Consider the following 71,224-nt stretch of genomic DNA (forward strand, 5'->3'; position numbering starts at 1 on the left):
GCTGAATTCTTGTTTATAAATGTTTGTAACTAATTTTTTTAAAAAAAATTATCAGAAACTCTAATTATTATATATAAATTCTTGGGACGACCACCACAGAAACAGAACAAGATAAGGCATCGATTTGAAAAGGAGAAAAATGGATTTAGAGCCTTAGTCTAATCATGATCTAATGGTTTATAAACATAGATATATTATTTTTAAAAAAAGTTAACACTTACACATTCATTTAACTACACATGACAATTCAATCCACATTCTTAAGGCCTGCACCAAAAGCAAGCAGGTATATGTTATGACAATAAAAGAAAGGTAGGATTGAGAAGAAGAACAAAGTAGAATTGAAGGGAAAGAAAGGAGAGTTCAGGAGGGAGTCGAGAGAATTCAAAGGGAATCAGAGAAAATAATTAAAATGTAATATGAAGAGAACATTATATTGACATCATCAAACCAGTTACAATTGAAAGGAATCCTAATATTTATAGGATTTAGGTAAAACATACTTAGAATAGGCAGAACAATCATTTAAAAATAAGCAATTGACTTGACTACCCCTTAATAACCACTAACCACTGAAATAATATGAATTTTTATTATTTTCATATCAATATCCTCCCTTTAACAACCCTTGTCCTTAAGGGTTTGGAAATTGAAAATTTGAAAGTTGAACAAAGATATCCAACTTGCTTCCTCGTTCAGTTTGCCCTTCCACTATACTAAAAATCTTAGTAACAACCCTTCCTTTATGCCTTCCCACTCTCTTATTTAAGATTGCTTCAATAAGAGTAGTTAGAAACTCTAGCCAATTTTTTGGAGGATGCCTTTGCTTGACTGAGGGTTCTAGGCACAATTTTAACAGTGAAACATAGAAAGTTGAGTGAATTCTAGACAAAGGGGGAAGTTCTAACTTGTAGGCAACCTTTCCTATCCTTTCTATCACCTTATATGGCCCAAAATACCTTGATGCCAATTTTCAGTACTTATAGATGCAATTGAAATCTACTTGTAAGGCTATAGCTTTAAAAACACCCATTGACCAACCTCAAATTCATAATCAAACTTTCTTAGATAGCTTTTTGCTTCATGTGGCTGGCTATCTTGTTGAGATAATGCTTTAAAACATTTATTATGTGTTCTCTTGCTGTAAAACTCCTATCCATAGCTTCAACCATAGCTTCTTTAGGTAGATACAGAGCATGTATAGGTGGTTCTACCCACAAAGTAACTCATAAGGTGCTACCTTAGTTGAAGTGTGAAAAGTTGTATTATACCAGCATTTTATCAAGGGAAACCACTTGTTCCATTCTTTAGGAGTTTTCCAACACATACATCCAATGCATGTTTCCAAACAATAATTCAATACTTCATATTGTCCATCACTTTATGGATGGTAGGAAGAAGTGAGATTATGCTTAACCTCAATCACTTTCAAAAATATCTTCAAGAAATTACTAATAAAAATCGGATCCCTATCACTAATGATCTTATTAGGAGTCCCATGTAATTTGTAAACATGGTCTATAAAATATTAACTGAATGTAGCTGTTGGAAAGGATGAGAAAGAGCCAAAAAGTGAGCATAACACTTACCTATATTAGTTCTTTACCTCCATCTATATTTAGGCAATCCTTATATAAAATCAATTACTATGCTCTCCTATACCCTCTTAGGAATGGGTACTAGTTACAATAAACTTGGGCAGCTGCTATCTCATACTTACAATAGGCACATGTCACAACCTCTTACCAAGTCTTGTATATCTTTATGCATCCCCTTCCACCAAAACAACCTTCTAACTTTTTGATGAGTAGCATGCACCCCAAAGTGGCCTCCTTGTGGATTAGCATGTAACCATTCAAGGATTTGTTACAATAGCTTCAACATCACTAATCACCAGCTTTCCTTTTCTTTTGAAAAGCCATCCATCCTATACATATTTGCCAATATTTTCTCTTATCTGTAGTTCAACAATTATGGCCTTTAAATTTGCATCTACATCGAACTCTCCTTAATTTTATGAAATAACTCATGAGAAGTGGTGCCAAGTGCTTTTTGTAACAACTAATGTAACATCCTGATCTTTAAATGAAAAAAAAAATTGTAGAATTTAGTTCTCATTGAGAAATTAAAAATAAAAAAATATATTACTTTGAGGTTTAAATTAGAGAATGAATTTGTATTGGAGGTTATTTTGATTAATAATATAGTTAGGCATTTAGTTATGAATTAAATTTAAGTTTGATGTCTTATAAGATATGTTTATTAGCTTAACATAGAATATAAATTAAAGATATAATAATAATAATAATAATAATAATAATAATTAAAATAAAAAGAGAGAGAAGAAGAAGTGGAGAGAATAGATAGAGAGTATTAAAAAAAAAAAATAGGAGAAGGCGAAGCGCCAGATTTGCGTGCTTGCAAATATATGTGTATATATATATTTTCAATATATTATACAAGAGAGAGAATGGAGAGGAAATATGTGGTGGGTCCCACAGGATTATTAAATGTACACAGCTCCATTTGTGTTTCAAACTCCTTCCGCGTCGTCTTCTTTCCTCTTCTCTTCAGTCCGCGTTCGTCCGCCACTTTCAGGTAAGTTTGAGCATTTTTAGCTCATGTAGATGTATAAAATGACTCCCATTTCTCAAATCTTTTCTATAAATATTTTCTAGTCATCAAAAGCTGTCTAACCGTCGCATTATTTTGAGGAAATGAGCAAATTTTCTGATTAGAGTGTTTCTACTGGATAGTTAATGTAAAGTAATGATGATTTAAAATGAATGTTGAGATTGTTAGATGTGTAATAATGCTGTAGAATATTTATGTAAGATTAGGATTCAGATTTGAGAATTTTTGAGTTAAACTTTAAAGTTATATGATTGAGTTTATGTTGAATTTGTAATGTGAAGATGAATTTTTGATTATTAAATATTCATTTGAATGTAAATAAATATTTTTAAGGTTGTGAAATGGTGATTTGATGTATGAGAATAATTTTTGAATTTTTAATTTATTTTTGAATGAATTTTTAAATATGAATTGATGAATTTGTGAGATTAGAAGTGATTTAAGGCTTAAATATAGTTTATCAAGGCATGAGAATTTAGGAAGGGATTTTGCAAAATTAAATGAGGTATTGTCTTTAAATTATTATTAATATGGGTCTTAGGCTTAAAATTTTTTATTAATTTCAAGTTGAATTTCACATTGAAATTAATATATAGTGCTATATAATAATTATGTAGATTGTATTGGTAAAAAGAGTGATAAAAGAGGAGTTGTGAAGGAAAACTTATTGTTTAAGATACAAGATAATCACTATTAATGTGTTATAATGGGTGTGTGTGTGATTGGTTATGTATTGTTTGTTATTTGAAAAATTATAATTTATTTAGAAATAAATACTTGTATATATATGTTTGGAATTATTATCAAGTGGGTTAAAAATTTATATATGTGTATTATAATTATATTATTATTTGGTTATATTTTTGTTTGGTTGTTTATATTATGTATGACTTGTCAGGGTATTTTAATATATGTTGTTGGGAATTTTCATCTAGTTAATTATTATCACATGGTAAACTTTCATTAGACCCAATGAGTGACATGTAGCTTGGTCCAACTCACCTTTGGTCAGGTGATTTAGCGTTCAGTTATGGCTAAAGGAGGATATAAGGTGTAATCATATAATTAAATATTTATTCAGTTTATTTATAAATTTTGTTTAGTTCAATGTTTTTGTATGCCTACTTAACAATTGCATAATTAATTACATCCGCATGGATCATTATATATTAATTTTGATTACTAGGACTTTTAAGTCTCATTTTCTATGATTAATATTTTTATAGAAGTGAGTTCGGCCAAGGAAATACTAGAGGTGTAAATTTTAGTGTATGGACACCACTTTCTTATTGCCTCTTATTTTGATTTATGTAATGTATATTGTGCTAACTTAGGGCATATATTATTTTGTAGGGTATATAGTCTATAATTTTCAATTTGACACATCTGCATGGTCAAGAGGATTCTATCTGTCCTTCTTAATTCTTGATTTAATTTGAAGGTTATGTTATGAGGAATTTGTATGTCCCCTAAAGCCTTAAATGCAAAATATTATGCTTGATTATGAGGATCTTATATGTCCCTTATGGTCCTAATTACTTTTTACGGTATTATTGACATAACTAAATTCACTTATAGGTGTTGATTAGTTAGTAAATGTGTGTTTATGCTGTGAACAAGTGCACATCCTCTAGCTATTTTTAATGATAAACAAGTGTTGAATTATAGTGAATTTTGTGTGGATCCACTTTGGATATTACTAAGTATGTTATTGCTTAAAAGATATTACAAAAATTATAAAAAATATATGATAACTTTGTAAACCACCTTGTAGTACTTAATTCATTAAATAAGTCCTCCAAAAGAGGGATAAGGTATTGATTTTTTATTGTTCTTTTGTTTAGCTCCTTGGTAATCAATATACATTCTCCATATTTTTCTTTACTAGCACAATTGGACTAAAAAAGGAGAAGAACTCTCTTGAATAATTTCAAATTGCAAAAGTTCTCCTACAAGCTTCTCAATCACATCCTTGTGAGTAGAAGGATAGCAACAAGGCTTTAAACTAATAGAGTTATTTCCTTTTAAAGAACTATGGCATGGTTATAGCATTTTCGTAGGGGGCAACCCCTTTAGCTCTTCAAAAATATTAGAAAAAGCCCTAGAACTTGTTGAATTTATGTGGTGACTTTCTCCAATACCTTAAAATAGCAAAACAATTGGCCTCTTCTTTTCTAGATTTCAACAATTGTAATAAAATCTTGTTCATCCCTTTCCCTTTTATCTCAATTCTCTTGGGCTGCACCATTATCTATGAGCTAGGTGGTGTGGCTTATAGTTTGCATGATTGGTGTGTGTTTGGTTTTTAGTTTGTCAAAAGTCAATTTGATGAAAGTTTATTTGACAAAAGTCAATTTGATAAAACTCAATTGTTGTAACAAAATTTGTGTTTGCATATATCTTTTTAAAAGTCAGTTTGACAAACTAAAAGTTATTTGGATTAATAAAAATTTATACTTTTAAAATGTACTTTTGAACATACAATAATCAAAAGGATATTGATTTATGATAGTTTATAATTGGATGCATTTTATTGAAATTAAATATTTTTAATTTGAAAATTTAATATCTTGACACATTTTATTACTTGGATAATTTTTATTCTCATTTTTAAGACGTTAGTTTATTCAATTAGATTAATTTAGCTTTTTGTGTTTTTAAGAAATTAAAGGGCCAATTTTGTAATTTATTCATTTTATTTTAAATCAAATTTTTGACTTTTCAAAAGAGATGAGTGACAGAACACCAGATGAGAGCAGAGCACAGAGAAGAGAGAACGAAAGGTGTGTTCTGAAGAACGAAATGCGGACCAGTTTGGGCAGGAGGAAAAGACAAACATGAAGCCAGGGGTATCATGATCATTTTAAATAATAGATTCGCATCTTTCTCAACTGACTTTTTAAAAGTTACAGATATTAGCTTTCAAATTTTGCCGTTCAGCCAAGTCCGAAAAGCACATTCAAAAAGTTAGTTTTACACCATAAATAATACCCAAACACTATTTAACTTTCTCAAATAAAAAACAATTTTTTAAATGTGAAAAGCAGTTTTCCCAAATGCACCCTTGGTCTCCTTGTCAAAAATACACTGTGAGGGTTTCATAATTTCAAAAGGCATTTTTAATGCTTTTTAACTAGTTTAGACCCTAAAACCATGCCATAAGTTTTGGGATTAAGAATTTTGAAATCAAAATTGAACTCCAACCCTTGCATTCCCTACTTAAAATTTTTCACATGTCACGAACTTGTAACTTTTTTCCCTCCAGCCACTTCTTCCCACTATACTTTTGAGCAATCAAATTGCCAACCTCGCTTCTTAGCCAATTCTAGATCCAAGAAATCATGTGTACTTCCAATCGTCCTTATCTATCAAAATTTGGATTTGTCTCTTGCCACAGTACCTTGCAACTCTCATGGAAGATGCTCCTTCAACCACTTCAATTGCATACAAAGAGATTAGTGGAGTTTCATCGTCCCTGCACTCTGTTTGTTCTGTTTTTCTTGTCACCTTCCGCGCACGCGCACACACAATTAGCCGCAATCTCACCGATGATAGAGAAGACAAGGCAATATTACATACATCTGATAAATCGGTTCGTTCGAATTCATTATAATCGAATGCAAGTCCGACTGTATTAGAATGTTGTTGGCAAAAAAAAAAAAAAAAGGTCAGAATGTTGACCAAACCAAGCCCTAGTTCTGATGTCTCGGCAGTAAAAAACTAAAAACATTTTACTCTTTCAATTTACAGGCTCAATGCCTCAATGTAGTAATCTGGGCTAGGCTCATCAACATACATGTCACCGTGGTAATCTGGGCTACGCTGTTTGTGCCCTATCTTAGCCCAGCCTACTAAACGCGCATTGCCAGCAAGAGATTTTTTTTTTTTAATTATTTGAAAACCGCGCCAAAGCGGCTTCCCTCTTCTGGAGGCAAAAGGCCGCCATTTTCAGGTCAGTGAGGCGAGAAGTGGAGACTACGGCGCTTTCCTGACTCTCGCCACGGCATGGAGAAAGATTCTGCCATGGACATCGATCTTCAACCGGAAGAAGAAGGCAAAGAGAAAAGGGAGGAGGAAGATTATTTCCTGAGATTTATCGACTATGCGAGGTCCCAGCTTCTGGAAGACGAAGGAGATCCCGATCCAAATGGTGATGGTGCGCTTGTTGATCAGCCTGGCTGGAGCTGGATCGTATCTCGCATTCTCAAGACTTGCATTTCTTATTCTAGCGGTGTCACGCCTGCCATACTGCTGTCTGAACTCTCTTTGGTACCACATCTTCGTCTATTGGTTTTTCCTTGTAAGGAGAAGGAAATGGACACATTATAGTATTCTGAAACCAATTCACCAGTGCGCTGGTTTTGATGTTCTCGTTCTTTGCCATATGGCTACCGTCTGATCATTGGTTTTATCCCGTAGGCTTGGGGTGAGCAACGCAGAGTCGGGGCTCCGACGAAGAGGCTAGAATTTATCCAGCACTTAAAGACGAATCACCGGAGAACGAAACTGCCAAACACCGTCACCATTGATTCAATATATGAGAAAAATTTCTTGTCATTGAACAGTGTTTTGGAAGCGGTTATAGTTGATGCATTTGTTCTTCCAGGTACTTTGGAATGAAGCATTTTCTTGGTTATTTGAGCCGCCTTCACTGGCCATCCTTATTGGACTGTCCACGAATGTGATCTTTTTAGAAAAAGGAGCATTAATTGGGATACGCAACTAGTTTGCGGGGAAAAAAAAAACTAGATATTTATTACATAATTATCTGACATAAAATTCAAATTAAACAAGCAAACGAGTGACAAACACTCATTGTTCTAGTGGCCCCTTGTCTCGGAATCAAGCAAGCTGTACTGGATTCAAACCTGAGTTGCTACTTTTAGCGCTAATCTTCATTAGAGAGAATGAGTTACGATCTAGGAGAAGTAACAGAGGGCAACAAAGTTATGTAATTATGAGTTGGGTTTTTAGGACAATCAAACGCCTGTCCTAAAATTATTGTGTACCGCCGTTCATCTGCTTTGATTTCCCATTTAATTACATCCTTTGTATGCAGATTGTTTGACTATATTTTGAAAATTTTATTTACAAATTGAATGATGTCTGTTTCGATATGAAAATTTTCGCTGCATATTATATGCGACAACCAAAATATTTCCTGTCATTTTTTGTTTGCGGTAAGATACTTATCAATGCAAAACTACCTTTCTTCAGGCACAAACATCCACATGCTAACGTTAGGAGACTATTGGAGTTCCAATCTCGTAGATCTCTATCTCCACCGCAGGTAATTATAGGTGTTATTGGGCCTATCATGGTCATAACTAATTCCCGTTTTCCGATTATTTGAGCAATAATTGATGATTGGTTTGCTCTCCTCACACTGACAACTTACTTTTGGTTTAGTTCACATTCCATAGTAATTGGGTTTACTTCTATTATAAACTGTTACAATTCATAAACATAATTCTTCAAAGTTTAGATACTTTAAATTCATATGTAGAAGCTTTCTTTATTCGAGGGAATCAGAATAGTGCCGCTTGCTGGTTCTCTAGCAAGGAGACCAGAAGGAAATTAGAGTTAGAGATTATAATTACATCCACAGAAGCTTGTGTCCTAAGTTTATCAGTGCTTTTCATTTCCTTTGATGATCATGATATAATATTTCAAAAGCTCCTAACAAGTCTCGTGGTCTTGTAAATATCTGGTGAAGTACGTGACTGATGGCAATGGGCGGGGTAATTGAAAATTTGATATGCATGGTTGAGCATTCTTGCAGTAATTTCTTTTTTTAAAATTCAACGTTGCAACTGTTTGTGGCTTCGTGCATTTAAATTTTGTCGCCCTGCTTAAAACTGGGCATACTCTTTATCTATTAGTTCATTTGGGACTAAACATAACACTCTTGCAGATTCTATAACTTGGTGGGTATGGAGAATGGAATTCTGAAGAAAGGGAGGGAGGTTTTCCTCACTGGTTGCTATCTTCGAACTGCCTCTGCGGGTGTTAGTCATCCACGCCTTTTGCCAACAGAGTATTTTGTGATACTATTGGATGAGGTAATTGTGAAATATTTTTTCTATATGTTTCTTATCTTTACTCCTGATGAATGGAATTTTATATGGAAACTAGTCTGGGCCTTATTCACCGAATGAAAAAAAAATTTTGGGTCTTATGCTTTGCATGGAGTTTGACTGTACTATTCATGACTTATAAATAGTGTGGTTTGTTAGATTTTTTTATATGGTATGTAGAAATTTTAAGTTCTGAACTAGGTCTCTGCTTCTGGAAACAATTGCTTCCTAGCTTAAATATAAGTTTCAGAATTAGTTTTTCCTGATGATAGATTTTATTTTATGGCAATCTGTAGAATCAAGATGATGATGCAATGCTACTAGCAGCTCAGTTTGCTTCAGATTCTTTCTCTTCAGTATCTCTCAGTGCAGCAAACGAAGGAGTTTCTTATTCACTTTATGCCAGGTAGAGTTCAAGTAGATGCAATGAAGTTCAGATCGTTTTCTAGCTCATTGTTTTTTATTTACGCGTGCATCATCAACATGGTCCATATTCCATACTCCAATATATCAATCTTTTTCCCCCTCAAAAAAAGGGCAGGGTCTTACTATTTTGTCATTTTTGTATAGGATTGAAAGCATTGGTTCAGTGGAAATTCAAGGCAAGTTTGGAAATTTGCAGAGAAAGCAGATTACTCTAGTAGATGGCAACGATGTGAAGCTACAATTTCTCTTATGGGGTGAGCAGACTGTCCTTTCCAATCTCTTCAGGTGATTTCTTGTACTGTTTCAGACCCCCAAAGTTTGAGTACCGTTGTCTTCAATAAGGTTCTATAAAGGATTTTTGGTTCCAGAGTTGGAAGTATGCTTGCACTGGACAAACCATATATTTCAAGTTCTACAGAGTGTGGAATTGAAACAAGTGAGGAATTTTGTCTTGAATATGGAACTGCAACACAATTATATCTGGTGCCTTACATTCAACACGAAGAACAGGTGAGTCATGGATTTGTGTCTCGTGGAATTTGCCATATTGCTTAACTGATGACTTTGTTGATCAGGTGCGCATTTCATTAACACCATGTGGTCATCAAAGTTCAAGGTCCTTGAGTTCATGTACTCCTAGTCAGAGTCCCAGATTTTCTCAAGTGAGCTTGCCCTGTGATTCTTTCGGAACCATTGATTACAGTAATTACCCTTTTCGGGTGAGTCTACTTTCCATCTCTCTCTACACAACAAACTTCAAGATATTCCTAGGCCCCCATCCCCCAAAACAATCATAGAAGCTATTTAGCATTTAATTTCTCTTGTTTTTATTAGAATCCAGTAGCTCGTGTTTTGTTTTATTTTCCAGAAATTTAACATACATTTGACTGGAGTACAATATCAAACGGCCGGAGGTAGTAATTTAGGTTAAGTTTGATGAACTAACCTGAATAAGCCCGAAAAATCTTTGGGTTGGGGTTGGAGGTTTAAAAGATTTTTTTACTCTGAACTTATTTGAGCCACCTGAATAAACTTGAAGAAATACAAGCCAAGCACAAACCAGAATTCTTTTTTTATTATTAATAAAATAATATAAAAATACTATAAAAATTGAAAATATTAATTTTTTTAAATAAAACGTGAAATTAGATAAAAAATAAAAATAAAATAATGTTTAATAATTTGGGTATTTTGGCCAGTTCAAATAAACTTGAAGGCTTGAGGATAGGGTCAAACTTGGTTATATGATTTTTCCTATATTATAGGATATTTTTAAACCCGATCCGATTAAGCCCAGTCAGAATTGAGCCCGATCCAGCTGAATTATCGGCTCTGCAAATAAGATGAATTGAAGGCGTAAATTGTTTTATGGTTAATTGCGCTCTTTAAAATTAATAAAATTTATACTGAAATATATGAAGAGCTTTTCATGTTGAGGTTCATCCTTCCAGTTTTACTTAGCTGTCTCCATTTGCAAATGTTGCCAATCCCAACACTCAAGAGTCGGACTGGATAATTGGTGGCAACTTTTCTCTGTTTCTGCATTTTCCTATTTTTCTTTCGGAGCTGATTGCAATGTGCATGTCAGCAATGCATTATTGCGTTTGAAGGTTAACAATAATTAATAAAACTCTAGTATTCTGAAGACCCTTATTTTATGTCTATATTTTTATATAGCTATTGCTAGGGAAATGGCCATCTTTGAAATCTTTCAAATCATCTTTCATACACTGTATTCAGAAGGTATTTATCTTCCGCATCTCATGGTTTATTTGTTAGCATTTTTATCTGGGCGAAGTTTTGCAGTCGTTTGTGGCTGACCTTCAGGACAAAATGACTGGCGTCAGCCTCTATGGTGTTGCTACAGATATTATCAAAGATATAAGCTCAGAAACTACCTTCTCTATAAGAATTGCAGATGCTAGCGGATCAATTTGGGCAAAGCTTCATTTTACGGCATCTTGGTAATTACTGCAAAGTTTCCTTTTTCTCCTGCTTAGGTAGTTTTGGGTAGACATTTCAGGGATGGGTCTGTCTAAGCCTGAACATTTCGAGAGAACATAAATGAAGGAGAGAGAAGAGGGGAGGGCAAGAAAAAAGGGAAAGAAAACGAACGAATAGCATCATGATTTTATCCCCCATTTTGCTCTTCTGACCAATCTTCTAAGTATTTCCCCATTCTCCAATATTTCAGGTCACTGGGAAGATTAGGTCTCGGTCACGCTGTTTTTATATCTGGCTTGACTTGCTCCAAGTCGAAACAAAAGCGGTGAGCACGTCCGACTTGATCGTTAAAAACACAGCACCTTATCTATGACCACTTTTTTCGATTTGTGGAAGTATATTAGAGTACAGCTTGGGTCGATTTCATTCTTTAAAAGCTGTTGTCTAGCTACCTTTCAGGCACTCATTTACTCAGGTTAAAGCATTAAGATAATAATAATATGATCCGGTTGAATGTTTTTCATTGGCAGCCTGGAAGTATCGTGGTTTGAGAATGATGATGGGGCATCTTTCATCAATATCAGTTGCTTGCCAGCATTGATCAACTCATCTTGTCTTCATAAGCTATCACGCCTATCTGATACGACTAGCCAGACTGGCTATGCAAAAGTAAGTTAACTTTTTTTTTTTGGGGGATTAATTTAACAATTTTTATTCTGTTTTTTCGTTCCACTTGATTCAGTTACTGTGTATTGTGGTTGTTTATAGTTCATGGTGTCTTTTCATCCATCCTTCGGTCAAAAAAAAAAATGAAAGCCGTTGCAACATGTAAAAGACCTTCAACATTTATGTCATGCAGTTTAGACAAGATATCTAGCAATGAATTTGGGTTGCTGTTCCTTCTAGAGGCCCCTGCTTCGTTTCTGCTTGCACATACTCAAGCAGTGTATGAAGCACAGTTGAATATACAAAATCGTACTAAAGAAATCTCAGGCAGATAACTACTTCAAGATCACAATTTTACCACTCGACACCATCGTTGACATTACTTTACAATCCCAACCACCACCGTTGGCTAGCAACTGTTGGTTATGGCCAACCACTACCACAGGCCATTACCATTAATTGGGACCATTATTATCCGTTGATTTTTTTTGCTTTGTTTTGAAAAATAATTTTTAAAAAGTGGTTTACAAAATATTTTTTAAAAAAGAAAAATGGGAACAAAATCAAACAAACCCCAAATTTCCCTCTTCCTCCATTTTGAGAAAATGGAGCTAGGTCCTCATCTAGACCTCACGTAATCAGTCCACCAATTAACCTTTAAGCCGGTTCTTTTGGAGGTAGTTTAAGAAGGCGGCTTGGGCTAGGTCGTTGCGCTACTGCCATGTCCTGGCAAAGTGGGCTGATGGGTAAGACCTTTCCTGCTGCAGTGGTGCGGGGCGTCGGAGGCTGTTGCCTCTGAATGCTAGTCAATCTACATTTTGGCAAAAGAAACATATGAAATTTGCATAGGCCATTAAATTTTTGTGGCACGCTAGATCCAAAGGCGTGTTTTCTTTCTGTGATACAATTTTAATTGCCTGGCAATTAAAACGTTTTCCATTTTATAATTATCATCTTTATTTTTATATTTTCTTGTAGTGACATGTTTCCTTCCAAGTGTATTTTCTTATAATGAAGCAGCTCTCTCTCTCTCCCTCCCTCCCTCCCTCTCTCTATATATATAGATATATATCTAATTGCTATTAATCATCCAAAAATTAGATATCTTGCGGTGCTCGTGCTATGCATGGAAGAAATGATCTGAGACAGAGATATAATATGCAATAAAATGAAGTTTTTTTATCTGAACAAGAAAATGAAGTTGATGATTCAAATAAAAATAAATCTTGCAATAAGCAACTAGCATGTCACATAGACAATCATATGACATTGCATCAGCAACATAGAAATTTTGGAAAAATATAGAGAAGCTAATGAAAGAAGATTGAACAAAAATGAAAGAGAGCACATGAAACCCTATACCAAAAAGGCACTGTTCATAATTTGTAAGTAGAACGGCTTTCCATAGTTCTATAAGATGCATTGATATTCTGATTGTTTCATTCTAATAAATGTCGCAGATATGTCGAATCTGGCTTGAACCGATGGAACATTTTCATGTTAATACTAGATTTTCACATTCTCTATGTGCTCACTTCGTCAACAAGATGCCTAGTGGCCTCTTAGAATGCAGCTTCTGCCATCAAGTTTGTGATGCTGAAGTAGTGCGAACTTTCGACTTGAAAATTACCGTTGCAGACGAGAGTGCTAAAGTTTTGGCATGGTCTACTGGTCAAACGGCTATGGATTTACTGCAGATATCTCCTGAGGAGTTTCATGAACTTCCTGAGGTAACGTGTCTAATTCAGTATTTCTTGTTCGAAGACTTTATTGGCAGACTTAATTTCTTAAAAATCGTAGACATGGCCTAAAAAGTAACTACGAGAACGTGACCAACAATTCACACGGTAGCATCTCATTTATATGCTGAATTTATTGATCTCGTTGGTTAGAAAGAAAGTTGCACATGCACTAATGAAATTGTATGATATACAGCAGGGGTGCTAACATGACACCGTAGTTAGAAATTCTACTACTCAATATACATTTAGTCTTTCAGATTAATCTGTCGAAACTTGTTATATCTTTTCAGTCAATTATACACGTAGCCTTGCTCTGGGAAAAAAAGTAGTTGAACCATTGATGGAAGTAGCTCGGGAAGGTTGTTAATTATCAGCTCAAATGAGATTAGTTGTTTTCGAGTACACATTCGATTGTGTTAGCTATCAACTTATTTTCCTCGCCAACATATGGGGTAGAAATTTGAACTCTGCGCATAAAAACATCAATTTTTAGTTGATGTCATATAAGCAACAAAACAACTCGCTCGGCAAGTATCAACTATGAACTTACGTATCGTCCTTGTAACTTTGTCGATCATGTTAGTATACATGCTTCTCACATGCCGTCACATTATTTAATGATCAGGAAGAACAAGTAATGTACCCGTCGTCGTTAGAGAATGAGAGTTTCATGGTTGCACTGGTGAATTGTAAAATCGAGAGCTATGGATCGATACAAGGCCTTCCGTTGGCAATTCAACTGCCTGGGAAATCACTCGAGCATACAAGCTTGAATGATTGTTTCATGAAACACAACGTTGTCCGAACCAGGGAACGGGAAGCGTGCCAAAGGTAATCCTGTCCATTTTCTGTAGTGAGAAGGTATTTCCGCAAGCGTGTTGAGGAAGAAGATATCCGATGTCAGTGTCTGCACAGGACGATTCCGGAATTCAATTCCATTTTGGGATCCAGTTTCTTCCACGGCCTAACAAGATACAGGAAACGGAGGTCTTGATTCTCTACTACCATTTTCCCTGTTATATCTCTACATCTTTTCACAAACAACCAAAATCAAGGAATCTTTTTAATTTTTATTTTTACAAATTTTATGAAGTGTTGGTTGCGAGATGTAGAGAGGTAGTTGAAAAGTGGCGGTAGAGAATCAAGATTACAGGAAATACTGACGCTTCAAAGGTGCGTCTCTTGCGTAATTTAACGAGGAGCTGATCTAATTATGAATCGCATAAAATGGTTGCAGGAAGCCAGGAATTTGATAAAGGGGGTGGGATCCAAAAAAAAAAGGAAAATGCCTTGGGCGACATCGAGTCACTCTTACTCTACCTTCCCTTCTTTAGATAGACATGTATGAGAGAAGAAACAATTGTTTTGCCCCCAAAGCGGATGAGACACGGGTTATATTCAATATTTTGTTGCTAGGGATTCTATCTCTACTCTGCTGGCTCCTGTCAGCATTTAGTGCGAGAGACCATAAGGAAATAACCGTGGGAAAATTATAATTAGAGATCATTTAATTTTTCTGTGATCTTTTCGTTATTTCAATATACTAAATGGATAATTAATATATCACGTATTTAACCATAAAAAATATTTACCATTTTTAAATTTTCTGTTATTATTTCATTAAAAATTTAATTTGAAAATAGCATATCATGTTTTTTAAGAGAAAATGATAATTAAGTATCCCATAAAATTATAAATTAAATTAGAAATTTTAAATTATTAAAATTTTAATAATGAATCATGGTTCTTTTTTGAAATTAAAAATGAGTTTAAAATTAAGAAAATGTATTATTGAAATTACTATTAATTTTAGTTGAAAAAAGATTTATAATGGAGAATGAATTGACAATAGTTTTAACTTATAACATTGAGGGTTTTTATTCTTTTAAATTGATATTTATAATAGTTTCAACTTATAATAGTAATTTTAGTATTGTTTTTTTTTATTTTTTAAGTGGTTTGCTTATATATTAGTGAGTATAAAAATTCACAAATAATTGGTTTTATAATTAAAATGATTTTGATAAATTTCTAAATGATTATTTTATATTCGTTAGGTGTCTTTTAAAAGTTTATAAGTAAATTTTAATTTTATATTAGGAGATAACTCATTTTCAAGTGTAATTCCTAATTTTTCTAACTAAGATTAATAATAGTTTTAACTTCTAATAATAATTTCAAAAATGTCTTTTTTTAATTTTAAATTTATATGTTTTTAGTTTCAAGTAAAGATTATGGTCTGTTATTGAGATTTTAATAATTCAAAATTTTTAATTATAATTAATGATCTTATAGCATTTTTAATTGACATTTTCTCTTTCTTTTTTTTTACCCGAGTAGCATACCATGATTAAGTGTTAACAAAAATTGAGTTGGCAAAAAAATTTAAAAAGTGTTAACAAAATTTGGAAGAGATTAAATAATATACTTCTTTCATGAACATAAAATGATATACTTAGAATATAAAAAACGGGAAAACTTACATTATTTTTATCCTAATTCTTATTCTGATTCATGTAAGGGCTCTGATGGAATGATACAACTATTACTTCACGGTTAATAGATATATTTCGCCAACCATGGACTTCAAAAGGTTTGTTGTTTATTTGAGCACTTTGATTCTAGTAAACCATCTTTATGTGACCATTCTTAAAGCCAATTTCATATATTCAATTCATCTATTGGTTGAGATTCTGAATAAATCATGAACACCTGTGAGTTTGGCTAGAGAAAAAAAGAACATTTTTCGAACAATCAAGAGGGGGAAAAAAAAGTAACACCGTTAAGGGTTACATAAAATCTGGATTAATATGTGGCATTCCATGTGATTTTTTTTAACAACTATAGAACATACCCGATGTTATTGATTAATGTCTGGATTTAGATTAAGCTAAAAAGAATATAAGTACTAAATGAAATTTCCTCTTTGTTTGGCCCACAAAAAGAAGTAATAAATGTAATACTGGCTTTCCAGGCCTCTGGGCCATCATCGTCAGTGACTACCGTTTTATAAGAAGGTTTGCCGGTGTTTCAACACGAATATTATGAACAAAATCCCCATAACGTGCACCTTCCAATTTATGGATGGTATCTTCTATTAAACATTCTCTGACGGCAAGTTTCTTAAAAGATGACACACCCATATATAACTTGGCTTGCTATGCAGCACGGTGGATTAGGGGTTTCTAATGTGTCATTCTCTAATACCTTCATAATATCTTAATTTTTCAATTTCATTTTTTATTTTTTTTCTAGTTCATTGATTTCTATATAGAATAAAAGATATTGTGATATCTTGATGTCTCAAAATGGTGAAGATTTATATTTTTTATGATTTTTCAAAAATAAAAAAGTATATTTGTGATATTTTTCTTTAAAAAATTGTAAAAAATATAAATTTTTATCATTTTGAGATATTAAAATATTAAAATGTCTCTTCTTTTATATAAAAGTCAATAATTCAAAAAAAATAAAAAATAAAATTAAAAAGTTAGGATATTATAATGAGAATTAAAGAAGAACACATTAGGAATTCTTAGTACCATAGTGGAGGGCACACCATCATCAATTTAGTATGGAATTTTACATCTTTTACATATGGCCATGCAATTGCTTTTGTGGTTCATATTTCTTACACGACACGCACATTGAAATAGTAAACATGAAGTGACCAAGGATCGTTTTTGAAGAACCATGTCATATGTGACAGACAGACCATGTAGCGTTCCACGCAAGTGCAACAGGAATGCGACCCGAATCTTGAAATGTATCTGCTTTATAGCTTTTATATGATAGCTTTATAACCCATCCGTAACGGGAAAATTTACTTATTTTGGAAAAAGCTTGGCTGCTGAACTCGTCAAGTGTCTGGTTCAAGCGTTTTCCCTCTCCTACATATTTTATGGGGCAGACATTCAAAACGTGTTCCTCCTGTTTTGTACAAAGACCAAAAGAAATCTTTGCGAAAAGATCTCATGAGTCACGATCACGACCTGATATTGTGCAGCTGTCTCAGCTTCTTGAGCAAAATTTGTTGGAAGAATCCCATTCACCAAAGAAAAGAAGCAAAAACAGACTGGAAATAAGAGAAGAAAGAAGCGGGTGACTGTGGTCGGCAAATATTCTGAGTCGTACTAATTCTGCAAATAATTCTTGAATTTTCTGTCAAGTAATCATTCTTTTCTTTATTAAGAACCGGCTTTGCTTTCTCTCGGTCTTTCTTACCTGACCATTAGCTCATTCAGCTTCTGATGAAATGACATCTCTGTCACACACACTTTCTCTTTTCCTCACTCAGTGGTTTACCGCATCAGTTATTCTTACCATTCTCCCCAAGTTATCTTGGATTCCAGTGAACTTTCTTTCTTCAGTTATGGTGGTTCCTGTAGTTTTGGCAAGGTATATAAATTCTTCCATTGCTCAGGCGTCAATACAAAATATGTCATGGATGCAACAGTTCTGGCTGTAGTGCTGGCGCCAAAATAAAGAAGCAGGTTTGCGGCAGAAAGTCATTATTTGCGAACTTAAACAGCTCACATCCAGGTCTGTACTTTTCTTTTCTTTTCTTTTCTTTTCTTTTTCCCCCACTTGAGATTTCAGTAGTCAATCTTTGCATTCTGTCTGGAAACTGCGCTTTGCATGTTTTCTAATTAAGTAAGAAAGTAGAAAAAATGTTTTACTTCTCAGCATTGGGGTTCTAGCTATGAAATTGATATATAGAATGCAAGATCACTTCTTTACCTCAACAAATGTCATGTCTCAAGTCGGCAACAGATTAGGATGAAAGTGTGTGTAAAAGATATCACGTGATTTATTAGTACATTTACCTAAAGACCGAAGTTTAGCCACTAAATCATCCTGCTAGGCAATCTGGGTTCTCTCATGTGCTGGAGCATCCTGCTGGACTCGAGCACATTTTCATTTTATCTTAATTTCAAGAAATACAATATTATTATTATTATTTGAATAAAAAAAAGTAATGGTAACGGGCTGTCTCTTGTAATTACGGATTGGGTCCCAAATTTAAATCAAGACTTTGTCAGTCAGAAAAGCGACAAAGAAGGGGGAAAAAATAGAAAACAGAAAATCATAATTAAAATTAGCTTTATCCTTTGACCCATTTGAAAAAGTTCTCTCCTGGTTTGATTTGTTCTGCATGTCTGGCTTAATCAAAATAGACGGTTTGCTCCCTGCCTCTTCTCTAAGAAGTCTGTGGAAGTATTATCCAATTCAAACAATTTGATTCACAAAATAGCATGACTTCATGCCTTAGCATTTTCACTGACGACTTAGCCTGCTGTTTAGTTAAAGAGAGAATCATTTTGAAGCTAGAAAGCAAGGACTCATCTTCCTATGTTGATTCTTGGAATTTGATTTCATGTAAAGTTATCAATCATTCTCAATACCATGAAGATGCCATTTGAAAATTTTACCCTCATGGGAATTAAAAATTGAAGTGTATAAATTCTAAAATGACATCTGAAGGCACATAGATGGCTAGGTGCATGGAATGCCAGGTAAAAGCAAACTGTTCCTTCCTCATCTCAATGAAGTTCTCAATAGCTTAGGAAGAGCTCAGAAACATGAAAACTGACACACATACAAAGCGCAGCAAGACAACAACACTGGAACACAACGAATTCTAAAGTATTCCTTAGTTATTAAATGTGTTGCTTAGTGTTTAACACAAGCTTTCAACGTTTACTTGACACGATGTATGGAAAGAAAAACGTCTACTTGACACAAACATGCATAATTCCCTTTCAGAGATGCACATGCTTCCTAGAATTTGGAAACTGAAGGCTCTATCCTCCTCCTGTTCTCAGTACTTTAGGATAATGTAAATGGTTATATTTTGCTACATGTGTAGGTACGGCTAACTTCAAATCATGTTGCATATACGTATATGTATCAAAACATGCATAAATCATGTTGCACAGTATAATTACTTACAGATTAGAGGCTTTCAGGTATCAATTTTCCGTGTAAACAGGGAAGTCTGGTCATAGATGGAAACTGGTAGTTTCAAGGAGAGAGACAGAAAACTTGCATGTGACATTAAAGAAAAGATAGAAGCCATTTCATCTTTGAAATCTATCTTCAGAGTGCCGGTGAAACTTAGGCGCTCAGATAATGTTCCTGAGGATGAAATATATATCAGGAGCTCACACAATGTTCCTGAGAATGAAATGTATATCCCTGATTTAGTTTCTATTGGTCCCTTCCATCACGACAATGAAAACCTAAAACTCAAGGAAGATCACAAGTTGCATTACCTTTATACTCTGCTCAGTCGCAAGCCGAACCTGGAAGCAACGTTGCACGAATGTGTGATGGCGCTGAGAGATATAGAGCAAACAGCAAGAAACTGCTATGAAGAAACACTCAATCTCACCAGCGACGAGTTTGTGGAAATAATGCTCCTTGATGGCTGCTTCATCATCGAGCTTTTCTTAAAATATGCTTTTAAGGGTCTGAGACGCCGTGGTGATCCCATCTTCACCTCCGAGCTGTTCTTTGCAGTCAGGAAAAACCTCATTTTGTTAGAAAACCAGATTCCATGGATGGTTCTTCAGAGTCTGTTCGTGATTGTGCCCATTCCAGCACAGTGTACTCTAACCGAGCTTGCACTCGGTTTCTTCAAAAACATGTTACCAGGAGAACGGGCCTTTCTCAGAGAGAAGTTCAGCCAAGAAGGTAACCATTTGCTCGACCTTATCCACCAGTGCTATATCCCTACAAATTCAATAGTTGAGTCAAACATAGCTGGTGGAGAACCAAAAGCAAAAGATGCCGAGTCTGCAACAAAACTTAAGAAACAAGGAATCAAGTTCATGAAGTTCACAGCCACAAGCTTGTTAGACATAAGCTTTTCTGATGGGGTTTTTGAGATTCCTCCCCTTGTAACCAAGAAGTACACCAAGGTTCTGTTTGCAAACCTTATTGCACTTGAGCAGCATCACTCTCATCAGATTCAGTACTTCACATCTTATGCCTTGCTCATGAAAGACTTCATCCAAGATGTGAAAGATGCCAGATTGTTCAGGCATCTGAGGATTGTGGTCAGAGAAAGTGAAGACGAGGTCGATGATAACGTGGATGAAGAAGTTCTTTCACTCTTTAACAGTCTTTGCGAAGGAGTGGATTTGAAGAGGTTTTATTATGCAGGAGTTGAGGGGCAGGTCAAAGAGTATATAACAAGAAGGAAATCATGGCGGAAGAAACTGGAATGCAGTTGTTTCACTTGACTTTTGGTTTTCAACACTTGGGCTCATTCTCCGCAAGCTTTTTTTTGGTTTTCTGTGAGTTTCACAGTTCACATTCTTTCACAGCAATGTCCAGCCAAGAGAAAGAGAGAGAGAGAGAAAAAAGGAGTGCTTTCCCCTGTTTTTGATCGCCAACAGCAACAGGGTTGTAATAACTTCGTGAGATTTTGTGATGAATGATTTATAATCATTTCAAATTTACAGCAAATGTTAGCCAATGAAGATGCAAAGCCAGAAATTATACAGGCTGTCCCCCTTTCCAGCCTATACTTTACATGCAATGAGGATTAAATAAACCTATAGAGGTACCTATAGGAGAGAAGGAAAAGGTTAGGACATAATTTAATATACGTCTCATGAAATAAACGTGTTTACAAATAAATCTCTCAAAATTTAAAAACATTAAGTCTCTTAAAATTTAAATGTAATTAAAAATTAAAGTACAGGGACAATAATACCCCTATTAAAAATACATTATATCAATTAAATAATTTATAACTATTTTATCAATAATTTATATCTATCACTTTAATTTTTTATAATTATAACTTTAACTTTTTACATTAAATATTCAAACTTTTAACTATTAAATATGTGAAATTATAATTATAAAAATATGAAATGATGATTGTAAATTAATGATGAAATAGTTATAAATAATTAGTGTTAAATTTTATTAGTAATGCACTCTTTTCATTTCTATTTATAGGAAAAAAAGTTGTATCATACAGTTTAATAAAATTAGTTAACTGTATTAATTGTGTCTAAAAATAAAAAAATTAGACTACAAAACCCTTTATTAATTATTTTAATTAAGCTTTCATTAATTATTTCTTATAACTGTAAATGATGAAATTATAAGGAAGTAATTTAAAAAGTTTGCAATAAATGCCTATTTAAAAATATGATTTTATTTATATAAAAAATAAATTAAAAGTGATAGTTTCTCCTATAAATAAAAATGAAAGGAGTATATGTGAAGTTATAGCTATAAAAAGTTAGAGTAATAGTTATAAATTACTAATAAAATAATTATAAATAATTAATATTAGACTTTTAAACAATGCATAGTTGGTTTAACTATTAAATATATGAAGTTATTGTTGTAAGAAATTAAAGTAATAGTTGTATATTAATGATAAAGTAGTTGTAAATTATTTGATTGATGTAATGTATTTTTAATGTGAGCATTATTGCCTTTTGATCTCAATTTCAAATTACATTCAAGTTTTAAGAGATTTGATTGTAGTTTCTAAATTTCATAAGACTTATTTATAAATAAATCTATTTCATGAGACTTATACGTAATTTTTTTTAATTTAAAATACAATGATAATGGATATGACTAACGCAAATGGCAATTTTTATAAAGAAAATAGTTGAGAGTATTTTCATCTATTGATCACAATATTAAAATATTTTTCAACATGGTGAATGGTTAGGATATATTCGTTCTATTTAATGTTATAAGACATTTTTAATTGAATTAAATTATACTTCTAATAAATTGATTAATTATTTTTCAAATTACATACTCTTTCTATACTTATTCTTATTTAATAGAATATTTTAATTAAAAAAATTATTAATTATATCCCTTAATTAAGGTTTTTTTAAAAAAATTATTAATTGCACTCAAAATGTTTTCTATTTATGAATTTAATACTTTAAAAAATGTTCTTACAATGTTAGATGAAAGGAGCAATAATATATGCTCTGATGCAGCTGTAACTTTGTATCAATTTAAATGTAAAACATTTTTTTATTTTTTTCATATCAATTAATGACAAACATTTTAAGAAATGATGATAAACAAAATGCTAACTCCTTTTAAAAATTTAAGACATTTTTAATTGAATTTTATTTCTAATAAAATAGTTGTTTGTTTTTAAACTAACTCTATTTTTTTATATTTAACTTTTATAAATATAAAGTAATTTATTTAATAGAGATATTTTTAGAAAAAAAAATAATCATTATACTTTAAAAGACTAAAAATGCTTCATATTTTTTAACATTTAACCTCTCAAAAAATACTTTATATTTTTTTTAACAGAATAACTTTATATTTTTTTAAGGGGAGGTTGGATATGGATCATGTGTAGTGGAATTCGTGCAGTGGATGAGAAGTGAAAAATCTTGATCATGAATTTTTATCTAATGGCTAATAAAAAATAGGTATATAAAAAGGTTTTCATTTGCAAACACACAGTCATGTTTTATCCAAAATAAAAATTAATAAAAAATATAATATTTTTAATCAGTCAATTAATAACTAATTTGGACAATACCGATTTTATTTGGATGGTCTAGTTTAATATTAACTTTTTTATTTTTTATAAATTACCTATTCAAATATACTTTGAAGTCTGGACAGTTTATAACTAATATTAAATTTTTTTATAATGCTTACAATTTTTTATTTTGATAAATATAATATTAAAAATAATGATAACACTTCTAACATTTTCTAAAAAATAATTTTTAAAAAAAATTGTAAGTTAAAAATTTTAAATATAAACCAAAATTAAATTTAAACTGTTTAAAATATATCTGGATATCAATTTATAAAAAATAAAAAAATTAATATTAAACTGAACTTTCTAGATAAAATCTGTATTATTTAAATTAGTTATTAACAGATTTATTAAAAATATTATATTTTTCATAAATTATGATTGTGACAAATGAAAAACTTTTTTATACACTTATTTTTTACTAGCCATTAGATAAAAATTCAGGGTCAAGATTTTCCATCTCCCATGCACTACATGGTTTTCACTGCACATGATCGATATCCAGGGGAGGTTTCATTGTTATGCAACGTGCTATTTTCATTCATTCACGCCCCGTTATTTTCATAGTCCCAGTCAATTGCTGAGATTCAGTTCATGAATTAGAAAATAAAATATCTAGGAATAGAAATAGAAACAGACCCATGTCATTACTTTACAATTTGTCCCAAATTGAAAGGATCTAATAATTTTTTTGGCCTGTGAAAGGGTCTAATAATTAGAATTATGAACAATAATTTAAAAATATTCTAGATTTTGTTACAAAAGAAAAATATTCTAAATTTTTTATTTGCCTCTAATTAAGTAGCCATAAGGTTATAAATATATAAATATCGATTGATTGATTATTTAACTAAGATAATTAATGACCTTTCCTTTTGGAATTTAGACACTTATGTTTTAAATATCTTCAAGAGTCATTAATCACTCATCATCATAGTAAAATATACTCCCTTCATTAAAAAATATAAAATATTTTTAATTAAATTTTATATTTCAATAAAGTAATTACTTACTTTTCAACTAACTTTATCTTTTTATATTTATTTTTATTAAATACCTAACAATAAATATAAAATTATCATCAATGGGGGCATTTTTTAAAAAATAATAATTATATCTTAAAAAATTAAAAATACATTATATTTTTAAATATTTAATTTTTTAAAAAATGTATTATATTCTCGGAGTATGTCATGCTCTTTTTTTATTATTAGACTATATTTATTTATTTAAATAACACCAAATCTCTTCCCATGGGGCCGTTCCAATAAGAGAAAAACTGTACAAGATTTTTGAAAGAAACACTAAAACAAAACTTAAAAAATTACATCGAACACGTGTAAGTAAAAAAACATCTTAAAGTATGATTAATAATAGCATCAATTTAAAGAGAGGATATTTATAGGATACAAACTTCATCAGTGAAAAGGGGCCGTTCAATTATTAATCATCATTCAACGGTCAGAACTAATGGCAAGAGTCTCAAAGGTCTGCCATTTTTAATTTTCAGCACAGAAGATTGCGCCGGTCGTCTCAGCCTCAGCCTCAGAAGTTGCGGTCTTCGTCATAAAGCTTTCTCTGTGAAGCATTCATATCCAAAAAAAAGTAAATAAATAAAAACTTGTTTCAGAACTCTGCACTTCGCCTTGTTGTTGCGAAAGCGAGAAATGGCAGCTCATAGGAGAGTCGGTGTGGCCGTTGATTTCTCCCCTTGCAGTAACAGAGCTCTCCAATGGACCGTGGATAATCTGGTCCGAGAAGGGGATCATCTCATTCTTGTCAACATCAGCCAAGAATCGGATTACGAGAACGGCGAGATTCAGCTCTGGGCTGCTACTGGCTCTCGTAATGAACTCCCTCCTTTTGCTTCTGTTTTTTTTTTTTCCTGTTTGTTTCCCTCTTGTTTGCACTGTATTTTTTTTTTTTTTTCTATTGGCTTCGGGACTTTGTTAATCAACATTGACCGATGTTGACTTTGCTTCGAATAGTTTAACGATTAGATTCTTAAATCACACGATCATGCTGCTTTAAGTTTCACTTCAGAAATCTCTGATTTCTATTGAACTGAAATGATGTTGCATCGTATGAGTTCAAATTCTAGGAATTTAAAACCTACTGCAGAGAAGCATGGGCATTTTATTGGTCCTGATTTTGTTCTTGTTTTACAAGGCAAGAATTTTCTCTTTTTAGCTGTAGATCTTTTGAGCATTTCATAGATCCAGATGATATTCCCCTCTCCCCTCTTTCAAGATGAGGAGATTTAATGAACTGTCGAAGCTCCAACCATTTCCCCATATTTATTATGAGCTAGCACTAAATGGATTTCTGTATATTGAGCCCAAATGCAGCTTTGATTCCTCTGGCCGAGTTCTCTAATCCAGTTATCATGAAGAAGTATGGAGTGAAACCTGCTGCAGAAACACTGGATATTGTCCAAACTGCGGCTAGACAACACAAGGTAGAAATATAATTATAGTTTCTTTGGCCTTAAAATTTGAAGGTGATGATTGTTCAAATTCAAATGTTCATCAGATTTCAGAATAGCTTCAACTCTTTTCGTGGCGCAGGTTGAAGTCCTGTTGAAGATCTATTGGGGAGATGCTCGTGAGAAAATTTGTGAAGCAGTTAATACCACACCTCTGGACTGCCTTATCATGGGGAACAGAGGCCTTGGTACCCTCAAAAGGTAACCTAGTTTAAATATTCATAAACTATTCATCAACAGTGTGATTCATTCCAGACTTTGTGTGAGTCATGGATTCGCAGTTTATTTTGGATGAAAAACTCTTTGGTACATTAAGGATAAGGATAAGGGAAATACTTGAGAATGTTGTCTATTCTGACTCCTGCTAGATATTGAGTTGCTGTTCATTCTCTTCATTATTGACAGGGCTATAATGGGTAGTGTCAGCAACTATGTAGTGAATAACGCGTCTTGCCCTGTGACTGTGGTGAAGGCAGAGTCCCATTAAAGCTGCTTTTCTATGTTGTTTGCTCTAAGTCAAGGGATAAGCTTTTATCTGGTTGAGCCATGACTACCTTGCCTGCTGGATAAGTTGTATTCTGCTGCTTTCCAAAATGAACTTAGGTTCTAGTAAAATAATGATGTTATGTAATCTTTATGTTTTGTACTGGATGAATTTGAGTGCTTATATAGTCGGTGTTTGTGTTGCATGTTTATGATGCACCACGCATTCACTGTGTTTGTGCCTATGTTAATGGATGTGCTCATAAATGCCATTATCTCCTGGCAAAAATGTTTGTTAGTAAATGAGAATATGGATAAGAAAAATAATCAAATTTGATGGAATGAAACAATGATGTTTACTACGTAATGAATAAGATTTTTTTTTAGCTTTGAATTTGAGTTTGATGTCAGGTGATTATATTTCTTTCATGGTCTGATGGTTATTGATTTTGTTGGGGGGGGGGAGTTTACTTACCTTTAAAAAAAATATTAATATTAATATTTTCAATTTTTTGTGTAAATATTTTTTAATATTAATATTGATTAAAAACTAAAATTCATTTTAATTTGTAATTCAAAGTTCCTAATAAAAGATGTTGCTTTTTGGAATAGGTCTGAAGATATTTTAGTCATTATACTCAACTTTCTTAGAATGCTTATAGATTCCACTCTTTCTGGATGAAAATGACGTCAACGCTACTTCTTGTGAAGGGAATTTGATGAACCAAAAACTCTTTGGGGGATTTGGTTGTGGAATCTATCTCTGACCATGTTTATAAGCACGTGCATTCTGGAAATCAGCCTTTTTAGGTGAAAATAATAACAATTAGAGCCTGTATTTATATGTCTAATGACTTTATGAAATATCTCAAAGTATCTAATTAATGTTGGATTGTAGAAAAGGTTTGCATATACTATTGGATATTAGAAATTATCTTTGGTGTGAAAGATTTTGATATTGCAGCGTTGGAGTGAAAACAGTGCGAAAAAGTTATTTTTCAATAAAATTGAGATGAAACAGGAGTGTGTTGTTGTTGTTGTTCTACTTATATATATATATATATATATGTCTCTCTTTTTTTCGGCCATCGAAAGAGATTCTACTAAAATAAAGAGTCTTACAACCAACAAAAACAGAGCAAAAAAATGAACAAAACATTAACAGAATCTCTCAAAAGAGAACGATCAAACTCCAAAAAATAAAGTCATCCAAGCATCATGCCAAATTTTAGTTTTCCTTCTATTTCCAATACTTGAAAATGCCGGCCTTCAAGAATCTTACGTTCTTCCAGAATGCGACTCCAAGTCCAGGAAGCTCATCCTCCCTCTGTCCCTGCTTCAAATAAAAAGTTGCGTCGCCATCCTTGAGTTTTTATTCTAACTTTGTCAATGACAAAACTTTAAAAGCTTGGATTTTAGATCTACCCCAGAGAACAGGCAAACCTAGATAACTGCTTGGAGCATCCACCAATGCAATCAGTATGAAGAGATAGGGGGATAAAGGGTCTTCTTGACAGGTACAAATACTTGCAATTCTTTTTCCAGCCATTAAGATATTAAACTTCACGGATGAAATACACCAGAAAATCCTATCAACCCATGGCTTTGAGAAAACCATTTTAATTAACACATGATATAAAAAGTCTCATTCCACTCTATCATAGGCCTCATTCATGTCTAGTTTTGAAGCTAGCTCAAAATTTCCTTGCTTTTTGTGCCTGAGATAGTGGAAGGCTTCATGAATAATAATAATATTATCTTGGATCAAATGCTTACTAATCACTAACGTGATTATTGAATTTTTAACAATTCATTTGCTTTATTAAAATTCAGATTATTATAGAGATTTTAGCTATCAATAAAATATAAAATTCATTATAAGTGGCCCTCCTTGTAAATTATGAACACAATTCAATTTTTTCTTCAAATTCCATTAATATTAACATTTTTTGGCCAAAGGTATTTTCTAGTTTGTGAACCATGCATTGCAATGGTAATCAATTTAACAAAAGTAACTATTATAACGTAACAGTCTCTTTAAACATTATTTCAGAGTGATTCCTAAAACGTGTGTATAAAATAACATCTCTTGAGAAAAGATCACTCTTTTGATAGTGCTCAGATTATTCAAAGGATTAGCCTCAATTGTCAAGATATCTTCGAGTAAATAAAAAGTAACTGTTACAATACTAGAATGAATTTGATTTTCTAATATTCGGTTTTTTTTTATAATTAATTTCTCATCGTACAAAAATTGAAATCTAAAGCCAAACAAGACCTACAAATTTATAGGCAAATAGTACATTAATTCTTGAATAAAAAAATATTTACCAACAGCAGATGTACTGCCAAATCGGGATTGAATGTCGTATTTAACAAACATTTTGCACTTGGACCAGCATGTTGACAATAAACTACCCCATATTAATGGGCAAAATAAGAATGCTAAAAATTGCATACGGTATATAGGTGACAGCAGTATGACGCAATTATATTACTGTAGTTACAACATCAAAGGGTGCTCGCTTTTGACGAGCACAGAAGCCAGCACGAACAACGAATACATCTAGGATCCACCCATGAAAACCGCACCATGTTCAACAGATTTAATGAACTTCTTCAGCAACAGAACCACGATTGCAATTGTAAGTCCAATTGCAGCCAATGTGAACAAACGATCATCAGGTTTTTGGCCCCTTGTTTCTGGCCTTGGATTCAAAACCCTTTCATCTGAATCTTCGGGCAATTGGTTGCTTGAAACACTGGATGGAATCTCTGTTGGAGCTTCGACCCCAGAGGGATGAGGATTCGCATTTGCTGGTTCTTCAACAATTCGGTCAACTTCTGTCCGACCTTGAGGCCCCTCACTGGCTGGTGTCTTGGGATTTGGAGAACTAACCCGGGTCTCATCTTCCCCATTGTCAGGGTGTTGTTCTTCAGGGTCCTGTGATGGGCCATGTTGGGGAACAGGGGGTGCTTTGCTTAGCATATACTCATGAATCTGGGATAAAAAATTAAGATTAGAACACGGAATTGCATACAACATGTATAGGCTACAAGACAATAGAAAACCAATTCCACCTCATCAATCAGTTTTTGACGTTCAGGAGTTCCAAATCGTGGAGGTGCTTCCCGAGATTTAATGGCCAAAGCACGCCTCTCTTCCTTTTTGTAGTCTAATGAGCCCAATGCACCATTTGGGTTGGTAGGCATAAATGCAATCAATGCAACTAAAGCAGTCCTTACTGCCAGAAGAAATTTATATCAGCTAGGTAAGAACCTTTCGGTCATCACAGTGATATGCTTAAAGCTTCAAAAATTTAATGGTTATTAATTGTTCAGAGTATGGAGGCAACGTTCTGTAGTAATTAAACGATAATGGTTTAAAGATCAGTCCTACTCCAGTAACCATAAAAAATACTCCGCATGATCAGTATTTTCTCAATAAAAAATCAGTCCCCTCCTTGCCTGGCTAAGATGTAAGCATCAGATGTTACAAAGCAAGAAAGTGAACAGACATTGCATGAATAACCACAATGTCAACTTCTTTCATGAGAGGAGAATTATGAATATTGCAACGCCAATACAACATAGATAGCACCAATATTTCAAAAGAATTATGAAGGCCACAACCAAACATCTCAGGCAGTCCTATAGTTGCAAATCAACAAGCAACATAAAGCTATAGAACAATAAAGTCTCCCATGTAGCTCTAACAACCACATAGGGCATATTTGGAATGTATCATGAAGCAAATTGTCTTCCTAAATTGCTCCCAACATGACTTGCAAAATATTTAGTAGTCGCAGTGTATCAAACTAAAAAGGAGATGCTATTTACCGCTCCAAGATGGCTGCCAATGCTCTGGATGATGATTTGATATGCTCAAGCAAATCTTCGTTTGTGTCTCAAAACGACCATTAGGCTGGCAAAATAACAGTAAAACATATAAGAATGATAGAAATGAGTTTCCAAATTACAGAAAAGAATGGTTGATAAAAATTAAAACACAACAACTCAGAAAGATATTATGCCAATTAATATGACAAAACAATCTAATCTATCAAAAGGGAGAAAATCTTACTGTCAACAACATAAATGAAGGAGGTTTGAATGGATATTCGGCAGGCAACTGAATCCGTCCGTGATAAATACCACCCTCAAATTCAGTTTCACAAGGCCCTCTTACTGCAAATTGCCATTCGAAAATATTTTCCTGTAAAAAGATGATATCAGAGTCTCTTAAAGATAATTGCTAGAAGACAGCAAAAACAGGACAATGCCACTACATAATCAAATGCCAAGTTTGAAATATGGAAGAAACTTGCAGATCATGGGGAAAAAATCATGCACAACATCCCTATGACCTTATCAAGTTGGGGAAACCCTCATATGAAGAAAAATAAACAAATAAGAGCGGAAAAGAGAGGCTTCAAAGTTCAGGTTCATATGGTATATTAGCACATATGATTCAGTGGGAATGTGGAATGAGCTTCAAATTTCTCCAAAAAAATCCAGTCACTCTATCATGTTTGGGTGAGCTTTGATGATGCAATAAAAAGGAAAGAACCAATTATCACTTGTTTATTTTACACTGATGAAAGAAAATAAAGAAAGCCAAGGCAACAGGGCCTCGCCAAGGAATATTTGATGCCTCTGAACTGATCTCCGTCACACAAGAGGTCAGACGCGTACTTCTGATGGAAGTCAGATATATTTGCTTCTTTCCATGAAGAAATAACTTGTCAAGATTCGCAATTTGGCAACAGCCACAAGCTTAATCAAGTAACTCTATTGTGTTGATGGCACGGATTAAGTATACACTCTCACAGCTATCGAAAACGTTATTAATTGCAACAGAGACCATAACGCGAGGCTCCCTGTCGAGCTGAATGAAACCCCATTGGTCGATAATTACATTGAAAAAACATCAAATACGCGCAGCGGGTATCGAATAGGAAGCACAGTACTTTGAAATTTGAAATTAAAGAACAAGATGAGAGATATTGAACTGGAAACCCTAATAGAACAGGAAAACTATGAAAGTACTAGTTTGCGGTGAGAAGACATGATACCTCAAGAGGCAAACTCATGAAATCATCGCAAGGGTTAGATTGCATCTCCTTCACCTCCTGTAGAATACGCTTCACCGCAGGGTTCTTCAAGTTGTACTTCTCCGCCATGATTTTAGACCTCAAACAACGTGCACTAAAATTTGATTGGAAAATTTATTGAATCAAAACCTCCACGAACACCACCTCTGCCACCTCCGCCGGCTCAGTACGACGGCAAACGCTAAGCGCTGGACGAAAATTCAAATAATGCACATCAAAATATCTGAGGGGAAAACGCATCAGAAAGGAGATATGAAAATGAGGACGCTCGCTGCTCGCTCTCGGATTGACGCGTCATAGGATGAGTGTTGTCTTACGTGTCAGTCTTTTATTGGACATACTGGAACCGACCTTTTCTCGTGTGGGATCATGCCTTTTTTTTTTTTTTTAGTAGGATCATGCCAATTTGCTTTGAAAGGAAATTATTGAAGATCGTTACAAGGCCGTGTTTATTACTGAATCTGAGTGAACCTCTAGAGAATATTAGGGCCCGTTTGATTCATTGGAGTCTTGGCTCAGAAAAAGAAAAAAGAACGGAATTTTACATATTTCTAGATTTGGCTGGCATCAAATTGAGTCGCTGGATAATGATTTTCGAGGGTGGAAATTAATTCTCTAGAAAAATTATTTTTACTGATCAAGATGCCCTTCACTTTTTCTCACATCTCCTCTGTGTACCACGACTGTATCATCTCCAGAACGAATGCAAGAGGGGCCAACACAATTTCACTACGTCTTTAATTATTTTTTTAATTTTATTTGTAAAAATTAGTGTTAATGGCTCATATTTTAAGTAGCTTTAAATTTTGCCCACATGTACTTGTTTCTGTATTCGTCACCGCGTCATCTCCCTCACATCTTTAGCCACCAATGTCGCCTCTTTTAAATCTTTAGCGTCATCTCCTTCACGTCTCGGGCATTGTCTTGTTCAACCCCCGGCCTCCTCCATCTACCTCCACATCGTTCTCTCTTCTCTCTATTACTGTGTTCTTCTTTGACAGTGATTCGGCCATGGAAGCAGCTCCTTTTCTTCGGCAAAGAGGCGGGTAGCTGAAGCCGCTACTCCTCCTCGCAAATCTAGGTCATCAAAACTAAGCCATTGAAGTTTCTCCTCCTTGCAGCTGCAGCTCTGGTTCATGGTTGCTCGATACAGTGTTTGGGCACAAGAAGATTCATTTTCGTTCCATAATTTTGGCTCCATCAAGTCTGACAGGGATACGCAGACAATGTCGGAAGACGTTGCTTTACCCCTGGGCCTTTTTTCCACCTTTTGTTTTGTCTGGTTTTTTTTTTTTAAAAAAAAATTTATTTCCACTAACTTTTTCTGGATAAGTCAATTCCATGACTCCTCAACTTGGGATTTTTTTTCCCCCATTTTATGTAGACTGTAATTGACATTTTATCTATGGAACAGGAGGAGGAAAGAATGGTGTGAAAGAGATGAAGGCAATATTGTCTTTTTCTCATTTTGAACACCTGGAAAAATAATTTCAGCTGAATTTCATTTCTTTTTTCCACCATATCAAACTGGCCTTTAATTTTTTTTTTCCCTTTTCCTCATGCTAGTTTCATTTCGTTATTCAATTCCAATTCTATCAAATTTGAGAAGTAATGAAATGAAAATGAAAGAAAGAATGACATATTATAAATTATATATCCCCGATTAGTGCATGAGAGTGGAATGTTTCTGGTTAGAATTTGCATTGTCATCGCTACCCTTCTGTGTTCTTGTTGATTGCCCCTCCTCTCCATTGTTGACTGACCCTTGTTCTTCACTAACCTTCTTCACGACCTCCTTTCTTCTTACTCACAGCCATTGACCTTCTTCTCCATGGTCGTCAGACCTCCTCCATGAACCCTCGCCTCCCAAACTCCTTGTTTTTGTTTGCCATGCCTACTTAAATCGCTGACTCTAAATGTCAACCCAGTGAACCCTAACCCCTCTTCTTCAATAAATCCATGGGTCCTTTCCTCATCAAAAGCTTCAACTAGTTTTTTCCTCGCACGTCAAGGATGGCATTGGTTCATGGTTCTGTTCATATTTAGATATTGCGTTTCATCCCAATTCGGTCATCCAAACAAAAGCTCTCGCATCATTTCCATCTTTTAAGCTAGCATTATCTATTATGAATTGCAAATCGAACTTCCTCTCCTAATTCGTGACTCTATACTTCAGTTTTTGCATCTTGCAGACATGTTCAAAATATTCCCGAATTAATTTTGTAGTGGCAGGGCTGTGGCTTATTTATTTCTTATAATATTTGTATTCATTGTATTTGATTTTTGTAGTTTGTAATCTGGTTTTTCAAGAAATTAGTTTGATTCTAAAAATCTACCTTCGAGCTCCGACGGGGAGGAACATGGAGAAAATGATAGTATGGTGGCTTTCAAGTGAGAGCATTTTGGTATTTTAATATTACTATTATTGTAGATATAAAATAAAAATTATATTTTCATTTCATTCATATATCAAACATAATTTTAAAACTTACCCAACTCATTATCTCATTTCCATTTGTATTTTCACTGTCATTCTTATTCTTATTCCTTTAAAATTCACTATGCATACTAAGTGGGGTCTTATAGTCTCAAATTCAAGTATTGTTTAGTTTTAAATGAAAAAAAAAAACGTTTTTTTGGCTTTCACACAGAATGATTTTTTTCTTTTTAAGCAAAGCTTTCACACGACGTTGAATCCAAAATTTTGTACTTATATGTTACAACTGCTTCGACTAAAACCAACAGATATTGATCTATTGTCCCTACTTTACATTAACAAACTTGACTCGTAGGAAAATTAAATTTAATGAATTTTTTTAAAGTTATGAAAGTATCCAAAAAGTTTCTACGTAGGTATGTTATAGAAACATGCAGTGTAATATTTTTCAAATTACATAGAATTTATTTCCTTTTAGAGATTTTAATTTTGTTTGAAAAATTATATAGTTTCAACAAAAATTCAAAATATTTAAAAGTTATTTCCTTGTTTTAAATTAAATATTTGTAAGGGGTGAAATTCTTTTTTCCTTTTTTATTATTATTGTTTACAGCTATCTTTCTACTAAAAGTAATGTTGTTCTACAGTTGGATAATAAATGCAGGCATTTCTCATCTTAAAAATTCAAATCTTAATTCATTATATTGTGAGAGCTTAACCCCTTCAATTAAATTCAAACTCGATTGATAAAGTAAAAGTCTTTCTCAGAGAAATTACCTTACATCTTTGTTTAGCATGAGACATTGAAAGGTTGGGATTGGGATTGAGATTTCCCAACTCTTCATGTTTAGTATGAGTGATTAATCAATTCAATACTAACCCTATTCCCATCTACATAGAATTACTAAATACTAACATTCCCCTAACATTAGAAAAACAATCTTGAGATTGGTTTTACCAAGACATAAATGCACTTGCTTGCCTCCAACATTTTCTATTCTTCTTCACCCAAATCTACCTCCATCCTTCTTTCTCGTTGATGATGAGTCTCGCTCCATCAATGATAGCATTGATGAGATTCAAGACATCCATTGATAACCATGAACCATTAACTAGACAAAGAAGTGAGGGAGAGTGGAATGAGGAGGTGCAAATTCAACATATTGTTGACCATCAAGTGGAGAAGGAAAACCATTAACCCATCAACAACAAAGACCCATTGATGATAAAGAACCATTACCCATCGATGGCTAAGCGACTTTCAATTTGTGTGAAGAAGAGAACAACAAAGGTAATGAGGAGAGGAGCGTTAAAGAAACCTTGATGGGTTTATGAATTTAAAAGCCTAAATTTACCTTCATCCTCCTTCATTGACAATGACCAAATGATCTCAAACATTTTTGGACAACGAAAACACAACCCTTGCATTATGGCTTCGAGGAGGCAAGGCATTTATTCAGCATCTTCCACCAACTTCTCTAGATATCCAATGGATTCCACCATGAACGAGGGGATTTCATTTTTTTGAATAAGGATACTATGATATATTGAAATCATAATTTCATATGTTAAATAATTTTTATTTATGTATTCTCATGACATACCAAACTTTATCCTAAGCCCATTTTCATTTTCAATCTCAGTCTCAATCTCTTAAAACTTTATCCTTCATACCATATATAGCCCAAGCTCCATAATATTTTTAACACATCAAAGATTAAGCTTATGGGTACTTTTTTTAACAAACTGTCATTAAAAAAAGTGTGTAATTCCAAAGAAATTGAAGAAAATTTAGAATTAATTTTAACACAAATTCAAAACATGTTTAACGTTAATAAAATTAAAGCATGTATGCGTAATTTGCTCTTATATTCGAGTGATTTCTCAACTAAAAAATTATTTGATATGACGGGCCTTTCCTCAATTCAGAATTTGACTAGTTGAGAAATATGGATATTTGGTAATGGGCTAGCCCACGAAGGCAAAGCCCATTAAGAATGCCAGATGTGGTGATGCATGGGACTCTCTGTCTGAGGACCGCCACGTATAAGCCACTGAAGGCAGCCCAACCGAGTCTTCGAGGAGCCTACTAATGTCTTCCTCTTCTTCACCCTTCAGAAGCAACGTGAAATTTGTCCACCAGCAGAGGATTCTACACGAAGGGAAGATGGAGGAGAGAATGAAGGCTGAGGAGAAGAAAATTGGAGTCATAGAGGCGTGGTTGAGGAAGCACCGACTTCAGTTCACCGGAGCCACCAGGCACCCTTTCGTCCTCTCCATTCGCGACGGCACCACCGATATGGCTTCCTTCAAAACATGGCTGGTTCTTACCCCAACTTACTGTTTTGGTTTGTTTGTTTCATCTTAATCACCAATTGGCTTAGAATTCTCTTGCTCCTATGGGTTTCTGGTTTCTCCCAAGTCCCGATTTGACTTGCTTTGTTATGAAATGCCTGCAATTTTCAACTGAGCAAGTTTTTCTTACAAGACTCAATTAACCTTCTTAAGTAATGGCCGGACATTGACACAATCTTGAATTTTCTGTTTAACCTTCTTTCCCGAATGGGTTTTTGACGCTGTTTGAGCCTTGTAGACGTGTTTCTAAGTAAGGACATTGAGACAATCTTGAATTTCACGTATGCATAATGCAGGCACAAGATTACTTATTTGTCAGAGCCTTTGTTCCATTTGCGGCCAGTGTACTGATAAAAGCTTGGAAGGAATCAGATGACAGTTCAGATATGGAAGTAATACTGGGGGGAATGGCTTCTCTGGAGGATGAGATATCATGGTTCAAAAGAGAAGCCTCCAAGAGGGATGTTCCACTTTCTGACGTAACTCCTCAGCAAGCAAATATTAACTATTGCAGGTGAGGTTTATTAACCGTGGATCATCATTCTCCATTTATATGTATTCCGTTATCTGCTATTCCTTCCTGATTAGATAATAGCTAATGGGGAAATCTTTTGGTAATAGTTCTGTTACTCATCATGGGACACTGCAGCAATTCAATGGCTCATTTACGCAGAAATGAATTTGCTCTAAGATATGTTACTTGAGGGGATTAGAAAAGACGTTGAAAGTATATGTTTAATGTGGTAGTTATAGATTAATGAAAGAGAACCTGTTAGTTAACCTTCGCTTACGTAGATCAAGTATACTGTCAGGTAATATATATGTTTTTCTGTGTACCTTGTGGAAGGAAGCACTTTGGTTAACAAACGTGAGAAGTTCTTGCAAGTTTCTTGTTCAGACCTGTTTTATGTGTACCATGGCTGTCATGTAAAGGCATGCAAACAAGTTAGTATATTAAGGTTGGTGTGCCCAAAAAAAAAAAACACACACACACACACACACACACACATCTTTACATTTGTTCATATTGCTTTTATCTCTATTTATTTTGGCATTTTGTCATTGAAGGGTTTGAATCTTAAAGTTGTGAAAGAAATAACAGACACAAAGGGTCTTACTGGGTCGCACTCTTCTCTCTGTATTGTTCTGCATGCATTTTTTAAAGGATCCAAATCCGTCTTGGAAAGTTTAAAGTAGGAAATTATATGCTTGCTGTGCTGTAACAGGTTCATGGAGAATCTAATGGGACCAGAAGTGGAATATACAGTGGTGATAACAGCATTCTGGGCCATAGAAACAGTGTATCAGGAGAGCTTTGCACACTGTCTTGAAGAAGGTTCCAAGACCCCACCAGAACTGAAGGAGACATGTGAGAGATGGGGAAATGAAGGGTTTGGTCAGTATTGCCAGTCTCTGCAAAAGATTGTCACTCGGCGCTTGCAAAGGGCTTCGGATGATGTGCTCAAAAGGGCTGAGCTTCTGTTGCTGAGTGTTCTTGATCTTGAAGTTGAGTTTTGGAATATGAGCCGTGTAAATGCCTAGAACTGTTGACAGACGACCCCTTTGTTTCCGTATTTCCATATGATATAGTTGGATCCTAATGCTTGAAACTATAATGTTCCAATCAAGTAAGTAACTTCCAGAGCAAAACAAGAAAATTTCACTTCACACACACAAATACATGTGTGTGATGTGTGTGTAAATGGTCAACTAGTAGCTTGAACACACAAGTTAATTCGCACTAATTCATTTGCGTTTAAATTATAATGGGTAAAAAGTTAGAGTTAAGATTCAGGAAGACTATGAAGAAGATCTTTAATGGAAATAGCAAATTAAGTGGATTATCAACACTGAGTTGATAATCTAAAAGCAGAATATCGGTGTTCTGCCGTTTTGGAACGGGAGCATCTTTTACTTAGTGGATTATCGAAGAGAGTTGGCAACTTGCATCAATATTATAAACAAATGCGTCACAATGAAAACAATAACTTTCTGCTATTTTAATGTACGTGGTCTTAGACTGTTTTTGGCACTTAGTTTTAAAATCTACATTAGTATGAGGGATTTATTATTTAAGTTATAAAATCCAAAAAGAAAAGTACTTCTGTAAGATACTTTGCCTGCTAATTTCCCAAAATAATTGGCTCTCTCTACAGAACCAGGGTGCAGGCCACGTCGATCGTATCGTCCCATTAACATCCTCATTATCCCTCTCGACAAATGTACGTAAAAATTAGTCAAATTTTTCTTAGGATAATCGGAAACTTGTCTTGAAGCTATGATTTAAAGTATATGGTTTAATTCAAAAAGAAGAAAGATAAGAAAGTAATTTTCAGACTTGTCGTCTTACTTGGATTTCCCATATAGAACTCTTCAAACAGTTTTGGAACAGAGAACTAAGAGAGCCCAGAAATGGCAGAATTGTATCCGTTCAGTGAGTTCGATTTTGAATCTGTGGTTGAGGACAAATATAGTTCATCCAACAACGATTTCTGGAACTCATCATCAGATCCATTGGATCAGCATCATCGTGATGAAGATAAAGCACCGAAGGACGTTGAGATTTCTGAAGCAGAAGATTGGGGAGAGTCAGGTGGCCTGGATTCCCTCTGCTCTATCCCGATCATGACTATTCAAACTCAAGAAGATGGCCTTTCATCGCTTTCGAACCAACGGAAGGAGCAATTATCGTATCTGGATTATGGGTCATTGGATAATCTCCAATTCGACATGGTCGTCTCCTCACCGATCGTTGACGCCCACAAGTTTGATGATCAAATCCCAGCCATGACTGTTCCCTCTCGACCTGACGAGAATTACCAGAACCAGAATTCATCCTTCCCTTTTGCTACACTTGATCTTCTCAACAACTATGGTACTGGATTAAAGCGTTTATACAGCGAAACTGAACCTGAAGATGATCGCCAGCTTCAGCCTACTGATGATTTGAGAGGAAGGAAGCTCTCAACTGAGGATGTCATGAGAATCGCCGGAACAAGGTTCATCCGATCATCTTCTTCAGATCAATCAGAAGGTCTGGATTCTTTAAGTTTTCATCCTTATGATTGCTACTACTCTAGCCTTTCCAAAGAAGAGAAAGAGGACGTGAAGCTCGCAGAATCTCTTCTTGCTTCTGCCGAGAAAGTCGGGTTGGGGCAATTCGAACGAGCAGCCAAGCTTCTTCATCACTGCGAATCACAGTCTTCCAAGACCGGGAACCCCGGTCGTCTCGTACTTCTCCGAGGCTCTTCTCGAAAGGATATACAGACAAACAGGAAGAACATACGCTCCTTCATTTTCTCCGGCGGGAGAAATCCCTCGCCATTATCATAAATATGTGGAGAAGGAATTCTCACTTTTCGATCCAGACGAGTCAATGCTGAACCCCGGCCCTGCTATGATTGCATGCCATGCACAGCTTCCTTTCTGTCAGATATTGAAGTTTGCTGGAATCCAAGCGATTGTAGAAAAATTAAGCGATTCAAAAAAGATTCACATAATCGATCTTGGAATTAGAACGGGACTGCAATGGACAATCCTTATGCAAGACCTTGCATCTCGACGAGAATGCCCGCTCGAGCTCTTAAAAATAACAGCAATGGGAACGACGGCGAGAAAAACACTCGACGATACGGGTAAGAGATTAACCAGTTTTGCAGAGTCCATGAACATACGCTTCTCGTTTAATATAGTAATGGTATCCGACATGCATGAGCTCAAGAAAGAACTGTTCGAGCTAGACGACGAGGAAACGGTCGCAGTTTACTCCATGTTCACACTAAGGCCCCTGCTCGCACAGCCAGATCAGTTAGAAGCCCTGATGAAGGCGATGAGAAATTTGAACCCAATCGTGATGGTGGTAACGGAGGTGGAAGCGAACCACAACTCGAAGTCATTCGTGAAGCGATTTACAGAAGCGCTGTTCTACTTCAGCGCATTCTTCGATTGTGTGGATTCATCCATGAAAGGGGACGATACGAACAGGACGGTGTTGGAGTCATTGTACGTAAGATTTGGGATTAGGGATATTGTGGCGGCGGAAGGAGAGAAGAGGAAGATCAGGAACGTGAAGATCGATGTGTGGAGGGCTTTCTTTGGGAGGTTTGGGATGGTGGAGGAAGAACTGAGCATGTCGTCGTTGTACCAGGCGGAGCTGGTGGCCAAGAGATTTGCAGGTGGGAGTTTCTGCACGTTTGACAAGAATGGAAGCACTTTGCTCTGTGGGTGGAAGGGAACCCCGCTTTACTTTGTTTCTGTCTGGAAATTCCTTTGAGCACAACGTATCTGAATTGATTAAAATGCTTGTTTCGGTTGATTTTAGCTATCTGGTTAACCTGATTTCACATGATTGAAGTTCACCTTCTGATAATCTGATTGATTGTTTCAATTATTTGGGTTTTGGGTGTGATATTACTTGAAGGAAACAGGTGTTGAGATGCTATTAAACTTCATCGTGTGTTGGATACAGTTTCGTGTGTTTGAATCGTGTTGCAATGTATGCCCGCCTGCTTTGCTTTAATTTTCATGTCAGTTACGTGCGCAGAGTTTAACGGCTGGAAGACTCCAGTTAACTTCTCCGAGGTCCATTGAAATGGATTCAGTAAATATCCAAGTAACTAGGATATTGATTGAACCTATATCACACAGGTTGTTTGATGGATTTGTATAAACTGACCACATGAAATGAACGGGCCTGAGCTCAATCTGGGCTTGGACCATAAGGCAAGTTATGTTAGTTGGTCAAATGCCTATCACAGAAAGGAAGCGTGGGCACAAAGATGAGTATAAGGTGGGCATGAGGCGCGAGTTATATATGTGGACTTTTGCTCACTAAAGATCTTCTCTCTCTCTTTTTTTTTTCATGATTCTTGTCCTCTGCTTTCGATCTTTATCTCCTCCCTCTTGAGTTTAGGCGCTATCTTTTGCTTCCTAGACTCATTGTGAAGTGACAGTAGAGTATCGCTATGCTGCTGTAATATGAATTCTTAATTTCTTTATTAACATCACACCAGTTTTAATTTTTCATTCTATTTCTTGTCATTTAAGTTATTAATTGTCTGAGGATTATTGCATTTGTTGACTTCATTGACCTCCTACTTTGCTCGAAAATTGGATGCGATATCGTTAGAAAACTAGGAGTTCACATACATTTCTTCACCCCCACTCCGTTGCCCTTATAGTTGTATTCATCTTTATACACCTTCATTATTTAATTTCCCTTTTGTGATCAGCAACTAGCTCACCAACATAACTTGTCTCATGTTCCAAGGGTGATTTTTAGAAAAAGTTAAGAATAGTTTCGTGTTTTTATGGAGAGTAACTAATATATAAAACTGTCAATTTATTATAGAAGTTGACTAATATATAAGAATGGATTAGAGTGAGTAGCTTTTTAATCTACAAGTCAACCTTTTCTGTGTTTTTTTTTCAAGTATTGATATATTTAAGAAGTTGACTTTTAAATTAAAGAAATTTGGTTTGTAAATATTGAAAATTTACTCTTGCTATGATAATACTAATAAATATCAAAGGTGTTTTATACTCCAATAAAAGTATTTTTTTTAACTAGTCAATATTATATGATGAATAATTTTCAATTACTTTCTGCAAGTCAAATCAACAATTGTTGATAGTTGATTAATAACTCTTACCATTTATAACATGAAAACAAATCTAGTGATATTTATGCATCTTACAAGGAAAATTAATTATAACCATGCCTTAAGAGGCATAAGAGTATTCTAATAGATTTATGAGACTTACTTATAAATAAATATTTTATTTGAAACTTATAGCATTAATTTTTTTTTTTGTTGTTTGCATACTTCCATGATTATTCTAAACTATAATAAAAATTTCATACTAGCTTGTATACAAACGAGTGGCTGTAGTTTAGTGGTAAGAATTCCACGTTGTGGCCGTGGAGACCTGGGCTCGAATCCCAGCAGCCACATCTTTTTCTGCAACAGCAAGCTGAGATTTCTGGATTTAAATTTTATATTATTCAACCGCCCCACTTCCACTTTTTGGGATGCTTTTCCGTAGTTCTGTTTGAATTGTTCCTCATCTTGCTGTCACAGTGAAATTTGACAGCTTCCCAATTTGACATGACAACAGAATAAGAGGCCGCTTACATGAACATTACTGGATTATAAGGAAAAAAAGGCCAAAGATCATTTTTGCTTCATTCATGGATTCCATTCCATGTATTCAACTGTTAATCAACTTTTCAGATTCTACGGTTCTGATGTACCAGCCCCACTTACTTGAGAGGACAAGTTTTGCTCTCTGGTCCTCATATATAGAACCAGATACCAAATTCTTAACAAGGATAAGCAAGCATCCAAGCCGAGAACAAGCATAGCAGATGCCATGACTGTGTAAAATTCACACTTCAATCCTTTAAAAGAATTCAACCTCCTCGTTCTTCTATACAAGGAACGTGCTTTTCAATTACCCGATCGATAATACCAAGCAAAGCTGCACCACAACATGGCAGGTCTTGATCGTCCCGTGGATTCAGAGTATTTGAGTGCAGCGGCTCATCAAGTGCAATCCCAACCCTATAGTTATAATTATCCAAACACTGTTATTGCAGCACCCAATCAACGTTACGACCTTTATCAGAATTCTGGTACTCAATATATCAGTGGCCTTACCACTCAGGTCGGAATAGTGAAGGGCCACGGCAATGGAGCCACCGTCTATGGCTCCTTCATCGTTAGGTAGACAAGATTCCAGAAATATGCAGAGAGCTGCGTGCTGATGGATATATATATATAAGCGATCATGCATCGATGTTACCTCGATTGTAGTTCGTGTTTAAATAATTAAATTTAATGACTTTTTTGTCTCTATGAATGTTTTATTGAGTATTTTTACTTTTAGTTACAATGCATCATTTCAGTTATGTAGGAAAGATAAGAGTTTATTTCCTCAGGAGGAAGGACTTTATAAATCATCTCTCACCAGAACAGATACGAACTCTAAATTAAACTTTGAAGAAGCTGTTACGTTAGTTAAAAGCAGTTACTTTGAAGATGCAACGTACGGTGGATCAATCAGTCGTTGGATGCAACGGTGGACTGGGACAGGAATGACATTCACACTAGATTACAAAAATGCAACAGAGAAAAATTTCCATAATCTTTTGATTTCAAGTTATCATAATATCTTTGTTATTGCAATGAAGTGGGTTAACAGAGAAGCATAAGAATAAAGATTTGAAATGCAATCTGATTCATTCCTCATTAGCTATGTACATCACTCACGTATTTCTGTTTAAAAATATAAAACAGTTTTTAAAAAAATTTCGCATACCAATAAAATTCTTATTCTCATAAAAATTTATATTGTTTTCTTTTTTTACCCCTCTTTCTTATTATCAATGCACTTCATAACGAGTGAGAAATATATTTACACAAAGATCTAGATTAATAAGTACAAAGATAAAATGAGAAAAATATTTTTAACATGTACTAGGTTGTTTATATTTTGAATCAAAATTAGTTAAGGAAAAATGTTTATATTTTGGACTAAAAAGAGTACTTCCAAAATATAAGCAGTCTTTTAAGAAAAATCTGCATAAAAATAAAATCCACATTTTCATAAAAATATAAATTGTTTCCCCTCTTTACCCATAGTCCCACTTACACTGTTGTGAAAAGGATTTTTAACAATAATTATTTTTAACTTTTTACATTAGCTATTAGAGAGAAGTAAAAAAAAGTAAAGTGAAAATTCAACTTTTCACGTTGGTTATTAAATCAATCAACATGAAAAGCTCACTTTTTATAATGGTTATTTTTAAAAAATTGAAGTTAAAAGTTTTTTAATATTAATTTTCTATATAACCATTGTTAAAAATTTAATTTTTTTAAAAAATTATTTCTTTTTTTATACATCTAGAACTTAAACAAATAAATTTCAACAATAATTGAATTCAACTTAAATCTCAACAACAATTAAATTCAAATCCAACCCCCAAGCCATGAGTAAATTATATAAATATTAGAAAAAAAATTTACAGTAAGTAATATAATCTTAAAAAAGTTCTAAACATATAACAATTTAAAAGAAAGAAACACAAATAATTAAATCGAATAGCCATACACGACTAATGTTAAGTGAGAATAAAAATAAAATTTTCATATCTACAACTACTAACTACTCTAAAGTATAGAAATTAAAGAAAAATTTGAAAAAGAAAAGAAAAGTTACTTTAAAGGCAAAATGGGAACGGATAACGGCACCAAGAAGAAAGAATGAAGAAGAAAACACTCACAATTGAAGAAGTACTAAAGAAGTCAACGATAGAAGAAGAAAGAATAAGAGAACAAAAATGGCATTTAGAAGGTGGAATGCGAAAGGACAACAGCACCACGCAAAAAAGCGCAAAGATGGTGAAAAAGTGATGGCAACAAGACCTAGAATGGTGACTCGACAGTGATGCCGGTAGACTGAGCGATGAACCTCGACGATGGCCAAGGAGGAAGCTTTTTCAGTTTTAGGTATGGGAGGGAGAGCATCAAAGGAAAAAAAAAAAGCTGAAATTGAAGGAAGAACTATTGAAAACGTGATGAAACTATGTTAATTTTTATAAAAACTAATGTGATTTCAAGTTTCCACATCGTTTTTGGAAATATATGAAAAAAAATTAAGAAAAACTTTGACAATCCACATTGGTTTTTTAATAATCGACATAGATTGTAGTTTTTACATGTAAAAACTATTGCACATAATTATAGTTTCACCATTGCCTTTTTTTATTACAGTTTTTTTAATAACCGATGTTAAAAGGTAATGTAAAAAGAATATTTTGTAGTAGTGTTATTAATGAATTTCATGTTGAGTGGGGGATAACTTTACACAAATATTTAGGTTCATAAATACAAAGAGTAAAATGGGAGAAAAAAGTTCACATGTACTATATTATATTGTTTATATTTTAAACTTAAATTAGTTGAAAAAAAATACTTATATTTTAGACTCAATGGAGTAAAATACTTTATAACTATTCTATTTCACTCCTTTTAGTTGAAAATATAAGCAGTTAAAAGTCATACGCCAAGAAAGTTCTTATTGTCATAAAAATATATGTTGTTTTCTTTTTATACTCTTAATCCTAATTACTAACATATGAGTTAGAGATAACTTTATATAAGGGTTTAGGTTAATAAACACAAAGGGTAAAATGAAAAAGAAAAATTTACTTCTAGATTGCTTTTATTTTGAATCCAGATTAACTAAGAAAAAATGTTTATATTTTTGGGAGTGAGTAGCAATTGATCTTGTTACAATTGATAGACTCAACTAAATGACCGTATAGACCTGACTGGGCTTGATAATGGGCACTTGGTATATACTCTAATAGTAACCCGAAAACAAAATACAATTTACTTGGTTTAATTTCATGCAAATTAATGAATTATATGCATATACATCACTTTTCTTTGGCAGTCTAGGCAAGTAGTTAGAGATGTATATGAAGAATCATCATTGTTCCCCCTCCCTGGCATTGAAAATTAAAATTTGGTTGTGTTAATATAAAATTTGTCTTATGTATGCAACATAGATTTAGTTTTAGTACCCATTACAGTGATATGCATCACATAGAATAAGAAATGAAAAATACTACATTATGGAAGAGGCTATGGCCATTTAATCTTGCCCAATTTTGAGTTTGTATGAATGCAAAAAACATCTTTGGAGCAATCCCCAATAATTTGGCCTAATAATACTTGAATTTGACTCAGTAAAATAGTCATATAAAAAAAATGTTACATTATCTACCATATCAAAATCCCAAGACTCTCTGTAACATTTTCATTTTATCTAAAATCTTTACATCTGATCAGCAAAGCAAAAATTCCAAGGCTAATAATATGAGCCTTTGCATCGATTCCTTGAACTGTGACATATTAATAAATCCCCACTTGTCTCAGCACATGATACCATTTTAATGGACCAACGAGCAAAAGCTTGCTGATGGTTATCACTTAGCTTGTCTTCTTCTGCAGGAAAACGAACACCCTGCAGCTATAAAACCAGGCTTCTAGTTCTGCTTATCACCCAACACAGAAGTACAGAAGCCAAAACAATCTCAAGATCACTTTGGGTCCAGAACTAGGATACATATAATATAATACACCAATGGCTTTTGCAGGATATCCAAGTATGACTGGGGGCTTCGGTGCTCAACCTCAGGTGCAACCTCAATTTCAACCTCAGATGCAACCTCAGTTTCAACCTCAGATGATGCAACCTCAATTTCAACCACAAATGCAGCCTCAGTTTCAACCTCAGATGCAACCTCATTACAATCCTTATTCCGGTTATGGTTTTTCTGGAGCGGGAATGCCTCCTGCTCCTCCTGCCTCTAATCATTACCATAATTCCGGCACCGAAACCATTCAAGGCGACACCGTTCAGACTGGAACCTTCAAGGGTCACGGTACCGGAGCTAAGATTCAGGGCGGCTTCACCGCTTCCGGTAACATTCAGTGATGATTAAGCATCGCTTGTAACGTACGTATGTGGAACCTATAATTATCAACGCAGCTGAAGATGTTCTAATTAAGCATACTATGTCCTAAATAATAATTTATGCGTCTCCTGGGCATATTTGGTTTATTCTAGTCTTGTGATCCTCAGTGATGCCAATTGTCAATACATTTTATTTGTGTCTATATGTTAAGAGGAACCGACGATTTGTAAAAGCAAGTTATAAACATAAGCTATGATACAGAAAATGACACTTAATTACATTAATAATCAACATTCATATATTATACTATTATTAAAAATCATGACTAATTTTATCTTCATCAATTTTTTTTGTAACTTTTCTCATTCTTTCAACTTTTTTCACATCTTTTAATTTAATAAGATTACAAATATTTAAAAAATAAAAAACTGCTACTATCTCTTGGCATGAAAGAAATTGATAAAAAGGAAAACGTGCACGAAAAAAAAAACTAAAGAAATTGAGAATCAGGGTCTACAATTTTTTGTTTTTAAAAACAAAATATTAAAAAGCTTGTCCAGATAAGTGTTTTGAATATACTTATTTTCAAAATTATTTTTTTTAAAACAATTACATATTAAATTTATATTTATTTTATTTTATTTTATTTTGTTTTCAAAATACATTGCATTTGTTTATTGAAAACTACAATTACATTAATCAATAATTATCATAAACCACCACTATTAACTGTTGGTGATTATCACAATCAGTCAATTTAAAAATTTTTAAATTATTTTTAAATTAGCACAATCAAACAGATTTTTATTTTCATTATTTTGAAAAACAACTTTAAAAACTATATTGCAAGACAGATTTAAAAAAAAAAACAGGAACCAAACAGGCCTTTAATGTTCTGCTTTCTCCTCAATTGTAATTGCTTCAAATTGGGATTGAAATTGAAAAATTAGAGAATGGAATCGAATTCTTTCCGAGTGAATTTGGAATTTAAGTGCAGCACAAAAACTAGTGTTCCACTTTCACCCAGAACTAATTTATATATTCCTTTGATCTTATTTATAGGTCAGAGAGAGAGAGAAAATTTGATCTTATTTATAGAGGACATATATATTTTCAATGCTCCTTTTTACATTTATGCCTTTACTAAATGTTTTGAATAAAAAGATGAGTAATAAAATTTAAGAATATTTATTAGGTATAAATATAAAAACTTGTTGAATTTTAAGATAAAATTAATGAGGTTTAAGATTTTTTTTTTTTGGTTTTGGTAAAATGTGTTGAAAGTAACTTATAAATAAAAACAACTAGTAGGAATGGGGATCGAATTCCCAGGAATGGGGAAAGAGAAGAGACGAGCAAGAGCAGTGGAAGGATGCCACATTTTAATTCAAAATCTTAAGTTAAGTTTTTGAATCATTTTCCTTATTATATATTAGTTATTAAGCTTAACTTTATCCAATATAGGACTTTTTACATTGTCTTTAGTCTACTCATACTTGAACAACCTAACAATCTCTTCCTCAAATATAAGTCTACAAGCTTTTCATATTAAAGCGCTCCAAATACCAATTTCTGACTTAGGGCCAGCTTGGTTTTAAGGCTTCAACAGTGTGCCACGCCCAAATCCTTGCTGGAACAAGGGCTAGTACTATATTTAGGTCTCAAATATGTGCACAATAATGAGTTTTCATCTCTTGAGTGAAACCGGCTTTGACACTACTTGTTAGGGAGTGTGAAAATAATTAGCGAAAGTAAAGTTGGGCTTAATAACTAACATACATATGATGCTACAATTATATTGACTTAAAGATTATGTTAACCGGCAACAAACTCAAGTTAGTACAAGTTTTGAGAGTTTTAGTCTTTTAACATAATTTTAACTTGGTTCCATTCGTCTCATATATCAAAAGGAGAAGTGCCAAACGAATCAATATCTTTTCTTTTTGTGAAAAAGAACAAATAATATCTCTAAAGCCTATTCAAAGGAACCACGAAAGATTGGAAGAACTATACTTTTATGGCTATTTCTAAGCTTCAAGCATTTGATACCTCTCTTGCTAAGCAATATCATACATAGACCATTCATTAATATTATTCGTCGCTTTGTTTAATTTGAGTTCAGGAATTAATCATGCATGCCCATTTCGTATATTCTTCTTTTCCACCACTATAATAAGAGGCAGCTTAATAGATCAGCCCATAGCCCAAAAGTAAAACAGAGGATTTTGCTTTTGTTTGCGAAGAAAGAGAGTTCAACAATGGCTGCTGTAATGAATGGAGGAGGCTACACTAACAACCTGGTTACACCAGTAGCGCAACCTCAAGTAGTCAACATTAATAATACCAACATTTTTGTAACGGCACCGCAGTACCAGTACAACATTTCTTCCAACGTTGGTTTGCAGAACATTGAAGATACTACGAATCAGACTGGGATCTACAAGGGCCATCAGAGCGTTGGATTCCCTGTTCTTGCCTCCTACGTTCTTCCAAGCATACCATCTTGATTTCTGTATTGCTCCAGGCTCAGGGATCTTTCATACTTTTGTTGTGAGGTCAATATTATGTCACCCAATTGATACTACGATTTCTTGTTACCAGTATTTCTTCGACTAAATTTCCTACCGTAATATGTGTTTCAGTTCGCTATTAACCATAGTAAAATTTTTGGTCTTCAAGTTGTTCACATCAATTAACCATTTAGTACTTTAAGTTTAATCTTCATCCCCAGTCCAATTCTTAAATTTTCAAAATCATAGACAGTCTTCATGGTTTTGAAAAGATGCAAGGTGAATTATAAAAAGAAGCGTGAATGGAATGCTTGATTCTTTAAAGATTTTTTTTTTTAGACTTTTGGTTGCAGACATATAATCCTTGATGCAGATGTGATGTATAATTATATTGCATATAATTTATTATGAAACTTTAGGAATTTGATTTATAAAGATTAAATTTTAGGGATCAACTTGATAATTAAAAATTAAAGCAAACTTGAGAAATTGATAATTTCATTATTCTTAACTATAATAATTACATTAAAGTAACCTTTTCTCTATACACTAAGGTGAGCAAAACCTATCAAAACAAACCAATCCAATCAAAACCAATCATTAGTAAGGTTTGATTTGGCTTTATAAATTAAAATACTGAATGGTTTGGTTTAAATTTTGATTTTTTTTTTTAAACCTTAACCAAACCTGAACCATGCCTTTCTATATTTTTAAGTGGATTTTTCATAAGTAATGTTAGATTAGTATTAGTGTTTATTATTTTTAAATTTTAATTTCAACCAAAGTTCAGCCCAAGACTATTTTACTTTAATAGAATCCCTAATCCTACTTAAAAGATGGTCTAGACTAAGAAGAGGTATATTGTCGTTGCTAACTGAGAAAAGTCAAATATTTCGTGACTTGCTACTGAAACACATTTCCCTTTTATTAATTTAAAATAAGTTTTTTTTTACTATAGACATTAAGATAATTTGTAATGAAATTTAAGTCATGTTAATATTATTTACAATGCATATACTCTAATGTTTATTAATAACAAAATTTAAATATTTTCATTTTCAATTTGATATTGATTTTCATTCATAAATAATAAAGTTGTAACTTGATTTTGAAATATGGAAAGAAAAAAAAAGAGTCAAAACATATTGAAATTTGATTCATATATAAACCAAACTAAACCAAATCGCCCAAGAACCAAACTAAAACAACCTTAATAAAAAACTGATCAAGTATCATTCTTTGTGCAAACTGATAGGTTTAGTTTGGTTTGATTTGGTTTATATTTTGATCAAACTGAATCAAACTATACTTTTGATCACCGATATTGTACACTCTATGATACACTATGAAGTTAGTAGACTATTATTTGCTCTTTATGTATCTAACTTTGTCATAAAATAATAGTTTAATTTATGAATGAGCCATTAATTTAATTTTTCCCAAAGAATAAATATAAATCCGGTGGAACAAACTTTTGTAACTGACAATAATATTGATATCTCTATCAATATATCATATATGTACATATAATTAAATAAGTATTGAGTTATATTATTATTATTCACATATGTAATCAGTAATCACAACTAGAATTAATGGCTGCTTAGCATATGAATCATTGATCATCGCTGTAATAAGCTAAGCTATTTGACTAGCAGCGGTAATCACATTTGGCATTTTGAAGGGCAACATACATGTGCGTGTGTGTATAGTGTTGGGCGTTGATCTCATCATAATTAATGGACATTAATTAATATATGCTACGAAACTATTAAGAACCACACTTTTTGTTAGTCCTGAATAGTGGATTATTTCTTTATATAATGCATGAGACTCAGAAAAGAATTACAAGGAATGGAAAAAGAACAGAAGATCAAACTAAACTTCGCATATTCAATGCCTATCTCCAAAGAAGATAATGTTTAAAACAAAAATTTAATTATAAATTGATTGAAGTTTTTTTATAATAAAAAGTTTAGACGGTTGGGTATCTTACTAGAACCAAGGCATACAAGTCTTCAAACCTAAAGAGCATTTACGAAAGTATTTATAAATTGCCCATTAACTAGATGTTTGCATCAGTAATTGGCCATTTTCTGAAATAATTAACATAGTAATGATATTAACACACCTATAGTGCCACATGCGAGTTGGGTATACCGACGAGTAATTAATAAACCCAACCCGATAACAAATATTAAATTTCATTAGTCACCAAGGTAAAATGATTAAGTCGCTCCAACAACATTCATGTAATCATTGAGTGCTTGTTTGGTTTTTTATTGGTGAAAAGTCACTTTGTTAAAAGTCAGAGATCAATAAAAATCAATTATTATAATGATAATGCTGAATGAAATATTTTCAGTTTAAAAAGCTCCTCCCATAATTTTCACAAGATGCACTTTTCATTTTTTTTTGAAAATACAAAAACACTTTAAGAAAGTAAAAGTGTGAAAACTAATAAAATTAAATAACCATAATATTATTTATAAGCCATGGATTATGGCACTCATTCCTTCATAATATATGCGAGAGACATTTTCTAGTTATGAAGAATAACGAGGCAAAAGACAAAAACAGAGAATTTGATCACATCTAGAAGGAGTTGGCTTTAGAGGAGAGCAGAGCAGGAACCACTACTGCAGATCTAAATATTAAATTAAATTTAATAATTTATAAAATGTAAATTTAATTTGAACCATTTAGATTTTTACTAGATGAATAATGAACGAAAAGGCAGTGGAGAAAAACCACCACCCCCATCCATAAAGCAGAAAATGTCAAAAACTGAAACAAGAAGTTTGATTGCGGAATATTGTGGAACAGTATAATATATATATATATATATATGCGTCTCATCTTTGCACATGATGTAATTAATGAAAGCCGTTCATTATTTTTATATTATATATTAATTCTTTCTATTGAAGCATTAAAAAAAAAAAGTGAGAGCATGGGATCCCCATAATAATGGAACCAAAGATAAAGACGAATATATATTACTTCCCTGGCGCTGAGTGATACGGTCCCTTCGATATGTGCATCTATAAAAGGGATAGAAATTAGTAAAGCCGAAGAAAGCAAATTAAAGAGAAACCGATTAAGTTGAAAACTTGAAGGATCATCATCAAGAATGGCAGGTCTGAACGTGAACGGATATGCAGGGCTTGGTGTAGGAGCTCAGGCACCATATCAGTATCAGTATCAGTACTATCCATATGGCGGTGGTTATCCTCCTCAGCCTCCTGCCACTGCACCGGCGGCTGGGGAACACCACCAGAACTCCGGCACTCAGTCCATCGGCGGCAAGACGGAGCAGAGCGGCACCTTCAAGGGTCACGGTACCGGAGCCTCCATCCAGGGTGGCTTTACCGCCTCTGGCTCCATCGCCTGATAATCATTCACGCCTTTCCCATCTAATAATTAAATACCTGGCTGTCCTATGTGAACACCAATAAGAGTGCTGAGACTTGGTCACTCCTGTCTTTCATCATAAAATCGCCATTCTGGTTCTAATTTTATTGTTGCCGTACACTCTGCGCACCGTTTAGCGACTCCTCTTTTAATTTTATGAATTTTAATTTTGTTTCGCGATTATATATTTATAAATAAAAGAAATTTCAGTAAAGAACACAACAATTTCCAAAACACGGAAAAGGATAAGATGGCACACACAGATATATGTGTGTGTGCGAGCTCGACAAATCCAATTCCAAGCACCGAAAGGATAAAATGGCATGCTTGGTCTATATACCACGTACAATTCATACAAATAATGGATAATGGAAAAGAGAACAAGGTCCTTTAATTTGATTACCATTTAACTATTTAAGTATATATCCAAATCATGATTTTTAATCCTGCATTTCACAAAAAAGAACAAGGTCATTATCTAATATATATATTTTCACAAATGGATGCATGCCTTTCCCATCAATCCGTGATTTAGTAGTTAATCTAATACGTATGTATGTATGTAAGCATGTATGTATGTATGTATGACAGATCAATCAATTTTATATAATATTCTTCACCATCCAAACAATAGTTCAACAATAAAAAATACTCTGCACGATATATATAAAGGCCAAGCATGGGCAAAGCCAGCAAGCCTTCGTTCGGTCATAATTCTTTGATTGGTTTTAACGAACTATTTCAAGATGTTCCAATGGAGAAACATATGGACATGACTTCCGCAAAAAAAAAAAAAAAAATTGGTATAAAGCACCATAGACCTATTTTACTTTATAACGGGAAGATTTATTGTGATACAAACTAATTTGGATTGAGTTAAGTAAAATCAAAATAGTGACAAGCTCACCAAGCATTTACCAATATTATTGCATTGCCAAGATCACTCGAACTTGATATATCTGATTATCAAGAGGATTTATAGTTCCAACCAATTAAACAAAGTGCATGATGGTGAAAAGAAGAATGATTTTATTATAGATATAAGCCATTCGGTTCTGTTTGATATCAGCTAAGAGTGGGTTAAAAATATATTATTGTTAAAAATTTATTTTGTGAACTAAAGTAGCAATTCTGAACCATTATGTAAAGGTCAATGATGAAAAGAAAAAATTAGAAAAAATAATATTAGACGACCTTCAAAATTCATGCAGATCGCGCCACGTGACTGAGACAACACGTTAAATATCAAGATATATATGTATGTATGAATGGATGGATGACAGATAAATCACTTTTATATAATATATATTCTTCACCATCCACACAATCATTCAGCAATAAAAAATACTTAGCTTGTACCAGGAAACTTTACCCAACTTTTACCTTAGGGGATCGGATTCCACTCCCTCATCAAGAATTAATTATATATATATACATATATAATCCATGGCATGTAAGTGGATATTTAAATTTCAGTATTTGATAATTTATTGATTCGTTCCTAATTTCATCCGCTAGCCAGATAGAATACGATACTCTTGTATGTAACCAACTAATGGAGATAAACATATGGAATTTCCCTCACCGCTCATAATTGACGTTCTTATATATCACTTTGAATCTTTCCACAGTCCAGAATGCATGGTCACCACCAGCTTTAAATTGCTCCAGAACTAGCCAACCCAGCTACAGAAAAATCCGCAGCTTCAATTTTAAGCGATTTTATTAATTGATCCAATTTATTCAATATGGCAGGTATTTATGCCGGTGGCTCTCAAACCATCAATGGAAGCACTAGTCAACATGGTGAATACAAGGGCCATGGCATTGGGGCTCATGCTCAGGGATACTCCGGCGGCAGCCCCTCTCCTCTTCTGGTTCCTGTTATTCCTGAATCACTGGCGGTGCCGGCGCCGGTAGACGCTCAGAGCCCTTGGTGGTTAAACCAGTATTACAATTATGGAACATCAAGCATAGGAGGTAACACCAGACAAGATGGCACCTTCAAGGGCCATGGCACTGGAGCTTCTATTCAGGGTGGCTTCACTGCTTCCGGCGACATTAAGTGAAGATCCGCCTCTTCTTAATTACTAGATTTTGCTAACGCTTGGTGCATTAAATAAAAATGGTTCATGTAATGTAACAATATTTTGAAATTAATCACATATTGCCCTTAATCTCTGTTCCATAACATCTTGCTCTGATATACGCGCACGCGCGAAAACTGAATATCAATAAAATGGACTTGTTTTTTTTTTTTAAAAAAAGATATATATATATATATATATATATAATACAAATATCATGGTATGTTAATGATCTCGAGAATTACTCTTTATCCACTTTCTCTTTAACGTAATTATATTATGGTTTGCAAAACGAGGAATTAAGTTATGGTTTATTATATTAATATATACTCCCTTGGTTCTATTTATAGAATAAAAGAAAAAAAATTTTTATTCTATTTATAAGCCATCTCATTAAATTTTATTATAAATTTTCTCATTTGAACTCCGTTAAAATATTGAAAGGAGAAGATATGTTGTTAATGTAAGTATATTTAATATATGCAAAATTAAAAAATTATTAAATTTTTAAATAGAATTGATGAATTTTAAAGTTTTTCTTAATTTTGATAAAATATGTTAGAAGTGCTTATAAATAAAATTAAAAGAATATAACTATATAACCAAATTGTCAAGAAGAGAAATTCTTGCACGGACCAATAAAAATATGCCATGTCATGTGGCTATAAATATAAATTTATTATGTGACTAATGATATGATGGAGAGAGAAAATACAAAAAAGAAATTTCCAAAACTTAAGTAATTAAAAATAATAACACATATAAGTTAACATAACATGCTTTTATTGACTAGACTATGGATGACGTGGTGCATTGGGTTTGTGCAAAAATTTCTCTTATCAAGAATGCAAAATTTCATCTTCTTCATTTCTTCTGTCTCCTCTGTAAATATTTTAAAATTATGATGAAGAGATCGATCACAATTTTGAAAGAAATCTACCTACACATTTGAGACACAAATAAACGAACGCATAATGCATTAAATATGTAAGCATTTTGTTAAGTAATTAAAAAGATCAGCACGTGTATATGTAGGTGTAGGTGTATAGTTTGAAAAATGATTTTTATGTTACCAATCCGATACCCAATATGTGTACGTTTTGGGACGCACTTGTGCATGCATGCAAAAAATTTAGATCGGGATTTGGTGAAGTTGGATAAATTTACTGAATTAAGAAAGAGAATTAAAATAAATTTTTGCAGTGTTTAAAATTTAATAAAATTCAATCAAATTTACGGATCCAGATTTAGGTAAGTGTTTCAACTTCTCTCACTTGATAATCCTCGCACGTGACATTATAAAGATCATTGATTTAATTGAATAACGGTTGTCAGAACTGTTATCACAAGATATGAAAAAAATATCAAATCATAACTCTACCTTTTCTATATCCTATATTTTAATCCAATAATTTATATGACTTTAAAAAAATGGTTAAAACTTGAAATGTATCTTCGTATAATCATTTTTTAACTCGTCATTTCATTTATTTATAGTAAAGTATAAATGCATCTATTATACTACAGTGTAGATGTAGCTATTCATTAAATAAGATGATTTGAGATATCTATACACAAAATCCAAATCCCAAATTCACCATCTTCAAATTCAGAAAACCCAAATCCGGCATGCAATTAACTCTTGTCTATTTTATTTTAATAAGCAAGACTTCAAATGATTTTTTTTTTTGGCCGAGGAGACTTCAAAAGATTAAATGCGAATACAGACAATGTAGCCGAATTATGCCTTTTACGACGGTGCCGTTTTACTTTGTTCTTATATAAAAATCCGATTGTTCTTTTCATATCAGCTTGACAGTCCTGATTCTAATTCCTTGCCCACGTCCCACGACACAAGTTTCATCCTCATCCGTCAAGGACACAGATTCTGATTCCTTGGCCATGGAATAATAGTACTGATGATAATAATAATGATGATAATAATATAATGGACTCACTTCCAATCAGCATTAGATTCCATGTCGATAACTGAAATTATCTCAATCACCATATCAGCACCATGGTGCTCATCACTTGATGAGCAATGAAACCAGACGCTGTCATGACACCATTCTATAAAAGGGAACCAGAGCAAGCTGATGAAAAGAAAACAAAAGAAACTGAGAAGCTAAGCTTATTGAATAGTTGTAGCCTCGATCATCAATGGCAGGCGTTGTTCACGGTGTTGCAGGTCTTGCAGTTAGCATCGGAGCTCAGGCTCAGCCGCCAGCAGCCACCCCACAGTACGGCGGTTACTATCCTGCTCCGCCACCAGCTCCGACTCGTCATCACACTAATTCCGGCACCCACTCCATTCAAGGCGATCTCAAGCAAGACGGAACCTTCAAGGGCCATGGCACTGGAGCCAAGATCCAGGGGGGGTTTACTGCCTCTGGTGACATTCAGTAATATTCACCCATCATATGTATTATATTGAAGTGCTTGTGCTGAAATAATCGTTTCGAACGACTCTTTCTACTTAATCAGTACTGAAATAAGAGCTTCACGTGTGTGATTATATTTGAGGTTTTATAGCTCGATCTCTCCTGGTTTATTTCGCTCTCGCCAGTTCTTGGTTAGCTTTGTTACACACACACACAAAAGGACCCAAAGCTTGACGGTTTTAAACTACAAGGATCCATACTCTGAAAAATGAACTCCAAGGACCTCGACCAAATTTGACAGAAGCATGGACCCATATCATAGTTTTTCCTTACAGTAAAATACTACCTTCACTTCAAATTATAAAAAATTTTAGGAAAAATTTGATATTTCAAAATATAAGATTTTGACAAAAACAATATTTTTTAATAATAATTTTTCAATAGTATTATTCTCATTTATTTTCTCTCTTAAGTATTCTTTCACAAATGAAATATTAAATGAAAATTACATTTTTAAATGCTTATAATTTATATTTTTGCTTTTAAAAAACTACATGTGTAAAGTGTATCTGTTTTTACCAATTATTTATAAAGTGTATTTAATAAATTTTATTAACATTTGTGATTTTATTTAAAAATATTTTACAATAAATTGAGACAGAGTGAGTAGTTAAAATGTGACTCATATATATATATATATATATATATAGGACAGGAAAGAGCATTATAATTACAAGGTTAATTAATAAGGTTTCAAGTACAAGTCGACTAATGAGAAATCACAAAACAAATTGTAAAAAAAAAATTTAAAAAATGAACAAATCTGCTCAACCGTTCTTTAGTATTGAAATTCCAATAGGTGGAAGGACCTGATGGTTCAAAATCAACTCAATAAAAGATTGAAAAAGGGAGGAAGTGATAAAATAAAGGCTAGAGGGATGTCACAGCCGGGGCCATTACGCTCTCCCCTAAAGGTTAATTCATTAAGACATGTAGCGCACTCACTTATATAGTTAAGACCCTCTCCAAGTCTTTTTGATGTGGGACATGACAGCTCTTTCAACCAATTCATGACGCCCCGTCATAAGTGGCCTACTAGAGGAGCAAACTTGGGTCAGACTCTGATATCACTTTATCATGAGGTCATTACTCTCTCCTTAACAATTTGACCCATCAGGGTGTGTAGCATACTCGCTTACATAGTCAAGACCCTCCCCAAATCCTCCAATGTGGGACATGACAGGGAGGCCCAAATCATATTTGGTTTGCATAAAAAAGAATGGGCATGATTGGTGTGGTTTAATTTGTTTGGTATGGATGAATGAATAAGCTAACAGAAAGAAAAGACAATAAAATAATAGGAGTTAGGATCTAATAAGAGATATTAGTTTCTCATAACATGACAAATCAATATTCGAATCTTCATTAATAGAAGTGCCTACACTTTTTTTTTTTGGCCAAAGAAGTGCCTTCATTTAGTATCAAACTATGCTTCAAATATAATTGCTTTTAATAAGAAGATACCTCTAAACAATTTTTTTTAAAAAAAAAAGGAAAGGAAAAGGCAATAAAATGGTAAAGGAACATAACTGCCTCCAATTAAAGATTCTTTATTATGATAATTTATTATTATTTTAATTTATATAAAATTTAGTAAATAAAAGTTATTATTGTTTAACTTGAAAAATATTTTTTTTTTAATACAAGGGGAGGAATTGAACCCTTGCTCATACCCAATCCCACACTTACCCCCCTAAATTAACTTTGACTTAACTTGGTAACTAACTTGAATTTAATATTTATTATTTTTATTAATATCTTTTTTTATTAAGTTCTATTAATATCTTGTAATATCATAAAGTACTATTTAAATCAACATTATTAATATTTTTATAGTAAAATTCTGACAATAACAATATATTTAAGAATAATTTATTCATAAATCACTATTAAAGAACACGAATCTCGATCGAGAAAGCGGTTAGTTTGTAATGATATGAGGTTCCTGTACTTCCATTTTCATAATAAAAACATGTTATTTTAATGAATTACATTGATGTGATGAATTTCAATTTGAGTAGAGAGGGTTTTTAACTGCTAAGCCTTCCATTAGCATCTTTACAATACAATTAATGAATTACTTTTCCAAATATATATATATATATATATAATCTGTCTCTTTATTTTGATTCGGATTTCAATTGTATTAATTTACAATTTATTTTATTTCTATTTAGAGCTAATCTAATTTTCCTTTTTTTAGTTCTTTTACTGTCAGATTTATTTAAGATACATGCAACCCATGTATCAATTATAAACACGGCCGTACTGCATGCAACGAACAAAATTTTGCCTATCCCATTAATATTAGCAATTAGCAATATAATTAAAGAGAAGCATATTTATTGACTTTTGTGAGAATTCATCACAAGAATAATTATTATGTGTTAAATATATTTTTTGGTGTACATTCCCATAATAATTTTTTATTACCTACAGATATTCTCTTATTAAAGAGAATCCTATTCGAGATATTATTAAGCATTACCTATAAGCACTTTTTTTTTATCGGAAACTCCAATAATAATTTTAATATTATGAGTAGCGTTAGATTTTTTACCGCCCATCCTTGATGGATTGCACAAAACCCAGAAACCCAACTCACAAGTTAGTTATGGTCGATTGAGTATAAATTGGGCTGTTTTTCCCACCTTGAAGACAGGCTGATCGTCACAGATTGAAGTGGAGAGAACAATTTTCTTTAGCATTTTAAAAAGAAACGGCTGAAAGATGAGGATTATATGGCTAATACTGAAAATTAAGTTGATACAAGATGGATCACTAAATGTAAGTACTTCTCAATGAGAATTTGAACCTTATCACATTGTGAGAAAACAACAAGAAGCCTTTATTCCACTAGGTGGGGTTGGTTACATGGATTGCAAGACGTCATTGTGCTCTATCATTTATCAAGCTTTTAGGAATATTATTAATTAAGAGATTGTGTTTAACAACTTTTAAGAGTGTTCTCTTAGACCTTCCTCTACCCCTCTTAACAGGGTTTAAAGTTATATATTTCACTCTTTTCACTGGTGCCTCCAGCGGTCTTCTTTGTATATACCCAAACTATCTCAAACGATTTTTTATCATTTTTTTCTCAATAGGTGTTATCCTCACCTTTTTGCGTACATGCTTATTTTGAATTTTATCTTTACGTATATATCCGCACATTCATCGTAACATTCTCATCTCTACTACTTCAACTTTATACTCTTGCTATCCTATTAGAGCCCAACATTCACTACTATAGTATCTGATCTACACACTGGTCCCAAAAATAATAATAATAATGATATTTCAAGCACCGATAACGTGGGCTGGACCTGATGGGAGCAACACAACCAGAGGTTCCACGGACAATGATGGACCCGTTACGGCGGCCGAGTGTATTCCCAGTGTTCTGAATGATATTGCTGTCGTAAGTGTCATGGAGATGAAATATGAATACAGATGTTTCAATGTTTGGCTACTAATGGAGTGATCTGCAGGCTGCAGCTGATGGAGATTCTTTACCATCTCACTTTCCAGCGTGCTTCAACCTCGAGCTTGCGTGGCTCTTGCATTTGAATATTTACGTTAATTTTTGGATGGATTTTATATGTTTTATATATCTCGCTTGCTTCGTCTGCGTTCTATAGATCCAATAACCAGAATCTCTACTATTTTCATGCTTCAATACTGCTAAGCTATGTGGTATAAATTAAAAAGACATCAAGTCGAAGGCCGATTTAACTGTGATGAAAACGTGCATCTTAACGGAAGAGTTATCTCTAGCCTCTAGGTGAGTTTGGGAGTGATTATGCATACCATATAATTATATATATATATATATATATTGAAGTAACAATTCTTTAGATAGCATTCCGATTCATTCAATTATTGAGGTTAAAGGGTATGTTAATTCCTAAATTATTTCGTGGGGTGAACGAGTACCATAAATTATTTCCTAAAGGAATATCAACTTTCAAGTGTCAAAATAATTGCTGGGGAGAATAGTGTCCTAAAAAATAGAAATTTTCATTTTGGGTCTAATAAATTACGATATTGCACTGCATGCTTGAGGGTCCTTGTTGCAATTTTTTTTGAGAATGAGAGTACAATTTTGCCTTTGTGTGATTTAAAAACTCAACCTACACAAAACCCTCTTCCAAAAATTAAAATATGATATTTATGAATTCTTAACAAAATGTCCATGCACATTCAATTAATCAATAAGTTTAATAAACTGCATAAGTTACACAAATAATGTACAACACAATGTCTATAAATGTACAATATGATATTCATGCATTTTTAATTGAATATTCATGCATGTCAAGTTAATTATTCCATCACTTGCAATTCGTTTCTTTCATTTTGATTAAGGGAAAAATTATACTTTTGCTCTTAAGAAAAATTACAACAAAAACTCTTGGACCTGTATTGCATTATTAGACTTAAAGTGTAATTTTTTATTTTTTATTTTTGGGGCCTGCAGTGTGATTCTACTTAACTGCAATATTATTTGGGATTAATAGATGTTAACGTGCACCATTAACTTTGAATCAACTTTTGATTAAACAGTATTTTTAATACCCTTAAAGTATTCTTGGAGGAATAAATAGTACCCTAAACTTCAATAAAATGGAGCAATTAGGATCGCTATTTTTCGACCGAAACATGTGGCTTGTATAGTGTGTCGTCGCATGACTTGCCAGCTAGATACTCACCAATTAAAGAGTCTAGCAATCTGTACTAATGAGTAATGATATACTAATGATAATGTCACAAGGTACATATCTGTCCACATAGATTATATAGGTGTTCATCTGTCGATCCTGTAATTAGTCAGGGTAAGCATTTATAATTTGTGACAATGCCATTAATTTACGGTTAGTGTGAGATCGCAAACCTTTTTTTTTTTTAATTAAGTCCTTAGATGACAAGCCAAGTGTCATCTATTTCATCCTCCTGCATGTTCTTTAAACTAAAACATTTGCGCATTATGTTTTGACGTTGATAATTAGAATAGAGTGAGAGATTTTTTTTTTATGTTTTTTTTTTGATTGAGAAATGTCTAGTTTGCAAATTATATATAATAGACATATATATAACAGATGACAATGTTTTTGATTCATTATTAATCCGGATTGATAGACCTTTTTTTTACCATTGAATTCTTAATTGGTAAAACATGTGATATTATTTTAAACACAATGTCATGTTTCGATGATAAAAATAATATAACCAATTTTTCTATATTGTTAAATTTTAATATACTAATTACCCTTTCTTGTCCAAAAAAACTACTAATTACCCTTTCATGAACATCATGAATAAGAGAGAGTATTTCAAACATAGAAATGAGGGAGAAACTAGAAGGCTTAGCTTCTTCACGTGTGAATAAAAAGACTTGTCTATATTGACAATTCATAAAACCAACATTCATTCTTTTTTATTGTTTACAGATATCCTTCTATTATATTAAAAGAAATTCTATTTGAGATAGGATCAAATTAAATACTAAATATGCGCATTTTGGTTAATAAAGATTCGATGCAGTTTCATTTTTGAAGGTACATGTGTCATTGTAACACCAGATCACTAACATAGTTATGTCTCTTAGCTAGTTAAAGAATCTTCCAACGCCTTTTCAATATTTCGTCTACTTTTCCACTTTTTACTTCAATTTACTTGTTTCAACATTTTAATTTCCTGATTTTAAATTTTCTATTTAAAAATAATTTTAGTGGACCTCATTTATTTACTTGTAAAAGGTGCTATTATTTTACAGCTTCCATAAATATAGTTAAAAAGGGCTTCTTCTTTTTTCACAACTTCCATAAATATAGTAATCGATCATATTAAAAAAAAAAAAACTCTAGCTCCTGAACAAAAATCTCAAACACGCGCACGCACACATGTTCAATTCCTCAGAACACGAAGTAGTACTAAACGGGGATAAGTTTTTGGGATCTGTTGTTCTGTCTCCTTTACATGAATTAATTGAATGGAATTATGAAATTAAAGACCATTAAGGAACTAACCAATTTAATTAGTTATATATCTTACACAGACACATGTATAGGTGATTTAATTAAAAATGGTTTTGTTTAATATTAAATCTGAATTATGTTGAGGAAGCTGCAACAATTTTTCATTTACAATTGACGCGTGTTTTTTTAAAATTATATCCTACACGTTCTTTCTATTAAGGAGTTACATTTACTTATTAATTATAATTATATTTATATATGTAGAAATTTTTGTTTATTTATTTTTAAAATTTTGATAGATATTTTTATGAATTTAGTAAATATTAACGATTATTTCTTTTATAATTATTAATACCCATATTAAATATGCATAAAGATCTGCTGCTCCCGCGCGTCCTTGATAGTGTTGCCATCTGATCAGTTAGTAGTTTTCCTCTTGAAAATTATATTGATTCACATGCATCACATACAAATTAAAGACTGATTTGCACAAACCATGCGAGTATGGCGTAGTGGTTATCTCACTTCGTCTTTTAAGCATGTGGTGGGGGTTTCAATTCCTCACTCATGCGAATGGAGAGTACTTTATAGCCAGCCGTTTGCTCCCTTGTGGAAGACCTCGCGGCGAAGGGAGTAATCACTGCTACCGAAGATGGATACTCTGGGCAACAAAAAAAAAAAAGACTGATCATGCACAAATGGAGGCAATTCTGAAACGTTGCAGAGCAGAGAGAGAGACACACTACTCTTGAACCCTATTAAATAAAATATTTATTTATTATTAATAACATGAAAGAGGAGGATGAAGATCCTCCTGTGATTACAAAGCACACAGACTATATATATGTATATATTAATTAAAGGAGCAAACCAGTAATTAATTGTACAGGGCTATAGCAGCACCACCCTTTCCATAAGTTATCGTTCATTGTTCTTTATGATTATTATTATTCCTTAATACAGGGCCTAGCATAATATCAGCTTATTACCAATATCTGTTTCGGGTGGAGGAATCAAGGCCTCCATAGACAATGGAGCCGTTACCGTTGCCATGGACAGTACCACTGTTATGGATGAGGTTGCCACCGTCGTTGTAGTAGCGAGGATATACGTTGCCGTTGCCGGAACAAGCGCCGTTATTGTAGTTAACGTCTCGGAACTGTTGAGAACCAGATCCACTGTTGGTGAATGAACCTTGAGTCCCACTGTTGTGGCCTCCGTTTGACGTTCTTGCCTGACCCTGCCCTTCATTTCCCATCAGGGCAAGAAGCCTTCTCATCATCACAAGCTCCGATTCCATTTCCTAATTCTTTATTTCTTTGGATGGCCTTGATCGATGCTTCGTCTCGCTTGCTTCGCCTGCGTTTTATAGATGCAGTAACAAGAATCTCTACTTTTTTCAGGCTTCAACGCGAAGTTTTTATGGTATCTTTTTTCTTAATCATTCATTCAATTACATTTCTCCGGTTCCATCTCTCCAATCGCCACCATGCAACATAGCTACTGTTGTCTTTGGAATTCATTATGAAATTACAAAAGTTAGCTAATCGTGCAACACGTTTTGCTGTATGTATTCCTTCTCTGAGTGCCTTTTCTTTTTTTGACACTCCTATTCTCTATTGATAGTTTTTTATTTCAACAAGAAAAGTTCGTAAAGTTGGTAATATGGGCTAGGTTGCGAGTTTGACAAGATGAGCTAACATAACCTGTATCCTGATAGGTTGTATTTCTACCAAACTACAAAACTCACCAGCAAAACACATTTTTTTATAATTTTTTTTAATTTTAAAAATTATAAATTTACCTCTTTTTATTATTCTTTGCAGTAGAAAAATCATATATTTTTCCTAAAAATTAATTATCAAAACAATAATAAAAGTCCTTCTAAATCATTAAAAAACACAACACAGATCTAAAATACATTAATACAATTTAAAATAAGTATATACTTCATCACAAACAAATGTAGTAAAAGGTTAAAATTACAATTCAAAACTTAAAGATAAATTTTACAATGAAAAAAACTCACTAACACAATAAGCTCCATAACACCCCATAATGAAATGGCCAAATAATTGCAGAAACAAAAAAAAAAAACAGGGGAAGGAAGATAAATTTTGTAATGAATTATATGACTAGGAGAGGGGGCAAAATAATGATGACCCAAGAAGATATTAGATTTGGAGCATAAAACGTAAGCTCTCTGTCAACCTGTTTTTATTTATTTTACGACTATACACGTATTTTTTTTTTTTTTGGATTAAGAATTCCTTTCCAAGCTCAAGACATGTGAAAAAGCAAATTGTTTTCAAGTATAATTTTTATATCAAATCTTTATTTGGACAACATAAAAATATAGTATTATGGTTTGATATATTTAAATTCTCTCTGAGCAGTGTGTTTTTATTGTTTTCTACTATAATTTAAAGTATTGAATTAAAAAAATGCATTAATATCAAGTACTTGATTGCAATTCCATACATACTTACTCTAAATGCTTTACTTTAAATTCAATCTTATTCATTTATTTTTTGGATTTTTTTTAAATATAAGTAGGTTAACCTATCAACTAGCGGACAAACCTGCTGTAGGTTTAAATTATGTGGTGCAGGCCAACAATCATCTAAATGAATCCATTTTCTTCAACCTACTTTACTATTTTTTTTTATAGGCTAGCAAGTTGAACCATACCAGCCCTAGAGGTTTGGAAGAATAGAGAAACATACAAACAAAAGGGAATATTTTTGACAGAGGCAAGTAACGCTATAGTCTCTTTGTTTCTATTTGTAGGAGAGAAAAAAATTATATCACATAGTTTAAGAAAATTAATTAATTATATTAATTGTGTTTGAAAATAAAAGAATTAAATTACAATACTCTTTATTAATTGTGTTAATTAAGCCTTCATTAATTGTTTCTTATGATGAAAAATGATAAAATTATGAGGGATAATTTAGGGAGTTTGCAATAAATGCTTATTAGAAAATGTAATTTTTTTATATAAAAAAATAAGTTAAAAGTGATAATTTTTTTTATAAATAAAAACAGAAGGAATGTTTATGTAGCAGCGAGATGGAATTAATGGATAAAACTTTTGACACAGATGGGCTGCATATACATATATATGAGATGTCTTTCATATATATCATATCCGTCTTTATGATTTATTTGCAAGGATAAAATATCTAAGTTAAAGTGTTCATTTTTATATAAAGTTTCAGATTAATTCTTTAATTTTATAAAGCATTCAGTCCCTCTTACCTTCTGTTAATTTTAAATGATTATCTTTTTTATCAATTATTGTTATTTTAAAAAATTAAATTTAATATGTCAACCTTTAAAAGTTTAATGTAATAATTTTTTGAAAATAAAATTAACTGCATTAAAATTAAAAAATAAAAATTAATCATTTGATTCTTATAGTTTTGATTTTGTTATAACTCAATCCCTGAATTTAACTCATTGTAACTCTTGGCCTTTATAGTTTTAACTCAGTAGTAACCCAGTCCCTAAATATTATCTCTTGCAATTAAGTCCCTATAGTTTTATCTCCTTAAATATTGGTACCCATATTTCAAATAAATTATAAAGATTAATTTTTTTAATATTTATAATATTTATAAATTACTAAATTTTAACATATTTTTAATCTTTATAATTTATGTTTTAAAACATATGGACCAATATTTAAGGGAATGAAACTATATGAATTAAATTACAAAAAGTAAAGTTCAAGGATTGAATTACAATCAAATTAAAACTTTAAAAACTAAATTATAAGAAGTCAAAATTTAAGGATTGGGTTACAATTGAGTCAAAACTACAAGAATGAAATAATTAATTTTTTCTTAAAAAAAAAAACTTTAGATATAAAATTAAGGTATCAAAATAAAATTATGTATAAATTAAGTTATAGAATTAAAATTTCACGTTAGCCAAACATTAAAAATGTTAGCCCCTTGCTTTTTAGCTTTATAGCTGAAATTCTTGCGCGTTTAATCGGTTATTAATTAGCAGTTTAATGTATAAGTTGTTTTTAATTCCATAAAAATGGAAATTCCTTGCTATATCACTTTTACATCAACGAATCGGCTGCTGAGGTAGTGGGTCACATTGTTGTGAGGTCAGTCACACACGAAAACATTACATAAGAAGTTTAAAGTTTTAAATTAAATAATTTGTAATAATTTAGAGCTCAAACTAATATCTTCCTTTACCGGCCAGGGAATAAATGAACCTTTTGACAATATCCGTTCTTCACTTATGATATTTTAACTTTATTGGTTTCAACGATGTTTAATTTCCATAAAAGCATATGATGCCTTATTTCATTATATTTTTTTAAGTTAGATTCTTATATCTGGTTAAAAAAAAAAAGAGTTAGATTCTTATATAATGGAGGACAGATTCAATTAAAAAGGTCCGGTCGTCAAATGAAAGAATATATTTCTATAGGACAGGCCATGTAAGGAATTAGGAAAAGGTTATATGCCTACAATAATTATAGGGTGTGGACTATGGAGGATTATTCTTTTTTCTGCATCGATTCACTTAAAGAAACTTGCTTTTTTAGGTTCATCCATATCCGCCATGTCAGGTATTTTTCTTATTTTGGCAAAAAGGAAATTGTAGAGTTGAATATCATGGCTTATGAAGATTAGGCCATGAGGACAAATCTCAGTATTGACATATTGCTTTTAGAAGCAATTATGTATAACTGAGTTAACGAAATCTCAACAATGGCATGCATTTGTACTGCAGAAAAGAGGGGATTGAGCCAAATCTATGTATATAAAAGGAATCGAACTTGACGATGAAAAAGATCGTCATCGACTCATTGTCATGATTATTTAACTTACAGATAGATGATGATCTGGTGTACGTCATCAACCTTTTTAAGTTACACGTCGGCTTACCATCCAGCTTTTACTTTACGTTTACTTTATACCACTGGCTACGTCATAAATTCATTTGGTTGCATTTACTTTATTTTGCTTTCCTAGCTAGTTTGCATTAGTTAGTTCATCATCACTTGGTTTAGGTTCCTATTAGATTTAGGACAAACATGTTTATTTCACCGTCAATTGATTGCATTATAATTACTTTTACAGTATCCTCCATCATAAATGTTGCAGTTTATCAATTCATTCTATAATTTAACTTTGATGGTATTGTCTTTAAATTATTGCATTCTATAGAAAAAATCGTGGTAATTAGAACTCTGAGATTTCATAATCGTCTAAGTTTTGTCATTTATTCATTCTGCTATGCTATATCTTTGGCACTCCATTTCATCAAGTAATTAGTATAATCATGGCAATAGTAGCCAACACAATAAAACCATTAAAAAAACTTATTTGTTTTAAGATTCATGCATGAACATAAAAAAATACTGATGTGTTTTCCCATTTGATATTATTTCAAAAAATAATTGTCAATAATTCCAAATTATTCAAACTTACAACGTATTTATTCTGTTGAAAGATTTTATCCGTTTATACTCCAAGCCCTCCAATAAAAATAAATGGGAAAATTAAGCCCCCCTTGTAGAGTTTCATCTAATTTTAAATCAGCTCTTTATTATTTATTTTAATTTCTTAGAATCAGCCGCTTATACATTCTACCGTCAAATTTTGCCATATGGAGGATGATGTGGCTAAAAGGACTTCGACCAGATATTTGAAGAGAGCATGATCGTGCTTGAGATCTAGCTGAGTTAGTGTATGTCTCAAAGGAAAAGTGGAGCAAGGACACAAAGTTAAGCAAGCAAGAAAGAAAAATGGGACGTTAAGCATGCAAGAAACATATAGAAATGTAACTAACAAATGTTAATCTAGTCAATAACGATTTGATTCGTAGCCCACAAGGTCATAGGATTAAATTTCACTATCAATAAAAATACTTTGTTAGTGGATAATCTATAAGCGCTCATTAAATTTAGAGGCATACTTGATCCTTAGTATTTTTTAGGGACCCAACTCACTGAAACTTTTTTCTATAAAAAAAAAAAAACAAACAAAGAAACCATGTAGGAATGTTAAGTTAGAGTGAAAATAAAATCATACCAGTTAATTTAATTTTTTAAGTGTTCTAAACTGTTTTACTACTGAATGTGCAATTTTCAGTTGTTGAATGTAATTTGTCTTTCTAAAAGTTTTACGATCAGATTTACATATAATTTCAATATCGAGTTTCTTAAAAAGTGTATAGAAAAATCATATAGTTTAATTGAGCTTTATCGATTTCAATCAAAGTAGTCAATAGTAAAAAACTTATAAAAGAGAAAGTGACAAATATTTACCACTAGAAAAGAGAGGGGGAAAAAAAACCTAGCTTGGTTGCCTAACGATTACAGACTGCTCATAAGGCATATTTCTGACATATACCTCCAACACTTGATTGGAATTGTTGTGGCAAAAAATAAACAATAATATGGAATTGTAATGCATAGCAAAAGCTAGATAGCAGAGACGAGATAAAAGCACCACAAGAATATGGAACAATTTTCTTCATACATGTACTTATCAATTATTGAGCATGTGTTATAGTGCCTAGTTGTCCATCACCAGAATCTCAGTCAATTAAATATGATTTAATCTATATTCGTCTTCCAAGAGGTCTTGCTATGAATCAGCATCTGTTATAGGTGGGAATTTTACTTATATTTTATTATTTGTTGGCTTATTTTACCTATTCACTTGTTTTTTTTTTTCTTTTGCACTTGATATCCTAAAGTGTCTAGATATGTTAGGTTCATTGCCTGCATAGTCCACTCTAGATTGATCCGGTTTCTCACTTAGGTAGGGCCCACTTTAAGAGGGTTTTATAGGTATAACTGATAAAGCATGCTTTGAATGTTCAGCTGTGCTGTTGCATACCTTAAGACCAAAACATGAAATCTTAGATTAAACCGTCCAAGTTCCTAATCACTTGGACAAATGCTCATTGGTTACCTATTCACTTATTCATTGTTATATAAATTAAAAGAAAAATAAATAAAATTGCCCACTTAGTGAATTTGGGATGTTTTGATGAAAAGGAAGTAAAAAAAGGCCTAAAAATACAAGACTAGGGTCAAGACCCAAAGAGTCACGCCCAAAATCACCTCCATTAACGGTCAGGCGGTGGAACCTGGAATATATTCACCTCCATTCGCGGATGTAATCCAGGCGAGAGGAGTAGTTTAGGCTTTCTGTCTCTATTCACGAACAACCTATGCAGAATTCTTCTCACGACCTCTCTTCCCACGACCACGCGCAGAGACCAAACAGGCAAAGGCCTTTTCGACAATTGACCACGTACGAAAATCTATAAACAAACCCAGATCGCCCGCGGATGTGAGCAACAGACACGTGGCAAGTTTTTATTTTAACATCCAGATGCAATTTAAATTAAATCTGTTCAACCCAGAAAAGATAGGAGATGTAATCTACCTGATTTGAGGGGAAAAAAGGGCACGTAAAAGCTATCAATTAATCTACAAGAATCCTCTCAAGGCATCCAATTGCATATTCCTACGATATTGAGGCATCGAGGAGGCCGGAGGATGTCAAGACTAACTTGGGAGTTTAAAATTTCTCCTTTGATTTCTTTCATCTCTGTGAATTTTTTGGGATTGTTTTAATCATGTTTATTTCTTTCTAAATCCCTAATCTGAGAAGGGAGTACTATGACTGGGATATGATTTCTTTATTTTTTATTTTATTCCTGTTGAACATCCGCATTTATGAATTATCATTTATTGGTTCCTTTCATATCTATCTCCTTTGTTTTTATTCATATCATATGATTGACCTCTGTATGGCATGTCTGTGGTACTGTTCAAAAAATTTAGAGGGAATGGGCCTAGGCCTAGGGAGATAGAGTTGAATAACTGCATTATATATAATTTAGAAATTTAAAGCACTTTCCATCATAGCTTTACAGTTTATTTAGGGCCTTAATAGGATTAATGAAAACCAATTCAACCTTAAATAAATACAACCTAATATATTGAGAGGCAACAATTGTGCTATAATTGAATAGGAATAATCAGATAAATAAGAATGAGCATTCCTCATAAAATTGGTGTTTGTTGATTGGAGTACTTTTTATAGTTTAATTGCTTTGCTTGTTTTGGCTGTTTTCTTTTATTTGTTTTATTCTAATTAAAAATATTTAATTATCTTCGCTAGATAACACGGTTATCTCTATTCTCTTTTGGGTATGACCAGAATACTTTAAAATTTTAACTACATCGAATCTATGCACTTGTGGAACAATCAATTTGTGATAGGCAAAATGGGGTATCTTTACTGTAGGCCATCTTCTTCTTTTTAATTAGATAGAGTTTGAAAAGAAGTATATAAGCAGGTTTAACTTAATATTTCCTTACATTTTGATT

The 71,224-nt window shown here is 33.1% G+C and overlaps 8 protein-coding genes, 1 long non-coding RNA gene and 1 other non-coding gene across 12 annotated transcripts; 7 read left to right on the forward strand and 3 right to left on the reverse strand.

The window, feature by feature from the left end:
- Positions 1-6,030: 6,030 nt before the first annotated feature.
- Positions 6,031-14,985, forward strand: LOC129308120 (uncharacterized). 2 transcript variants are annotated; one of them, XM_054949135.1, is made up of 13 exons: positions 6,031-6,934; positions 7,054-7,240; positions 7,852-7,924; positions 8,549-8,696; positions 9,008-9,117; positions 9,282-9,422; positions 9,506-9,647; positions 9,713-9,856; positions 10,944-11,101; positions 11,332-11,406; positions 11,612-11,750; positions 13,208-13,477; positions 14,115-14,985. In XM_054949135.1, exons 1-13 carry the CDS (start codon positions 6,737-6,739, stop codon positions 14,322-14,324), a joined length of 1,995 nt encoding a protein of 664 aa, XP_054805110.1. In that variant the 5' UTR covers positions 6,031-6,736; the 3' UTR covers positions 14,325-14,985. The 2 variants fall into 2 exon arrangements, with proteins under 2 accessions (XP_054805110.1, XP_054805109.1); XM_054949134.1 differs by having other exon boundaries at positions 6,032-6,903.
- A 2,051-nt stretch (positions 14,986-17,036) lies between these two features.
- On the reverse strand, positions 17,037-20,566 carry LOC129308304 (uncharacterized). The gene is made up of 3 exons (XR_008592582.1): positions 20,428-20,566; positions 19,765-20,224; positions 17,037-19,666 (listed from the first exon to the last, which is right to left on the reverse strand). It is a non-coding gene; the product is annotated as an uncharacterized LOC129308304 (long non-coding RNA).
- Positions 17,883-20,962, forward strand: LOC129308303 (UPF0481 protein At3g47200-like). The gene is made up of 2 exons (XM_054949381.1): positions 17,883-18,031; positions 19,459-20,962. Exon 2 carries the CDS (start codon positions 19,498-19,500, stop codon positions 20,734-20,736), a length of 1,239 nt encoding a protein of 412 aa, XP_054805356.1. The 5' UTR covers positions 17,883-18,031; positions 19,459-19,497; the 3' UTR covers positions 20,737-20,962.
- A 3,596-nt stretch (positions 20,963-24,558) lies between these two features.
- On the forward strand, positions 24,559-26,231 carry LOC129309558 (universal stress protein PHOS34-like). The gene is made up of 4 exons (XM_054951170.1): positions 24,559-24,896; positions 25,400-25,509; positions 25,619-25,737; positions 25,942-26,231. Exons 1-4 carry the CDS (start codon positions 24,719-24,721, stop codon positions 26,021-26,023), a joined length of 489 nt encoding a protein of 162 aa, XP_054807145.1. The 5' UTR covers positions 24,559-24,718; the 3' UTR covers positions 26,024-26,231.
- Positions 26,232-28,304: 2,073 nt separating this feature from the next.
- LOC129307826 (ubiquitin-conjugating enzyme E2 32-like) lies at positions 28,305-31,413 on the reverse strand. Of its 2 annotated transcripts, none has more exons than XM_054948743.1 (5): positions 31,095-31,413; positions 30,104-30,235; positions 29,860-29,944; positions 29,101-29,264; positions 28,305-28,963 (listed from the first exon to the last, which is right to left on the reverse strand). In XM_054948743.1, the coding sequence occupies exons 1-5, from the start codon at positions 31,200-31,202 to the stop codon at positions 28,586-28,588; spliced, it is 867 nt and encodes a 288-aa protein (XP_054804718.1). In that variant the 5' UTR covers positions 31,203-31,413; the 3' UTR covers positions 28,305-28,585. The 2 variants fall into 2 exon arrangements, with proteins under 2 accessions (XP_054804718.1, XP_054804717.1); XM_054948742.1 differs by having other exon boundaries at positions 28,305-29,020; positions 31,095-31,411.
- Positions 31,414-35,642: 4,229 nt separating this feature from the next.
- Positions 35,643-37,541, forward strand: LOC129308213 (probable bifunctional TENA-E protein). Its single transcript, XM_054949259.1, has 3 exons — positions 35,643-35,893; positions 36,222-36,439; positions 37,152-37,541. Exons 1-3 carry the CDS (start codon positions 35,663-35,665, stop codon positions 37,465-37,467), a joined length of 765 nt encoding a protein of 254 aa, XP_054805234.1. The 5' UTR covers positions 35,643-35,662; the 3' UTR covers positions 37,468-37,541.
- A 637-nt stretch (positions 37,542-38,178) lies between these two features.
- Positions 38,179-40,296, forward strand: LOC129308211 (DELLA protein RGL1-like). The gene is given in 2 exon segments (XM_054949258.1): positions 38,179-39,146; positions 39,148-40,296. Coding segments are annotated over 2 exon segments (1,860 nt in total). The 5' UTR covers positions 38,179-38,337; the 3' UTR covers positions 40,199-40,296.
- Positions 40,297-41,806: 1,510 nt separating this feature from the next.
- Positions 41,807-41,878, forward strand: TRNAH-GUG (transfer RNA histidin (anticodon GUG)). Its single transcript has one exon. It is a non-coding gene; the product is annotated as a tRNA-His (tRNA).
- A 4,199-nt stretch (positions 41,879-46,077) lies between these two features.
- Positions 46,078-46,431, forward strand: LOC129308450 (uncharacterized). The gene has a single exon (XM_054949560.1). It carries the CDS (start codon positions 46,078-46,080, stop codon positions 46,429-46,431), a length of 354 nt encoding a protein of 117 aa, XP_054805535.1.
- A 17,168-nt stretch (positions 46,432-63,599) lies between these two features.
- On the reverse strand, positions 63,600-64,185 carry LOC129309939 (uncharacterized). The gene has a single exon (XM_054951723.1). The coding sequence runs from the start codon at positions 64,139-64,141 to the stop codon at positions 63,827-63,829; it is 315 nt and encodes a 104-aa protein (XP_054807698.1). The 5' UTR covers positions 64,142-64,185; the 3' UTR covers positions 63,600-63,826.
- Positions 64,186-71,224: the final 7,039 nt, after the last annotated feature.

The sequence above is a fragment of the Prosopis cineraria genome, unplaced genomic scaffold (assembly GCF_029017545.1).
Source record: "Prosopis cineraria cultivar Desert tree isolate PC_DT_omini unplaced genomic scaffold, ASM2901754v1 PC4, whole genome shotgun sequence".
NCBI classification, from domain to species: domain Eukaryota; kingdom Viridiplantae; phylum Streptophyta; class Magnoliopsida; order Fabales; family Fabaceae; genus Prosopis; species Prosopis cineraria.

What these genes read in the sequence shown, in the direction of transcription:
- LOC129308213 (XM_054949259.1), top strand. Translation starts at nt 35,663, where the DNA reads ATGTCTTCCTCTTCTTCACCCTTCAGAAGCAACGTGAAATTTGTCCAC. An exon ending in CTTCCTTCAAAACATGGCTG is followed by an intron (nt 35,894 to 36,221) that starts GTTCTTACCCCA and finishes TGCATAATGCAG; the next exon opens with GCACAAGATTACTTATTTGT. An exon ending in GCAAATATTAACTATTGCAG is followed by an intron (nt 36,440 to 37,151) that starts GTGAGGTTTATT and finishes GTGCTGTAACAG; the next exon opens with GTTCATGGAGAATCTAATGG.
- LOC129307826 (XM_054948742.1), bottom strand. Translation starts at nt 31,202, where the DNA reads ATGGCGGAGAAGTACAACTTGAAGAACCCTGCGGTGAAGCGTATTCTA. An exon ending in CTTCATTTATGTTGTTGACA is followed by an intron (nt 29,945 to 30,103) that starts GTAAGATTTTCT and finishes TTATTTTGCCAG; the next exon opens with CCTAATGGTCGTTTTGAGAC. An exon ending in TTGGCAGCCATCTTGGAGCG is followed by an intron (nt 29,265 to 29,859) that starts GTAAATAGCATC and finishes TTCTTCTGGCAG; the next exon opens with TAAGGACTGCTTTAGTTGCA.
- LOC129308303 (XM_054949381.1), top strand. Translation starts at nt 19,498, where the DNA reads ATGGAAACTGGTAGTTTCAAGGAGAGAGACAGAAAACTTGCATGTGAC.
- LOC129308450 (XM_054949560.1), top strand. Translation starts at nt 46,078, where the DNA reads ATGGCTTTTGCAGGATATCCAAGTATGACTGGGGGCTTCGGTGCTCAA.
- LOC129309939 (XM_054951723.1), bottom strand. Translation starts at nt 64,141, where the DNA reads ATGGAATCGGAGCTTGTGATGATGAGAAGGCTTCTTGCCCTGATGGGA.
- LOC129308120 (XM_054949134.1), top strand. Translation starts at nt 6,640, where the DNA reads ATGGAGAAAGATTCTGCCATGGACATCGATCTTCAACCGGAAGAAGAA. An exon ending in GTCCTTTCCAATCTCTTCAG is followed by an intron (nt 9,423 to 9,505) that starts GTGATTTCTTGT and finishes TTTTGGTTCCAG; the next exon opens with AGTTGGAAGTATGCTTGCAC. An exon ending in ACATTCAACACGAAGAACAG is followed by an intron (nt 9,648 to 9,712) that starts GTGAGTCATGGA and finishes TTTGTTGATCAG; the next exon opens with GTGCGCATTTCATTAACACC.
- LOC129309558 (XM_054951170.1), top strand. Translation starts at nt 24,719, where the DNA reads ATGGCAGCTCATAGGAGAGTCGGTGTGGCCGTTGATTTCTCCCCTTGC. An exon ending in CTGGGCTGCTACTGGCTCTC is followed by an intron (nt 24,897 to 25,399) that starts GTAATGAACTCC and finishes GCCCAAATGCAG; the next exon opens with CTTTGATTCCTCTGGCCGAG. An exon ending in GGCCTTGGTACCCTCAAAAG is followed by an intron (nt 25,738 to 25,941) that starts GTAACCTAGTTT and finishes CATTATTGACAG; the next exon opens with GGCTATAATGGGTAGTGTCA.